This window comes from Triticum urartu, chromosome 7A (assembly GCF_056163025.1).
Source record: "Triticum urartu cultivar PI428250 chromosome 7A, HENAU_Tu73, whole genome shotgun sequence".
NCBI lineage: Eukaryota > Viridiplantae > Streptophyta > Magnoliopsida > Poales > Poaceae > Triticum > Triticum urartu.
In genome coordinates this window covers 520,202,774-520,274,862 of record NC_141879.1, presented here as the reverse complement: position 1 = coordinate 520,274,862, position 72,089 = coordinate 520,202,774, and the positions used below count along the sequence as shown (strand labels likewise).

The 72,089-nt window shown below is 48.0% G+C and overlaps 3 protein-coding genes across 4 annotated transcripts; 1 reads left to right on the top strand and 2 right to left on the bottom strand.

Moving 5' to 3' along the window:
• Positions 1-51,375: 51,375 nt before the first annotated feature.
• On the bottom strand, positions 51,376-52,374 carry LOC147960234 (uncharacterized). The gene is made up of 2 exons (XM_087533224.1): positions 51,886-52,374; positions 51,376-51,441 (listed from the first exon to the last, which is right to left on the bottom strand). Exons 1-2 carry the CDS (start codon positions 52,372-52,374, stop codon positions 51,376-51,378), a joined length of 555 nt encoding a protein of 184 aa, XP_087389350.1.
• A 1,073-nt stretch (positions 52,375-53,447) lies between these two features.
• On the bottom strand, positions 53,448-56,188 carry LOC125522331 (putative F-box/FBD/LRR-repeat protein At1g78760). Of its 2 annotated transcripts, none has more exons than XM_048687391.2 (4): positions 56,061-56,188; positions 54,996-55,907; positions 54,143-54,298; positions 53,448-54,053 (listed from the first exon to the last, which is right to left on the bottom strand). In XM_048687391.2, the coding sequence occupies exons 2-4, from the start codon at positions 55,857-55,859 to the stop codon at positions 53,859-53,861; spliced, it is 1,215 nt and encodes a 404-aa protein (XP_048543348.1). In that variant the 5' UTR covers positions 55,860-55,907; positions 56,061-56,188; the 3' UTR covers positions 53,448-53,858. The 2 variants fall into 2 exon arrangements, with proteins under 2 accessions (XP_048543348.1, XP_048543349.1); XM_048687392.2 differs by having other exon boundaries at positions 53,448-54,022.
• Positions 56,189-62,460: 6,272 nt separating this feature from the next.
• Positions 62,461-63,324, top strand: LOC147960233 (RING-H2 finger protein ATL39-like). The gene has a single exon (XM_087535610.1). It carries the CDS (start codon positions 62,613-62,615, stop codon positions 63,090-63,092), a length of 480 nt encoding a protein of 159 aa, XP_087391736.1. The 5' UTR covers positions 62,461-62,612; the 3' UTR covers positions 63,093-63,324.
• Positions 63,325-72,089: the final 8,765 nt, after the last annotated feature.

The following is a 72,089-nucleotide window of genomic DNA, read 5'->3' as shown; positions in this document are numbered from 1 at the left end:
CTCTTCATGTAAACCTTGTAAAATAAGAGAGAAAAGGCATAAGTATTGTGACATAATGTGTAATAACAGCCCATAATGCAATAAATATTGATATAAAAGCATGATGCAGAATGGACGTATCAATGGGGTCCGAGGCCTCCGGAGCTTAGGATGCCTCCGGAGGCCGGGAGACCTCAGGAGCTTGGCTGCCCACTGAGGCCACCGCGGTCTTGAGGGCACCATCTTGTGGAGCACGGTCATCTGCTGACTTCAATGTGGCTTCAGGTACGCCGTCATCGTGCTGCACCTTCCCAGCTGAAGGCCAGGCATTGTGCGGCTTGCCCTTGGCCTGGTGCTCCTCGCGGACGGCCACCAGCGCTACGCTGGCGGAATGAAGTGTGGCGGCTAGGTAAAGCACCAAGGGCTCAAGGGGACGAGGCGCTACCATCACCAGTGGGCTGGTCAGGTATCTCTTGAGGTCTTGAAATGCTAGGTCGGCCTCTGGGGTCCACTCGAACGGGCCTTTCTTCTTCATCAGCTTGAAGGGTAGGGAGCGCTCACCTAGCTTGGAGATAAAGCGCCCCAGTGGGGTCACACAGCTCGCGAGATTTTGCATTTCTTTGAGGGTCTGAGGCGGGCTCATGTCTTCTATTGCCTTGACCTTCTCTGGATTCGCCTCGATCCCCCTGTGCGATACAAGGAAACCCAGCAGCTTGCCGGATGGGACGCCGAACACGCACTTCTCCGGATTGAGCCGCAGGTCCACTTGACGTAGGTTGGAGAATGTCTCCTCTAGGTCCTGAATGAGGGTCTTCGCCTCCTGAGACTTCACCACAATGTCGTCGACGTAGGCCTCTGCGTTCCTCCCGAGCTGCTGGCTCAGGGCGATGTGCATCAGTCGCTGGAAGGTTGCCTCAGCATTGCGCAGCCCGAACGGCATGCAGGTGTAGCAGTACACCCTGCACGGGGTCAAGAAGGCCATCTTTTCTACGTCTTCCACTGCCATGTTGATATGGTGGTAACCCGAGAAAGCATCCAGGAAGCATAACAAGTCGCATTCGGCGGTGGAGTCGATGATCTGGTCGACATGCGGAAGCGGGAATGAGTCCTTGAAGGAAATATGCCCTAGAGGCAATAATAAAGTTGTTATTTATATTTCCTTATATCATGATAAATGCTTATTATTCATGCTAGAATTGTATTAACCGGAAACTTAGTACATGTGTGAATACATAGACAAACAGAATGTCACTAGTATGCCTCTACTTGACTAGCTCGTTGAATCAATGATGGTTATGTTTCCTAACCATAGACATGAGTTGCCATTTGATTAACGGGATCACATCATTAGAGAATGATGTGATTGACTTGACCCATCCGTTAGCTTAGCACAATGATCGTTTAGTTTGTTGTTATTGCTTTCTCCATAACTTATACATATTCCTATGACGATGAGATCATGCAACTTCCGAATACCGGAGGAACACTTTATGTGCTGCCAAACGTCACAACGTAACTGGGTGATTATAAAGGTGCTCTACAGGTGTCTCCGATGGTGTTTGTTCAGTTGGCATAGATCGAGATTAGGATTTGTCACTCCGATTGTCGGAGTGGTATCTCTGGGCCCTCTCGGTAATGCACATCAATATAATCCTTGCAAGCAATGTGACTAATGAGTTAGTTATGGGATAATGCATTACGGAACGGGTAAAGAGACTTGCCAGTAATGAGATTGAACTAGGTATTGAGATACCGATGATCGAATCTCAAGCAAGTAACATACCGGTGACAAAGGGAACAACGTATATCATTATGCGGTTTGACCGATAAAGATCTTTGTTGGTGTCAAAACCGGCGGATCTCAGGTAGGGGGTCCCGAACTGTGCGTCTAAGGAGGATGGTAACAGGAGGCAGGGGACACGATATTTTACCCAGGTTCGGGCCCTCTTGATGGAGGTAAAACCCTACATCCTGCTTGATTAATATTGATGATACGGGTAGTACAAGAGTAGATCTACCACGAGATCAGAGAGGCTAAACCCTAGAAGCTAGCCTATGGTATGATTGTATGTTGTCCTATGGACTAAAACCCTCCGGTTTATATAGACACCGGAGAGGGTTAGGGTTACACAAGGTCGGTTACAAAGGAGGAGATACACATATCCGTATTGCCTAGCTTGCCTTCCACGCCAAGTAGAGTCCCATCCGGACACGAGACGAAGTCTTCAATCTTGTATCTTCATAGTCCAACAGTCCGGCCAATGGATATAGTCCGGCTGTCTGGAGACCCCCTAATCTAGGACTCCCACAGTAGCCCCTGAACCAGGCTTTCAATGATGATGAGTCCGGCGCGCAGTATTGTCTTCGGCATTGCAAGGCGGGTTCCTCCTCCGAATACACCACGGAAGAATTTGAATATAAGGATAGTGTCCGGCCCTACAAAATAAGTTCCACATACCACCGTAGAGAGAATAATATTTCCACAAATCCAATTTGCTGACTTGTTTTGGCAACACGACATTATGTCATGGCCCGGTGATTATTCGAACCGTTTCCTTTAACTAGCCCCGCACATAACGCGAGGCAGTTTTTTGACATGTCTTGTTAAAGCAGAGATAGTGTCCCCTTATCACAGGATTCTCATCAATACGGGTGTGGGTAACCCAACCGCGCCATCGATTACGGCGCTTGGGGGATAAGCGAGTTTTACCAGGCTAGTGGGGACGCATAGTTTCGTCCGCCCATATAAAGGGATAAGGATTTACCTTTTCATCCACGCCTTCTTCCTCCTTTGCTCATCCATTTTCGCACACTCGAGATCCAGCGCCCAAGTTCGCATTTCCCACCTCGACCTTCTCCAACCATGTCTGGAGCGGGAGGCAGGTGGATGGTCTCCTCCATCACGGAGGGACACATCAAGAAGCTGAGGAGAGCCGGATACTTGCCCGACGACATCGCGCACCGGCTCCCAGAAGAGGGGCAGCTCATCCCCACCCCCAGGCCCCATGAGAGGGTAGTGTTCCTTACCCATTTCCTCCGCGGATTGGGATTCCCTCTCCACCCATTCATCCAGGGGATCATGTTCTACTACGGCTTGGATTTCCATGATCTATCCCCGAACTTCATCCTCAACATCTCGGCGTTTATCATCGTGTGCGAGGCCTTCCTCCGCATCAAGCCCCACTTCGGCTTATGGCTAAAGACTTTCAATATCAAGCCGAAGATAGTGAGCGGCCGCCAGGCGGAGTGCAGAGGCGCCATGGTGGGAAAGATGCCCAACGTCACATGGCTCGAGGGCTCCTTCGTGGAGACCATAAAGGGGTGGCAATCGGGGTGGTTCTACATCACCGAGCCGCGTGACCCTAAATGGGTAGCGGCCCCCGAGTTCCAATATGGCTTCCCCACACGGCTCACCTCCTGGCAAGAGAAGGGTCTGTCCTGGGGTAGTTTGAGAGAGCTGACCGGACTCCAAACATGTATTCAAAACATGGTGAACAAGAAGCTCAAACTCGTCAACGTAGTCCAGGTCATGCTCAACTGCCGGATCCTCCCGTGCCAACAATGGGCCTTCAACTTGTGGGAGTTCGACCCGGCACAGCATCGAACTCTGAACAGGCTCTTCGACACAACTCACGAAGATGCCTGGAGGGTGCTATTCAAGAGCGCCGAGGTTCCCCCTCCCACTACTGAGGATCGCGGATTCAGCGCAAAGCGCCAAGCCAGCGCGGTAAGCTGCTTTACCTCTTACAGGATACTTGTTTTTCATAGTTTGACTCCATGCGGGATCTAAACTCCCGTACCTTTGACAGGACTAGCAGGAGACGGCCGGACAGATCGACTGTCCGGCTCCTTTGCCCGAAGGCCCAGCAGACGCTCTCCTGGCGAAAATGCTGACCCCGGCTCCTTAAACGGTGCCGGAGAAGACCAAGAAGGCCAAGGGAACCCGAAAGAGTTCCCGACGCCAGGCGTCATCGGACTCACCGTTCGAGGACTCTACGGCGCAATCCTCCCCCGAAGACGAGGAGGCGGAAGAAGATGCTCCCCCTCCAGACGGGGGAGACAAGAAAAGGAAGGCCGCCCCAACTGGGGAGGCCGAGGGGTCCAAGAAGGGAAGGACTCTCCTTCCGGACAGCTCTACCACCGCCGCCGAGGGCGAAGATGAGTGGCTGCCCAGGGCCAAGCCCCTGGGGAAGTCGTAAGTATTCGGATACCAGAGTAACTCATAGCATTCCTTTGTCGCACTACTTCACCTAACACCGAATATGATTGTGCAGGCCGCCCCGAGCCCGTATCGATGTATCATCGGACGGCTCCCTGGCCTCGTCAGATATGGATAGCGATCCAGTTCCGACCGCCACCTCCCCTCATCCTGCGGACGACACCGAGGTGCTGTACCAAGAGGCACCGGGTCAAGGGGAGACAGTCCCGGAGGCGCCTCAAGGCGGCCTCCCGGACTCTGGGAGCAGAGGGGACAAGGCCCGTGAGGGCGCCGAGTTCGGCCCTCAGCCGAACACCGCGCCGGAACCTCCAGTGGTTCCGGACTCGGGCAGGCGGCCTCCTTCTAAGAGGCGCAAGACACCTGTACTGGTGACCTCTGTCCATCCAGAGGCGCCGGACAATCTGCTGGAAGCGCTTCGCAGTGCTTCCATCGACGAGGAGCACCGCACTATTATGAGTGCGGTGATCCAGAAGGTTCAGTCCGCCAAGAGCGGATTGACTGAAGCCTGTGCCAGCCTTCTAACAGGCTTTGAGGCAAGTGTTTAAAATATAGGAAAAATACTACCGCATAGACAGTTGCCCCTGATGCTCTGTTCCGTGTTCACAAAGAAAAGCCGAACAGAGGATCAAACAATATTGCAGGAGTCTAATATAAGTATGTCAATATGCATATGCAGGCTTCGCTGCTGGCATCCGCCGCACTGACTGCAGAGGTCGCCATACTGAAGCAGGACCTTCAAGGGTCCCAGGACGAGCTCGGCCTTGCCAAGAGGCAGCTCGAGGAGAACAAAGGTAAGTAGTACCTAGTCTATGGATATGTGTAAAAAGAATGCGATTGCAGAATGACAGGATCATCATGAATTTGCCAGGGGCCACGACCGAAGTGGCGAACCTAAAGCAAGCGTTGTCCGAGGCCGAAGATAAAGCGGCCAAGGAGCGCACCGAGCGAGAAAAGCAAGAGGCTCGGGTGGGCGAGGTGCAGCAAGAGCTCCAGGCTCTCGTGATGAAGCATGAGGCGTTGAATCTTGACTCGAAGACGCGGGAGTCTGAGCTTGCCGCGGCCCTTGAGAGCGCAAAGAGTGCCCAGGCCGAAGCCCAAAAGGCCCTCCAGGAGATCGACGCGATGAAGAAAATATCGGCGGGTAAGGCATTCTATATGCAAAGCAAGCATGTAAAAGTAAATTACCGATTACTTACCCGAATTTGGAGCTGTCCAGAAGCATTCGCAGATTTGCCCCGCAGCGTGTCGGATGCCGTGAAGTTTTACTGGGCCAAGGATGGAAGCTCGACGGAGAAGTTGTTCTGGGCCTAGTATACTGGGACCGAACACCCAGTGTCTGTGAGCGACCAGCTGAAGCAGCTGGTCGAGCTGCACAAGGCGGCCGAACAGATCATGAAGGGCTTTATAGTCCGGCTGTGGCCTGGCGACGCCCTTCCGAACAGCTACTTCGGCCTAGTGAGGCGGCTTGTGGATGCCTACCCACGGCTGGAGGTCGTCAAGCGATCCGTCTGCATTGAAGGTGCACGTCGGGCTTTTGCCCGTGGGAAGTTGCAATGGGTCAAGATAGACGCCGTGAAGCTGATCAAGGAAGGGCCGCCAGAGGGCAAGGAGCATCGCCACCCCGAGATGTACTACGAGGGTGTTCTAAAGGGTGCCCGTCTCATAGCGGACGAGTGCACGAAAGATGTAATATTTGAGTGAAACTTGCCCGTGTGATCCTGTATGATGAAAACTTGTTTCATATGCGCTATGCAACGCTTGTTTGAATTTAAAATATTACCTTCTGTTTGGCTGTTTATCCAATCTGAGAGATGGCTAGTCCTCGGCTTCTGCCCCCATGCCACGAGTGCTGGGGTGTTCGGGATAAACCTGAGCACTCTTGTTCCCATTTTTGGGTCCTTCGAGGGAGGCGCTCAGCGCAACGAACAAGGCAACCGGACTAATGATGCTTTATCACTCTCACTTAGCCATAGAATTCTATAATTTTAAATTTCGGTGAAGCCCCTGGTATTTGGAAGGCCGAATTCGGGGCGCGATACACGCCTTTAAGCCGGACAGGGCCGGCCCCTCGCTCTAAGAGGCATAAGTCTTTAGGGACTCGAAACCTCGCCGAACAGCGACCAGTCTCTCGCCTTATCATGACAGTCAGTTTTAGCTTTCTCTACTGAGGTGCTCAGCCCAGTAGAACCGGGGCACAATCGCAGTAGTTCTCCTAGCACTACCTTAGCTGATAGAGCGGAACGTAAGGTACCAAAACATAGGAGCCAGGCAAACCCAACATTTGACCAAAGACATGATTCGGAGCCGATGCATATAATGCTATAAGTTCGGGGTGCCGCACTTGTGAAAGTGTTCAGACTTTTCACACCATATTGTGGGGTACGTAAGCCCCTGGTGTATTGGTCGTACCAAAGTGTACGGTTGCAAGGCGTCATTAATGAACACACACACACACACATATATATATAACAAGAATGCAATAATAGTCATAATGTTATGCATTGTTTATTCGAAAAGGTGCGTTAAAGCAGAATGATACAGATAGTGCGATAAGAAAAAAGTAGGATTATGTCCCATCCAAGGGCAAGTTGAGGAATAGTATTAAAGCAAATATTTCGCTCATTATCGTAATCCACCTGGGAATTCCTTGGTGTGACGTAGCTTTCTGCCTCCTTGGTTGCTGCATCATGTGTTCGGCAATCATTCTGCCGGACAGGGTTTCCGGAGATTAGGGTCCTGAAAAAGAGAAAAATAACAAAGCGGGAAGCCCCTAGTGCGGTTTAAGCTGCGTCTTGGGACGTGCCGCAGTTGTGCCCCCCTCCCCGCCTGTGCCCATGGTATTTTTAATGCATAATTATGTACGCGCGGCACGAGTTTCGCCGCTTGGCTCGAACTGGTGTGGGGGCCGCATTGCTACACGAGCTCAGATCGTGCAAGGCGGTCTAGTTGCCGATTACTCCGATCGCACTTGAAGGTGTCCGGGTCTTGAAATGCCGAACTGGTGGATTGCCTTGAGAGGCTGCTTTGCGCTTCTGCTGCGAGGGCCGCAGTGTGTTCCTCCGTTTGGAGAGAGCGCTCTGTATTTCCATTGACTGTAATAACCCCACGAGGTCCTGGCATCTTGAGCTTTAGGTATGCATAATGCGGTACCGCATTGAATCTCGCAAATGCGGTTCGCCCGAGCAGTGCATGATAACCACTGCGGAACGGGACTATATCGAAGATTAACTCTTCGCTTCAGAAGTTATCCGGGGATCCGAAGACCACTTCCAGTGTAATTGAGCCTGTGCAATGGGCCTCTACGCCTGGAATAACGCCTTTAAAGGTCGTTTTTGTGGGTTTGATCCTTGAGGGGTCTATACCCATTTTGCGCATTGTGTCCTGATAAAGCAGGTTCAGGCTGCTGCTGCCATCCATAAGGACTCGAGTGAGGTGAAATCCGTCAATGATTGGGTCTAGAACCAGTATGGTGAATCCGCCATGACGGATACTAGTGGGGTGGTCCCTGCGATCGAAAATGATCGGATAGGAGGACCATGGGTTGAACTTTGGGGCGACTGGCTCCAACGCATATACGTCCCTGAGCACACGTTTCCGCTCCCTCTTGGGGATGTGGGTTGCGTATATCATGTTCACCGTCCGCACTTGTGGGGAAACCTCTTCTGTCCTCCGGTGTGTGGCTGCCGGGGCTCCTCCTCGCCATCGCTATGTGGCCCCTTATCCTTGTTTTCGGCAATTAACTTGCCGGCCTGCTTGAACACCCAACAATCCCTGTTGGTGTGATTGGCTGGCTTGTCTAGGTGCCGTGTATTTGACACAAGCGATCGAGTATACGGTCCAAACTGGACGGGCCCGACGTACTTTTTTTGAATGGCTTTTTCCGCTGACCGGGTTTAGAGCCTTTGAATCTGGCATTGACTACCGTATCCTCAGTATTATCGCTGTTAATGTGGCGCTTATGTTTGTTGCAACGTGACCTGCTATTGCCATCTTTGGTATCCGAAGTACCATGGTTCTTTGACATATTGTTACTGCGAGCCAGCCAGCTGTCTTCTCCCGCACAAAAGCGGGTCATGAGTGTCGTGAGGGCTGCCATAGACTTCGGCTTTTCCTGACCAAGGTGCCGGGCTAGCCACTCGTCGCGGACGTTGTGTTTGAAAGCTGTAGGGCCTCTGCATCCGGATAGTCGACGATTTGATTTTTCTTTGTTAGGAACCGAGTCCAGAATTGCCTGGCCGATTCTTCTGGCTGCTGAATTATGTGGCTCAAGTCATCGGCGTCTGGTGGTCGCACATAAGTGCCCTGAAAGTTGTCGAGGAATGCGGCTTCCAGATCTTCCCAACAGCTAATGGACTCTGCTGGCAAGCTGTTAAGCCAATGTCGCGCTGGTCCTTTGAGCTTTAGTGGTAGGTATTTGATGGTGTGTAAGTCATCACCGCGGGCCATGTGGATGTCGAGGAGGAAATCCTCGATCCATACCACAGGATCTGTTGTGTCATCGTATGATTCAATGTTTACAGGTTTGAAACCTTCTGGGATTTGATGATCCATTACTTCGTCTGTGAAGCATAAGGGGTGTGTTGCACCTCTGTATTGGGCTATATCGCGACGCAACTCGAATGGGTCTTGCCCGCTGTGTTCGGCCCGGCCGGATTTACTTTTACTGTATCCGGCGTGACGTTTATCGTCTCGCATAGTGGCGCGCCCTCGTGATCCGTAGATTGATCTTGCGTGCTTTGCTTTGTCCTCCAATACGTCTCGCAGGTCTGGCGTGTTTCCCCATGCTTTTTTATTTGAATGGCGTCAGGGTGCAGGCTGAGCTTTTGGATGGAATGCCTCTCTATCACGGCCACGAGGTGGCCGATCAGCTGCGTCATACGCTTCTTCCTCCAGTCGAGGTAGCAACCTGCATTTTGGATAACTCTTGGAGGGGCGCTCGAGTTTATATTCCTCGGCCACGAGGACTTCAGTCCATCTGTCAGCTAGCAGATCTTGATCAGCTTGAAGCTGCTGCTGCTTTTTCTTCAGGCTATTTGCCGTGGCCATAAGCCGGTGCTTGAAGCGCTCTTGTTCGACGGGATCCTCTAGCATGGCGAATTCGTCATCGCCGAGGCTTGCCTCGTCTTCGAAGGGGGCATGTAATTATCATCCTCCGCCTCTCCGTCTGCCGCTCTCTCAGGAGGGCTGGCTCCTCCATCCTCCTGCTCTAAATCTTGCTGGAGGGGGTTGTTGTTGTCTTCGGCACTATCCGGAGTGTTATTACCTCCTGTGCCGGTATCACCACTTTTGCTTTGGCGGGACTTAGAGCGGCGCCGCTGACGTCGGCGCTTGGGTTGCTTCTTGGAGGGGTCATCCTCCGCTGTCTCGTTGCCATTGCCTTCTTTGGGTGTATCCACCATGTATATATTGTATGATGAGGTGGCTGTCCAGTGCCCTGTGGGCAGTGGTTCCTCTTCGTCTCCCGCATCGTCGTCCATACCATCGATATCTTCGGATTCGAAGTCGAGCATGTCGGTTAAGTCATCGACAGTGGCTACTAAGTGGGTGGTGGGTGGGCCGCGAATTTCTTCGTCGTCCGCATCCCAGTCCTGCCGGACATAGTTCGACCAGGATCCTCCTGACAAGGAGAGAGACCTTAATGAGTTCAGTATATCGCCAAAGGGCGAGTGCTGAAAGATATCCGCGGAAGTAAACTCCATGATCAGCACCCAGCTGATAGGAACAGGCGCAGGCGGTTCGGAGTCCGTGGCCGGAGAGGGATCCGACAGTTTTACAACACGGCTCTCGTGCAAGGTAAGGTCGATGTTCGGCTCGATCGCCGCTGAGGGTAAGGCCTTCGTGGTGGGGTCCATCCACCCGTCCGCGGAAGGCGCAACTGGCTCCGAATTGAGGGTCGGAGCGGCTGCCGGTGCGATCTCCTTAATACTGTCTGATGGTAGAGCTAAATCGTACTCATCGTGACCGCGTGACGCGTAAGGCAGAGGCTCGAATCTGTTGAAGATCAAGTCTCCACGGATATCGGTCGTGTAGTTTAAGCTTCCAAACCTAACCTAGTGGCCAAGGGCATAACTTTCAATCTGCTCCAGATGGCCAAGCGAATTGGCCCGCAGTGCAAAGCCGTCGAACAAAAAGATCTGTCTGGGGAGAAAAGTCTCACCCTGGACAGCATCACCATCGATGATAGTAGGAGCCATCAAGCCTAACGGCGACGACATAGAGGAACTCTCAATGAAAGCACCAATGTCGGTGTCAAAATCGGCGGATCTTGGGTAGGGGGTCCCGAACTGTGCGTCTAAGGCGGATGGTAACAGGAGGCAGGGGACACGATGTTTTACCCAGGTTCGGGCCCTCTTGATGGAGGTAAAACCCTAAGTCCTGCTTGATTAATATTGATGATATGGGTAGTACAAGAGTAGATCTACCACGAGATCAGAGAGGCTAAACCCTAGAAGCTAGCCTATGGTATGATTGTATGTTGTCCTACGGACTAAAACCCTCCGGTTTATATAGACACCAGAGAGGGTTAGGGTTACACAAGGTCGGTTACAAAGGAGGAGATACACATATCCGTATTGCCTAGCTTGCCTTCCACGCCAAGTAGAGTCCCATCCGGACACGAGACAAAGTCTTCAATCTTGTATCTTCATAGTCCAACAGTCCGGCCAATGGATATAGTCCGGTTGTTCGGAGACCCCCTAATCCAGGACTCCCACAATCTTTGTAGAATATGTGGGAGCCAATATGAACATCCAAGTTCCGCTATTGGTTATTGACCGAAGCCGTGTCTCGTTCATGTCTACATAGTTCTCGAACCTGTAGGGTCCGGACGCTTAACGTTCAGTGACGATCGGTATTAAGAGTTTATGTATTTTGATGTACCGAAGGTAGTTCGGAGTCCCGGATGTGATCACGGACATGACGAGGAGTCTCAAAATGGTCGAGACATAAAGATTGATATATTGGATGACTATATTCGGACACTGGATGAGTTCCGAAGGTCACTGGATAATTATAGGAGTGCTGGGGGGGTTATCGGAACCCCCGGGGGAACTAATGGGCCAACATGGGCCTTGTGAGAGAGATAGGAGGGGCCATAGGGCTGGCCGCCCCCCCCCCCTTGGGAGTCCGAATTGGACAAGGAGGGGGAGGGGCGGCGCCCCCTCTTTCTTTCCGTCTCTCCCTCTCTTTCCTTTCCCCTCCTTCTTCCTAGTTGGACTAGGAAAGGGGGAGTCCTACTCCTACTAGAAGGAGGACTCCTCCCTCTCCTTGGCGCCCCCCAAGGCCGGCCGGCGTCCCCCCTTGCTCCTTTATATACGGGGGCAGGGGCACCCTAGGATACACAAGTTGATTGTTTCCAGTCGTGTGCAGTGCCCCCCTCCACCATAATCCACCTCGATCATATCGTAGCGGTGCTTAGGCGAAGCCCTGTTCCGGTAGCATCATCATCACCGTCATCACACCATCGTGCTGAGGAAGCTCTCCCTCGAAACTCTGCTGGATCGTGAGTTCGTGGGACGTCACCGAGATGAACTTGTGCAGATCGCGGAGGTGCCGTACTTTCGGTACTAGGATCGGTCGATCGTGAAGACGTACGACTACATCAACCGCGTTGTCATAACGCTTTCGCTTATGGTCTACGAGGGTACGTAGACAACACTCTCCCCTCTCGTTGTTATGCATCACCATGATCTTGCATGTGCGTAGGAATTTTTTTGAAATTACTACGTTCCCTGACAGTGGCATTCGAGCCTGGTTTATGCGTAGATGTTATATGCATGATTAGAACACAAAGGAGTTGTGGGCGTGGGTATATACATATTGCTTGCCGTCACTAGTTGATTCTTGATTCAGCGGTATTGTTGGATGAAGCGGCTCAGACCGACATTACACGTACACTTACGCGAGACTGATCCTACCGACATGCTTCGCACATAGGTGGCTGGTGGGTGTCAGTTTCTCCAACTTTAGTTGAATCGGATTCAAGGAACAGGGTTCTTTCTGAAGATCAAAAAGCAATCACTATACCGCATTGTGGTTTTTGATGCGTAGGTAAGAACGGTTCTTGCTCAGCCCGTAGCAGCCACGTAAAAGTTGTAACAACAAAGTAGAGGACGTCTAACTTGTTTTTGCAGGGCATGTTGTGATGTGATATGGTCAAGACATGATTCTAAATTTTATTGTATGAGATGATCAAGTTTTGTAACAGAGTTATCGGCAACTGGAAGGAGCCATATGGTTGTCGCTTTATTGTATGAAGTGCAATTGCCATGTAATTGCTTTACTTTATCACTAAGCGGTAGCGATAGTCGTAGAAGCAATAGTTGGCGAGATGACAATGATGGTTCGATGGAGATCAAGATGTCAAGCCGGTGACGATGGTGATTGTGACAGTGCTTTGGAGATGGAGATCAAAGGCACAAGATGATGATGGCCATATCATATCACTTATATTGATTGCATGTGATGTTTATCCTTTATGCATCTTATTTTGCTTAGTTTGGCGGTAGCATTATAAGATGATCTCTCATTAAATTTCAAGGTATAAGTGTTCTCCCTGAGTATGCACCGTAGCTATAGTTCGTCGTGCCGAGACACCACGTGATGATCGGGTGTGATAATCTCTACGTTCACATACAACGGGTGCAAGCCAGTTTTGCACACGCAGAATACTCAGGTTAAACTTGACGAGCCTAGCATATGCAGATATGGCCTCGAGACACTGAGACTGAAAGGTCGAGCATGAATATTATAGTAGATATGATCAACATAGTGATGTTCACTCAGTTAAAAAAACATAGTGATGTTCACTCAGTTAAAAAAAACATAGTGATGTTCACCATTCAAAACTACTCCATCTCACGTGATGATCGGACATGGTTTAGTTGATATGGATCACATGATCACTTAGAAGATTAGAGAGATGTCTATCTAAGTGGGAGTTCTTAAGTAATTTGATTAATTGAACTTTAATTTATCATGAACTTAGTACTAGATAGTATTTTGCATGTCTATGTTGTTGTAGATAGATGGCCCGTGCTATTGTTCCATTGAATTTTAATGCGTTCCTAGAGAAAGCTAAGTTGAAAGATGATGGTAGCAACTACATGGACTGGGTCTGTAACTTTAGAATTATCCTCATTTCTGCATAGAAGAATTACGTCCTGGAAGCACCGCTAGGTGACAAACCTGCTGCAGGAGCAACGCCAAATGTTATGAATACCTGGCAGAGCAAAGTTGATGACTACTCGATAGTTCAGTGTTCCATGCTTTACGGCTTAGAACCGAGAGTTCAACGACGTTTTGAACGTCATGGAGCATATGAGATGTTCCAGGAGTTGAAGTTAATATTTCAAGAAAATGTCCGGATTGAGAGATATGAAGTCTCCAATAAGTTCTACAGCTGCAAAATGGAGGAGGATAGTTCTGTCAGTGAACATATACTCAGAATGTCCGGGTACCACAACCACTTGACTTAGTTGGGAGTTAATCTTCCTGATGATAGTGTCATTGACAGAGTTCTTCAATCACTGCCACCAAGCTACAAGAGCTTCATGATGAACTATAATATGCAAGGGATAGATAAGACGATTCCTGAGCTCTTCGCAATGCTAAAAGCTGCGGAGGTAGAAATCAAGAAAGAGCATCAAGTGTTGATGGTCAACAAGACCACCAGTTTCAAGAAAAGGGGTAAAGGGAAGAAGGGGAACTTCAAGAAGAACAACAAGCCAGTTGCTGCTCAAGTGAAGAAACCCAAGTATGGACCTAAGCCTGAGACTGAGTGCTTCTACTGCAAAGGGACTGGTCACTGGAAGCGGAACTGCCCCAAGTATTTGGCAGAGAGAAGGATGGCAAAGTGAAAGGTATATTTGATATACATGTTATTGATGTGTACCTTACTAATGCTCGCAGTAGAGCCTGGGTATTTGATACTGGTTCAGTTGCTAACATTTGCAACTCGAAACAGGGGCTACGGATTAAGCGAAGATTAGCTAAGGACGAGGTGACGATGCGTGTGGGAAATGGTTCCAAAGTTGATGTGATCGCCGTCAGCATGCTACCTCTACATCTACCTTCAGGATTATTTTTAGACCTGAATAATTGTTATTTGGTGCCAGCATTGAGCATGAACATTATATCTGGATCTTGTTTGATGCGAGATGGTTATTCATTTAAATCAGAGAATAATGGTTGTTCTATTTATATGAGTAATATCTTTTATGGTCATGCACCCTTGATGAGTGGTCTATTTTTACTAAACCTTGATAGTAGTGATACACATGTTCATAGTATTGAAGCCAAAAGATGCAGAGTTGATAATGATAGTGCAACTTATTTGTGGCACTGCCATCTAGGTCATATTGGTGTAAAGCGCATGAAGAAACTCCATTCTGATGGACTTCTGGAATCACTTGATTATGAATCACTTGGTACTTGTGAACCATGCCTCATGGGCAAGATGACTAAAACTCCGTTCTCCGGAACAATGGAGCAAGCAACAGAGTTATTGGAAATCATACATACTGATGTATGTGGTCCAATGAACATTGAAGCTCGAGGCGGATATCATTATTTTCTCACCTTCATAGATGATTTGAGCAGATATGAGTATATCTACTTAATGAAACATAAGTCTAAAACATTTGAAAAGTTCAAAGAATTTCAGAGTGAAGTGGAAAATCATCGTAACTAGAAAATCAAGTTTCTACGATCTGATCGTGGAGGTGAATATTTGATTTTTGAGTTTAGACTTCATTTGAAACAATGTGGAATAGTTTCGCAACTCACGCCACCTGGAACACCACAACATAATGGTGTGTTCGAACATCGTAACCGCACTTTATTAGAAATGGTGCGATCTATGATGTCTCTCACTGATTTGCCGCTATCGTTTTGGGGTTATGCTTTAGAGACGGCTGCATTCACATTAAATAGGGCACCATCTAAATCCATTGAGACGACACCTTATGAACTGTGGTTTGGCAAGAAACCCAAGTTGTCGTTTCTTAAAGTTTGGGGTTGTGATGTTTATGTGAAAAAGCTTCAACCTGATAAGCCCGAACCCAAATCAGAGAAATGTGTCTTCATAGGATACCCAAAGGAGACTGCTGAGTATACCTTCTATCATAGATCCGAAGGCAAGATATTCATTGCTAAGAATGGATCCTTTCTAGAGAAGGAGTTACTCTCAAAAGAAGTGAGTGGGACGAAAGTAGAACTTGACAAGGTAATTGTACCTTCTCCCTTATTGGAAAGTAGTTCATCACTGAAATTAGTTCCAGTGATTCCTACACCAGTAAGTGAGGAAGCTAATCATGAAGATCATGAAACTTCTGATCAAGTTACTACCAAACCTCGTAGGTCAACCAGAGTACGATCCGCACCAAAGTGGTACAGTAATCCTGTTCTAGAAGTCACGTTACTTGACCATGACAAACCTACGAACTATGAGGAAGCGATGATGAGCCCAGATTACGCAAAATGGCTTGAGGCAATGAAATCTGAGATGGGATCCATGTATGAGAACAAAGTGTGGGCTTTGGTTGACTTTCCGGATGATCGGCAGGCCATAGAGAATAAATGGATCTTCAAGAAGAAGACTAACGCTGATGGTAATATTTCTGTCTACAAAGCTCGACTTGTTGCAAAAGGTTTTCGACAAGTTCAAGGAGTTGACTATGATGAGATCTTCTCACCCGTAGCGATGCTTAAGTCCGTCCGAATCAAGTTAGCAATTGCCGCATTTTATGATTATGAAATTTGGCAAATGGATGTCAAAACTGCATTCCTTAATGGATATCTTAAAGAAGAGTTGTATATGATGCAACCAAAAGGTTTTGTCGATCCAAAAGGTGCTAACAAAGTTTGCAAGCTCCAGTGATCCATTTATGGACTGGTGCAAGCCTCTCGGAGTTGGAATATACGCTTTGATAGTGCGATCAAAGCATATGGTTTTATACAGACTTTTGGAGAAGCATGTATTTACAAGAAAGTGGGAGCTCTGTGGCATTTCTGATATTATATGTAGATGACATATTGTTGATCCGAATAGCATAAAAGGATACTTGAATAAGAATTTTTCAATGAAATACCTCGGTGAAGCTGCTTATATATTGGGCATCAAGATCTATAGAGATAGATCAAGAAGCTTAACTGGACTTTCACAAAGCGTATACCTTGATAAAGTTTTAAAGAAGTTCAAAATGGATCAAGCAAAGAAAGAGTTCTTACCTGTGTTACAAGGTGTGAAGTTGAGTCAAACTCAATGCCCCACCACTGCAGAAGATAGAGAGAAAATGAAAGGTGTTCCCTATACTTCAGCCATAGGCTCTATCATGTATGCAATGATGTATACCAGACCTAATGTCTGCCTTGCTATTAGTTTAGCAGGGAGGTACCAAAGTAATCTAGGAGTGGATCACTGGACAGCGGTCAAGAACATCCTGAAATACCTGAAAAGGACTAAGGATATGTTTCTCGTATATGGAGGTGACAAAGAGTTCATCATAAACGGTTACATCAATGCAATCTTTGACACTGATCCGGATGACTCTAAGTCACAAACCAGATACGTGTTTTTATTAAATGGTGGAGCTGTCAGTTGGTGCAGTTCCAAGCAGAGCATCGTGGAGGGATCTACGTGTGAAGCGGAATACATAGCTGCTTCGGAAGCAGCAAATGAAGGAGTCTAGATGAAGGAGTTCATATCCGATCTAGGTGTCATACCTAGTGCATCGGGTCCAATGAAAATCTTTTGTGACAATACTGGTGCAATTGCCTTGGCAAAGGAATCCATATTTCATAAGAGAACTAAGGACATCAAGAGACGCTTCAATTCCATCCGCGATCAAGTCAAGGAGGGAGACATAGATATTTGCAAGATACATACGGATCTGAATGTTGCAGACCCGTTGACTAAGCCTCTCTCACGAGCAAAACATGATCAGCACCAAGACTCCACGGGTGTTAGAGTCATTACAATGTAATCTAGATTATTGACTCTAGTGCAAGTGGGAGACTGAAGGAAATATGCCATAGAGGCAATAATAAAGTTGTTATTTATATTTCCTTATATCATGATAAATGTTTATTATTCATGCTAGAATTGTATTAACCGGAAACTTAGTACATGTGTGAATACATAGACAAACAGAATGTCACTAGTATGCCTCTACTTGACTAGCTCGTTGAATCAATGATGGTTATGTTTCCTAACCATAGACATGAGTTGTCATTTGATTAACGGTATCACTTCATTAGAGAATGATGTGATTGACTTGACCCATCCGTTAGCTTAGCACGATGATCGTTTAGTTTGTTGCTATTGCTTTCTCCATAACTTATACATGTTCCTATGACTATGAGATCATGCAACTCCCGAATGCCGGAGGAACACTTTGTGTGCTACCAAACGTCACAACGTAACTGGGTGATTATAAAGGTGCTCTACAGGTGTCTCCGATGGTGTTTGTTGAGTTGGCATAGATCAAGATTAGGATTTGTCACTCTGATTGTCGAAGAGGTATCTCTGGGCCCTCTCGGTAATGCACATCAATATAAGCCTTGCAAGCAATGTGACTAATGAGTTAGTTACGAGATGATGCATTACGGAACGGGTAAAGAGACTTGCTGGTAACGAGATTGAACTAGGTATTGAGATACCGATGATCGAATCTCGGGCAAGTAACATACCGATGACAAAGGGAACAACGTATATCATTATGCGGTTTGACCGATAAAGATCTTCGTAGAATATGTTGGAGCCAATATGAACATCCAAGTTTCGCTATTGGTTATTGACCGAAGTCGTGTCTCGGTCATCTCTACATAGTTCTCGAACCCGTAGGGTCCGCACGCTTAACGTTCGGTCACGATCGGTATTATGAGTTTATGTATTTTGATGTACCGAAGGTAGTTCGAAGTCCCGGATGTGATCACGGACATGACAATGAGTCTCGAAATGGTCGATACATAAAGATTGATATATTGGATGACTATATTCAGACACCGAATGAGTTCCGGAGGTCACTAGATAATTATAGGAATGCCGGGGGGTTATCGGAACCCCCAGGGGAACTAATGGGCCAACATGGCCCTTGTGTGTGTGAGAGAGAGAGAGAGGAGGAGCCATAGGGTTGGCCGCCCCCCCCCTTGGGAGTCCAAATTGGACAAGGAGGGGGTGCGGCGCCCCCTCTTTCCCTCCCTCTATCCCTCTCTTTCCTTTCCCCTCCTTCCTAGTTGGACTAGGAAAGGGGGAGTCCTACTCCTACTAGCAGGAGGACTCCTTCCTCTCCTTGGCGCGCCCCATGGCTGGCCGGCCTCCCCCTTGCTCCTTTATATACGGGGGCAGGGGGCACCCTAGGATACACAAGTTGATTGTTTCCAGCCGTGTGCGGTGCCCCCCTCCACCATAATCCACCTCGGTCATATTGTAGCGGTGCTTAGGCGAAGCCCTGTTCCGGTAGCATCATCATCACCGTCATCATGTTGTCGTGCTGACAAAGCTCTCCCTCGAAACTCTGATGGATCGTGAGTTCGTGGGACGTCACCGAGCTGAATGAGTGCAGATCACGGAGGTGACGTACTTTCGGTACTAGGATCGGTCGATCGTGAAGACATACGACTACATCAAATGCGTTATCATAACGCTTCCGCTTACGGTCTACGAGGGTACGTAGGCAACACTCTCCCCTCTCGTTGCTATGCATCACCATGATATTGTGTGTGTGTAGGAAAGTTTTTGAAATTACTACATTCCCTAACAGTCCTGAGGGCAGGCCTTGTTGATGTTGGTGAAGTCGACACACATGTGTTCCTGTCCGCCTTTCTTGGGCACGACAACAGGGTTTGCCAACCATTCTGGGTACTGGACTTCACGGATGACACCCGCCGCCTGCAGCTTGTGGGTTTCCTGGACGATAAAGGACCGCTTCTCCGTGGACTACCGTCGCGCCTTCTGCTTCACCGGGCGCACATTGGGGCACACCCTTAAGTGGTGCTCGATTACTCCCCTTGGGACCCCCACCAGCTAGTTGGGCTCCCAGGCGAATACCTCTTTGTTTGCTCGCAAGAACTTCATCGGTGCCTCTTCTTTGTCAGGGTCAAGGTTGGTGCCTATTGTGAAGGTGGCTCCTGAGGCCCCGTCATGATCGACCGGTACTTGCTTCGTCCTGGCACGATCTTGCGAAAACAGCTGCTTCTTCTTCATTGGTGCAACCCCCTGGGTCCCGGACACTGCCTCGTGTGCGGGGCGAGCTACCACTGCGGCCCTGAAGGCGAGCCTTAGGGCTGCCAGGGCCTCCTTGGTGTCCCCGACCACTGTGAGAACACCATTGCTCCCTGGCATCTTCATGAGGTTATAGGCGGGATGGGTCGCCACCATGAACTGGGCCAAGGAAGGGTACCTGTCGTGGTTTTGTCATGGCAGATGTCCTAGAGAAAGGACTTAGTCATGGAGCCATCGCGACGGGTTAGCTTGAAGGGGTTAAAGCAGACACAGGGACGCCAGAGAGTTTATACTAGTTCGGCCCCTTTAATGAAGGTAAAAGCCTACGTCTAGTTGTGATGGAATTGATGGGGTTTCGATGACTAGGGAGCAAATAAGCTTCGCCTATGTCTCGAGTTGTTGTCTCTTGTCCTTGAACCGCCGCCGGGTTGTCCCCTTATATACACGGGTGACACCCGTCGGTTCACAGAGTCCCAACACCGGTCGATATTCGTATCTGGGTTGGTTTCTCCTTATTCCTAACTTACAATACAAGTTTATATACAAATTCCGGTTTGCAGCTACAAGTCTTGAACCGGCTACGGGCCTTAGGCCCTCGTCTGCCTTCTTGGGCTTTATCACTTCTGGAACTACTGATGAAGTTGACCCGGCCCAGATAGGCCGGTTTACGCCCAGCAATAATATCCCCAACATTAGGCCCCAGATTGATTTGAACGGGTTCATGTCAATCCCTTAACAAAAACTTCATCTTCGACGTATTCTCATAAATTGGTAAACCGCCATGATGTCATCTTCTCTGATTACTGTAAACCGGAGTGACGTCACATGTCATAACGAAGATATCCATTATGCTTCTTTATTTAATATATCTGCAGAAATCGAGGCGATAGCTCCGTTTCGTGGCCCCTTGATTGTCGCGCCTGACACATGTCTTTTTGCCTTATAAATAGGACCGAAGGGTCATTTCCTTTCTCTTTCCCTTCTTCCCCTTCTGCTTCGTCTTCCTCACATCGCCCGGCTTCAGAGCTCCGCCGCCACCGTCGACCTCTGCCTCAACCTTGGCCGCTGCATCAACCTGGGCGCACCAGAGCATCGCGGCAACCTTCCGCGTCTTCCTCAGCTCCGGTAAACCTTCTATCCTTTCCCCTGCAGATCTGTTTTAGGGTTTCATAGTTCTTCAGTATTCATCGTCTGTCTCTTGCTCATACGATAGATCTTTAGATGAATCCGCAAATCTTTACTCTGTGCAATGATAGTTGTTTGACCTTCGCCTTCACTTATGCATCTCAAAACCATAGATCTATATGAACGTTTTGCTCATTGGTTCGGTACTGCTCCTTTGAACCTCTAAGTATTTATCTCTTTTCTAAACTTGCTTCAGATCCAATGCTATAAGGAAATCTTGTGAAACCTGTTTCTGCGTACTTGTCCATCCGCAATGCTTAGATCAGGCGGTTTAACCTTATAGAAATTTTTTCCAAACATGCCATTAGTCCCCTTATTGAACCGCCAGATGCTTGTTGCTTCATAAAACTCCGGTTCAGATAGTTCTGTCTCCGGTTTAACAGTGCCCATACCAATGTATCTTGATCAAATGCATTTTTGAACCGGGATCTTCTACCTTGTAGATTCCATCATGGCCAAGCAAGTGTATGAGTGCAATTGGGTTCCTTCTCGCGTCACAGAGGCTCAACTGCACGATTTAGTCCTGATTGGCGCTTTAGGCAGCAAAGATACCATCCATTGGAGGGCTCCTGGCAAAGAATGCCCTCCCACACCTCGAGAAGGAGAGGTTGTTGTTTTCGTAGATCACTTAGCCCGGGGCTTTAAGCCGCCCGGTTCTAAATTTTACCAGGATGTTTTAGCCGATTTCCAGCTCCATCAACAAGATACTGGCCCCAACTCTGTTACAAATATGTGTCACTTCCAAGTGCTCTGTGAAGCGTTCTTTCAAGAGGAGCCCACAGTGGAATTGTTCAGAGACCTTTTCCATCTAAACCGCCGTACTGATTTTACTGACGGCTCCAATACGGAGTTGGGTGGCGTGGCGATTCAGAAAAGGAAAGAGGTCACATACCCTCACGCCAAACTGCATAGCCACCCCCAAAGAATGGAATCAGACATGGTTCTACTACAAAGACACCTCCCCTGCTGGTGAGAATCCCTTGCCTGGCTTTCGTCCGGAGCGGCTCAGCAATACACACCCTTTTCCACAAAGATTGACTGCACAAGAGAGAAGCAAATATGCTCCTCAACTGTCAAAGCTCAGAGCCTTTATGGCCAACGGTTTAACAGGGGTTGATCTCGCTCGCTGTTGGATATCATGGAGCATACTGCCCCTTAGTCAGCGCTCCGGTTTGATGTGCGAGTATACTGGCAGTGTTGATGACCCACTGCGACGTTCCAAAATCCAGCTCACCAATGAAGAAATCATAGAGGCTGTGAATAAGATGCTGAATGAACCGGAACATGTCTGTGCTAGAAATGGACTGCTTCCCTTCTGTGCCACCAACAAACCGCCAGCTATAAGACTTTGATTTTTCTTTTTGCTGAATCTGTTAATGATATATCTGGTCTTTGTTTAATATCAGTGTCTGTGTAATCAGGGCAATGATCCGTTCTGGAGCAAGAAACTGCCGCAGGAGAAACCAGAAAAACCAGACAAACCGGAAAGAGCAACTCGGCAAAAGACTAAAGCTGTGAAGAAGACTGCCCACAGGAAAAGAACCACTACATCTTCTAATCCAGCCCCTGATGATGATGTGGATAATCCGGACTTTGAGGTAGAGCTTGACTCACTTGGTTTATTTTTCATGCGTCTTATTGATGATGATATTTGTCAGGATGATGCCGAAGCCAGCCACGCGGATGTTGCAGAGGTAATTATTCTCTCTTTCGATTCAGAAACTTTGCCTTCACAAAAAATCCGACAGGCAAACCGGAAAGTTAAATTTTCTCATCCTCTTGCTTATTTGGATCTTAAATTTCTTATGAAGACCCAACAACACGAAGCTCGTCGCACAACCCGGCACAGCGGCCAGGTAGTTACCTCCGCCGGTTTACCGAACAGTCCGGTTCAGAAACGCCATTCAGAGGTCTCTAATTTGCTTATCAGTGCTTTTCCTAAAGCGGGCTGCTTTCGTCAACCTCTTAATCCGTCTGACTCCGATTACCAGGTTACTTCCCACTCATCTTCTGGCGAGTCATCGGCTACTCAGCTCCCACCGCTCAAAACGGTGCTTGGGTAAGCTATACTTATTGTGATGTTTGCAGTACATCGCCTTAGAACATATGCTGTATTTGATTTTGTTATTCTTCTCAGGGCCAAACCTAGGCCAAGCAAGAAGGCCCGCCTGGACAAAGCGGCCGAAGAAGATGTCGTTCTTGAACCAGGCAAGACACCCAATCTTGAAGCGGCTATTCCTGAGGATATACCCAACGATCCACCACAGCAAGATGACGATCTTATTGCTGAAGAGAGACCTGCTGATGCCTCAGGTCCTGTCAATCAGCCCACAGGTTCCATCCGGATTGAAAGCTCCATCGGCACAGCAAAACCTACTAACAAGCCAACAGCCCCAGTGCAAACCAGCGGTACCCAGGATGATGAGGTTGTCATTACTGGCACTGGCCATACTGAGCCAAGCAATCCTGTCGCTTTGTCCAAACATTTTGCCAAGGAAGAATTTGCTGCCTTTGGCAAAGGCAAGTGGAACGCTGATCTGACGACTTATGCTACTCTGAACGCCCAAGATATCCATTCCGGCTATCTAAACCGGTTGTATACCAGTCGCGACTATGAAGCCGGTCTGGTTAATATGATGAAAGATAAATATGAGGTAACTTCCATATGCTCCTTCCTGCTTGTATGCTTCCATTCTTGCTGACTCTCCTGGCCCCCAAGGGCCGGTTTGTAATATTCTTTCAAACCGAGACTTACTAATATAAATCTTGATGCTTTGAAATTCGCTGATGTAGCCACCAAGGGTCGGTTCAACTTAGCGTAGTTAAACCGGTACTTTAAGTAATTGAAATTGCCGCATCAGAATATATACGAGCAAATAGCCATTAGCCCCCAAGTGCCAAGTTGAATACTTGTATTGATCTTGGGACTTTGTAAGCAATTGAAAGATGAAGATCGAATATGCATTAGCCCCCAAGTGCCAAGTGCATAACTTGTTATGTGGTTGGTACTTCAATCCTTATAGTTTTGTTGAAGCATATAACTGTCTGCATGCAGGCTGAGCTGAAGACGAAAGAAAACCAAATCGCCGACCTCCAAGAAAACCTGAAAACCCAACAAGTTGAAACCTCCAAAGCAAAAGAGGAATTAGCTAGCGCTTTAAGCGCCATGGAGCAGCTTAAGGAGAGCTTCAAGAAGAAACAGGCGGATTGGGCTACTGAAAAGTCCACTTTAATCAAACGAGCAGTGGATGCCGAGGCTGCACTAAAACCGGTGGCGGATGAATTGACCAGTATACAGCGGCACGTGCATACTATGACCACTGCTATCTTTGGTAAGCCAGTTTGACTTCTGAATTGACTCGACCTTCTTACAGAGCTGCCGGTTTAACCCTTATGATATTTCAGGGACACGCACTAGTCATTTGGGTTCAGATGTGCGGAAAAAATTGAAGGTCGTCTACACGTTGGTCGAACAGCTGTATACTAGCGCACAGCGGATCATCTGTACCGCATCTCACAACAAACCGGCGCCCACTTTGATTCAAGATACCCTGATGAAACTGTCGGTGCTTCCCGCCCAGGTTGAAGAGCTAAAGAAATCTGCTGCTCGAACCGGTGCGATCAATGCCTTAATGCGAGCAAAAGCCTGGGTGCCGGATTTTGATCCTATTGAAGCGGCTCAGGGCTATCCCAGCTTGAAAGAAGATGGGTCAGAATTTAGTGAAGTGGATCAGCGAGCCATAAACCGGGAGGTGCGTCCGCTAGCTTGTCAACTGGCTATAGAAGCAGACTTGTCTCGTTATCAAGCTCAATATGATAATCAGAACAAGCGAATAGCTGCCCCAATTCATGAGTCGGAAAATCTTATCCCTCCAATCCGTAAGCACACTTACGCTCCCGAAATTGACCCGTCATTGCTGATCCACGATGAAGCTGTTTTTCAAGCATTAATGGGAATAGACTGGACAACTGTTGATTTCCAGCCACTGGGTAGAGAAACGGAGGCTGAAGCGGCGCAGGGTGACCCACAACCATCAGGCCAGGCTGGTGACCAAGCTTGAACCGGAAGCCGGTTTTGAAAACTGCCTCTCCTTTGTGAAAAACAATGATATTATTATGGGCACCGTGTTGCCTTGTAATAGGCTAGCTGATACTTTTGATGTTGATATGCCTTCGTGCATAATTTGTTCTTCCTGTGGTGATGAACTTTCCAAAGCACCTTCTGCAATAAAAAAAAACTCTTCAAGTGCCACCGCGGTTGTACCGTCCGACGGAATATGATGTCTGCATATATGAAGTCAAAACATCCAAAAAAATTCTTAAGTATATGACCAAATTTTTGTGATACATAATACCTGCCCTCGTTGAGCATGAAGTTGGCTTGGCCAATCTTGAAGCGGAGTTTTGCAAACCCACACTGTTGGAGGAGATAACAGCTCCTGTATATATATGACGCTGGTTTACCATGTAAACCGTGCCGGGTTATAATAAACACCGTGTTACTCCATAAGAGGATGTTAACAACAAGGATCAAACCGGGCAAATAGTCTCCGGATTGACGTGAACTGTGTTCCGTCAATTGATTGGTTAAAAAACTTTGTCGGTTTAAAAAACGCAATAAAAAGCAAAAAAAAAACCCTTCAAAGAAAAGTGTAAATCAAGTGCAATGACAAAACGTTGCAAAAAAAGGTTTATTTGAGCTGATCAAATGGTGTTACCATGGCCGAACACGACCAAGCTCCCGTTAGGTGTAACTATGGTTCTAGTCAGCCAGGTCCCCAAATGAAACCGTGGCATTTATGTCGATCAAGTGGCATGGTCATGGTTCGGGTTCGACCAAGCCCCCAAGTGATTCTGTGGCCTTAAACCGATCAAGAGGCATGACTGGTTCAGACATGACCAAGTCCCCAAGTGATCTGGTGGCTCTCGCCTATCAAGAGGCATGGTATTGGTTCGGACACGACCAAACCCCCAAGTGATATAACATGATTCTTTTAAAAAGCGAACTCAAGGGGTAAACCGGAGGCCGCTTTAGAGCAACTCCGTGTAACCTCACATGATGTAAAAGAACAGATACCCCGCTTTAGCTGAGGTTCCGGTTTATTATATTTAATCATAATATATACATTGTCGTAATATGTACATAAGTATAGCCAATGGCTCAGGTATAGTAAGGCCGAAGATGAGCTATGTTCCACGGCCTGTTAGTCTCCTCCTCTGATGTACGTGAGTCTTTATGCTCTCAAATATTGATCAGATAGTACGACCCGTTGTGCAGATTCTTGCTGACCACGAAAGGCCCCTCCTAAGGTGGGGATAACTTATGCATATTAGTCTGATCTTGGATGAGCCGAAGCACCAAATCTCCTTCCTGAAAGGTTCTGGTTCTGACTCGGCGACTGTGATAACGACGAAGATCCTGCTGGTAAATCGCCGATCGGGCGGCTGCGATGTCACGCTCTTCATCCAACCGGTCCGAAGCATCTTGCCGTGCTGTCTTGTTGTCCGCTTCAATATAAGTCGTTACACGAGGTGAATCATGACGGATATCACTGGGGAGAACCGCCTCCGCTCCATAAACCATGAAGAACTGTGTGTATCCTGTTGATCTGTTGGGTGTTGTATTGATGCTCCATAACACAGATGGTAATTCTTCTACCCAACAACCCAGCGTTCTCTGCAAAGGAACCATGAGCCGGGGCTTGATGCCTCTCAAGATCTCTTGATTAGCTCTTTCTGCTTGACCATTGGACTGTGGATGTGCCACTGATGAAACGTCGAGCCGGATGTGCTCCCGTTCGCAGAACTCCTTCATAGCACCTTTGGACAAATTGGTACCATTATCTGTGATAATACTGTGCGGAAAGCCAAACCGGAAAATCACCTTTTTGATGAACTGAACCGCCGTGGCTGCATCACACTTGCTAACAGGTTCTGCCTCCACCCACTTTGTAAACTTGTCAACCGCCACCAGGAGGTGGGTCTTCTTATCTTTGGACCTTTTGAAAGGCCCAACCATATCCAGCCCCCAAGTCGCAAACGTCCAAGTAATTGGAATCATTCTCAATTCTTGAGCCGGTACATGAGCACGTCTTGAAAACCTTTGGCAACCATCACATCGTCTGAACAGATCCTCCGCATCAGCATGAGCAGTTAACCAATAGAAGCCATGGCGAAACGCTTTAGCCACCAGAGACTTTGAACCGGCGTGGTGACCACAATCTCCTTCGTGGATCTCACGCAAAATTTCACGGCCTTCTTCAGGAGACACGCAGCGTTGAAAAGCTCCTGATACACTGCAATGATGCAACTCGCCGTTGATGATAGCCATGGACTTGGATCGCCGAATTATCTGCCGGGCCAGAATCTCATCCTCTGGCAACTCGCCCCGGTTCTTATACGCCAGGTAAGGAAGCGTCCAATCTGGAATAACATGAAGAGCCGCCACCAATTGAGCCTCCGGATCAGGAATAGCCAAATCCTCTTCACCAAGGCTCTTAACCTTGTGGTCGTGGGTTCGTGCCCCACGGTGGGCGCCAACTGTCATGGTTTTGTCACGGCAGATGTCCTAGAGAAAGGACTTAGTCATGGAGCCATCGCGACGGGTTATCTTGAAGGGGTTAAAGCAGACACAGGGACGCCAGAGAGTTTATACTAGTTCGGCCCCTTCAATGAAGGTAAAAGCCTACGTCTAGTTGTGATGGAATTGATGGGGTTTCGATGACTAGGGAGCAAACAAGCTTCGCCTATGTCTCGAGTTGTTGTCTCTTGTCCTTGAACCGCCGCCGGGTCGTCCCCTTATATACACGGGTGACACTCGTCGGTTCACAGAGTCCCAACACCGGTCGATATTCGTATCCAGGTTGGTCTCTCCTTATTCCTAACTTACAATACAAGTTTATATACAAATTCCGGTTTACAGCTACAAGTCTTGAACCGGCTACGGGCCTTAGGCCCTCGTCTGCCTTCTTGGGCTTTATCACTTCTGGAACTACTGATGAAGTTGACCCGGCCCACATAGGCCGGTTTACGCCCAACAATAATATCCCCAACAGTACCCGAGGATGGCGTTGTACGGGAGGCCGATGCGAGCGATGTCGAAGTCGACGAGCTCAGTGCAGTAGTTGTCTCGGGTGCCGAAGGTGACGGGGAGGTGGATCTGTCCTAGGGGACTAGTGGAACCACTGCCGACCCCGGAGAAGGCCTTGGTGTGGCGGAGCCGGTCGAGCAGTACGTGGAGCAAGCTGAAGGCTTCTATGGAGAGCACGTTGAGGCCTGCCCTTCTATCGATGAGGGTCTTGGTGACTGCTACATTGCAGATGGTGGGCGTGCAGAGCATCAGGAGCGCGCCTGAGCCCGCGGTGATTGTTGGGTGGTCCTCTGAGCTGAAGGTGAGGTTGGCCTGGGGCGCCGGCCATCCCGGGGGAGCCCCCTGCTGCACGCGGGCAGCACCCATCTGGCGGATGAATTGCTTGATGTGGCGATCCAAGGGCGGCGTCTGTGAACCACCGAGGAGGGCTGCTACGGCAGGGGGCGCCTGCGCCGTGAACCGTGCGATGAAGAGGATGTGCAGTTCTTCCCAGGAGGCCACCGAGCACCCCGGCAGGTTGAGCAGCCAGGCGCGCGGTACGCCAGCAAGGACCATGGGGAACCAGTTGGCCATGACTTGGTCATCGCCTCCGGCTTCGAGAACGGCCTCCTCGTACACCAGCAGGAAGGCCACCAGATCTGCTGTGTCGTCATATCGAGGCGGCATATCTGGCTTGAACTTGTGTGTGACGCTCCCGATTCAATCGTACACTAATCATACACGCAAACGTGTACGATCAAGACCAGGGACTCACGGGAAGATATACAACACAACTCTACAAATAGAATAAGTCATACAAGCATCATATTACAAGCCATGAGCCTCGAGGGCTCGAATACAAGAGCTCCATCATAGACAAGTCAGCGGAAGCAACAATATCTGATTACAGACATAAGTTAAACAAGAATGCCTTAAGAAGGCTAGCACAAACTGGGATACAGATCGAAAGAGGCGCAGGCCTCCTACCTGGGATCCTCCTAAACTACTCCTGGTCGTCGTCAGTGGGCTGTATGTAGAAGTAGGCACCTCCAGTGTAGTAGGAGTCATCGTCGACGGTGGCGTCTGCCTCCTGGGCTCCATTGTCTGGTCGCAACAATCGGGTATAGAAAGGGGGAAAAGAGGGAGCAAAGCAACCATGAGTACTCATCCAAAGTACTCGCAAGCAAGGAGCTACACTACATATGTATGCTTTGGTATCAAATGGCAAAAGGGGTAACATATGTGGGCTGAACTGCAGAATGCCGGAACAAGAGGGGGATAGCTAGTCCTATCGAAGACTACGCTTCTGGCCACCTCCATCTTGCAGCATGTAGAAGAGAGTAGATGGTAAGTTCACCAAGTAGCATCGCATAGCAAAATCCTAACCGATGATCCTCCCTTCGTCGCCCTGTGAGAGAGCGATCACCGGTTGTATCTGGCACTTGGAAGGGTGTGTTTTATTAAGTATCCGGTTCTAGTTGTCATAAGGTCAAGGTACCACTCCGGGTCGTCCTTTTACCGAGGGACACGGCTATTCGAATAGATCAACTTCCCTGCAGGGGTGCACCACATTTCCCAACACGCTCGATCCCATTTGGCCGGACACACTTTCCTGGGTCATGCCCGGCATCGGAAGATCAACACATCGCGGCCCTACCTAGGCACAACAGAGAGGTCAGCACGCCGGTCTAAATCCTATGGCACAGGGGTCTGGGCCCATCACCCATTGCACACCTGCACGTTGCGTACGCAGCCGGTGAGCAGACCTAGCAACCTCCATTACAAAGGAAGTTGCGTTACGCGGTCCAACCCGGCGCGCGCCGCTCGGTCGCTGACGTCACGAAGGCTTCGGCTGATACCACGACGTCGAGTGCCCATAACTGTCCCCGCGTAGATGGTTAGTGCATATAGGCCAGTGGCCAGACTCAGATTAAATACCAAGATCTCGTTGAACGTGTTATCTTGAAATAACCGCGAACGCCAACCAGGGCCAATCCCACCTCTCTCCTAGGTGGTCTCAACCTGCCCTGTCGCTCCGCCACAAAGTAACATTCGGGGGAAGGAACCCAGGCCCACCTCTACCGGGATGGAGTCACCTGTCCTTCCAGCCCCCTCATCAGAATCACTTGCGGGTACTCAACGAGCTGACCCGACTTTAGTCACCACATGTATCATATATTATGTATAAGTATATACCCGTGACCACCTCCCAAGTGATCACGGCCCGATAATATAGCATGGCAGACAGACAGGAATGTAGGGCCACTGATGATGATCTAGCATCCTATACTAAGCATTTAGGATTGCAGGTAAGGTATCATCATTTGTAGCATCAATGACAGGCTATGCATCAGAATAGGATTAATGGAAAGCAGTAACATGCTACACTACTCTAATGCAAGCAGTATAGAGGAGAGTAGGCGATATCTGGTGATCAAGGGGGGGTGTAACACCCTCGATGCGACTATATCTCCCACGTGTCGAGGCACGACTTAGAGGCATAATCGCATTGAAGGCATATGTCGCAAGTCAGGCACTCATCACAAACATCTCATGTAATATAGATAATAAAAAGGGATAACATAGTTGGCTTACACTCGCCACGTCAATCAAGTACATAAATAACATACATCATCCAAACACTCATGGCCCGACTACGGTGCCAAAATGAAAGATAACCCAACATGCGACATGGTCCCGATCACCCCCAACTGCGCTCCACTACTGATCATCAGGAAAGGAAACATAGTAGCGTTGAGAGTCCTCGTCGAACTCCCACTTGAGCTCGAGCGTGTCACCTGGAACGGAATCACCTGGACCTGCATCTGGTGTAATAGTAATCTGTGAGCCACAGGGACTCAGCAATCTCGCACCCTCGCGATCAAGACTATTTAAGCTTATAGGAATGGCAAGGTAAAAATATGTGGAGCTGCAGCAAGCGACTAGCATATATGGTGACTAACTTATTCGCAAAAGAGAGCGAGAAGAGGAGGCAAGGCGCGAGCGAGAAACTAGAGAGCAACCTGCGCAAACATTACTCCAACACCGTGTCCACTTCTCAGACTCCGCCGAGAAGAGGCCATCACGGTGACACACTCGGTTGATTCATTTTAATTAATTTAAGGTTCAAGTTATCTACAACCGGACATTAACAAATTCCCATCTGCCCATAACCACGGGCACGGCTTTCGAAATTTCAAATCCCTGCAGGGGAGTCCCAACTTAGCCCATGACAAGCTCTCACGGTCAACGAAGGAATAGACCTCCTCCCAAGACGTTCCGATCAGACTCGGTATCTCGGTTCTTCAAGACACTTCGATAGGTTAAAACAAGACCAGCAACACTGCCCGAATGTGCCGACAAATCCCGATAGGAGCTGCACATATCTCGTTCTCAAGGCACACTCAGATGAGACTAGCTACGAGTAAAACCAACCCTCAAGTTTCCCCGAGGTGGCCCCGCAGGCAGCTCAGTTCGGACCAACACTCAGAGGAGCACTGGCCTGGGGGGGTTAAAATAAGATGACCCTTGAGTCCGCGAAACCCAAGGGAAAAGGCTAGGTGGCAAATGGTAAAACCAAGGTTGGGCATTGCTGGAAAAGCTTTAATCAAGGCGAACTATCAAGGGGTTCCCATTATAACCCAACCGCGTAAGGAACGCAAAATCCGGGAACATAACACCGATATGACGGAAACTAGGGCGGCAAGAGTGGAACAAAACACCAGGCATAAGGCCGAGCCTTCCACCCTTTACCAAGTATATAGATGCATTAATTAAATAAGATATATAGTGATATCCCAACAAGTAAACATGTTCCAATAAGGAACGGTATCTCCATGTTCCAACAAGGAACAAACTTCAATCTTCACCTGCAACTAACAACGCTATAAGAGGGGCTGAGCAAAGCGGTAACATAGCCAAACAACGGTTTGCTAGGACAAGGTGGGTTAGAGGCTTGGTTCAACAATATGGGAGGCATGATAAGCAAATGGAAGGTATCGCAGCATGGGCATAGCAAAAGAGCGAGCAACTAGCAAGCAAAGATAGAAGTGATTTCGAGGGTATGGTCATCTTGCCTGAAATCCCGCAAGGAAGAAGAACGAGTCCATGAAGAAGACAAAAGGACGTAGACGAACGGGTCCTCACAAACGCGACATTAACGGAACCAACCCGAAGAAGCAAACACAGGAAAAGAAGCACACAACATAGTAAACAACCAACACATGAACATGATATGATATGCGGGATGCGGTATGCGATGCATATGCATGATTGGACAAGAAATGCATGAACCTGGCCTCAACTTGGAAATCCAAGTGTGCCACTGGAAAGATGAGATGAAATCGTTTGAAAACGATATAAAGAACGCCGGAATCGGAGTTACGGTTTGGAAATGGCAAGCGATTCAAATATGACACCGGTCTGCGATTTACAGCAAGTAGCCATCTAAATGCAATGAGATGAACATGCTACAGCACCCAAACATGACAACAAAATACATGGCAGGGATGCATTCATGATGCTTAATAAAAGTCTAGCACTGAGCTACGGCCAATTCATCCATTAACAGGTTCAAACAAGCATGGCAAAAATGCATATGGCAAACAGATCTCAGACTTAGTGAAATTAACACTTGTCTGGAATTTCAGACCAAGTAGCACTCTTCGGAGCAACAAAACTACATGCTACAGGACCTGAACATGGTAAAGTAAGACATGGCATGGAGCTACTCAAATAGCTTAACAAAAGTCCCTTAGTGACCTTGAGCCAAAAGGGATCAGAAAATATACTAACAAGCATGGCAACATAGCAAAAGCATAATCAGTTTTTCAGACTTAGTGAAAACTGGCACATGCTGAAACATAACTCAAGTAGGCATGTTTACGAGCTCGATGCACTCACCACGGTGCAAGTCATGAAAAGCTAAGCATACATCTATCAAGAACACACAAAATGCAAGCTAGACATGGCAAGAACAATAGCATAGCATGCACGGATCAACTACAACATCATCGGTAAAATTGCAAACAAGTTGACAATCTGCCCAGATTCACAAAGTAGCAAAAGTAGAGCTCGATTGACTCAAGCTAGGGTGCTCCATAATTGCAAACAAAGACATGGATGGATAGAGAACCACAATATCAATAAAACATCCTTACTGGTCATCCTCAAAAGAGGCACGGATCACTCGAAAACAACATGAACATATGACAACATGAGATAAACAGCTCAAGGACTTGGTGGAATTGCTAAGTCCCTGAAATCAGAATTACCAAGTGCACCACTTTGCAAGCTTGCACTAGACACCACACACATCACAAAAATACATGGGTTGCACCTCTGGAAAGATGACAAAACCCTTAACAAAACATATGTAGAGCATCAGGGCATAACATGCACACAATAATCATGGCAAAAATGACAAATGTCTAAATAGAGTAGCAGATCTGACAATTAACTCAAGTAGGCCTCTTCTAACAGCATTTCGGGCATCAAGATGAACTCAAATGAAAATGATGCAATGGAATGAAATGATGTATTCTCTGAGATGAACATTTTGATATGCTATATGCATGAATCGGAGCTACGGATGCGGAGATATAGCAAGACGAATATGGGCACATGGATCTGCAATTTAAGGACTTAGAAGAAAAACAACCTAGGGTTACTGTTCACCGGATCTGGATCTCGGCGAAAAACACTATAGCACGGCGGCGCGGAAGCCGAGGATCGACGTCGGGGCTCGCCGGAGATGGGGACGTGGTGGCCGGACCTCGTAGTGGCCGGAGGAGCTCGCCGGGGACCGGATCCGGGCAAGGGCTAGCCGGCGGCCGGTCGGAGTTGGTGGAGCCACCGGAGTTGGCGCGCGGCGGCCGGCGAGTCGGCGGTGGTCGGCGCGGGGTTCGGCGCCGGAGTTGGAGGAGATGGGCGGCGCGGGCGTGAGGAGGCGGCGGCCCGGTCGCGCGGTGGAGAGGGCCCGCCCTGGGCCGGGACGGGCCGCGGCGGTGGGAGGCCGGCGCGGGACAGGTGGCGCCTCAGGATTGGTGACGGCGATGTGTCCGCTAGGAGGCGGACATGTCCGGCGGCGGCGAGGCGATTTTAGGGTTTCGGGGGAAGGAGATCCGAAAACGGAGGGGTTCTTTAAATAGGCATAGAAGGAGCTAGGAGAGTCCAAATGAGGTGCGGTTTTTGGCCACGCGATCGTGATCGAAAGATCTAGATGATGGAGAAGGCTTAGGTGGGTTTTGGACCAAATTGGAGGGGTGTTGGGCTGCAACACACACGAGGCCTTTTCGGTCCCTCGGTTAACCGTTGGAGTATCAAACGAAGTCCAAATGATACAAAACTTGACAGGCGGTCTACCGGTAGTAAACCAAGGCCGCTTGGCAAGTCTCGGTCCAATCCGGAAATGTTTAATCCCCACACACGAAAGAAAGCTAGAAATGACCACAGGAGGAGAACGAAGCGCCGGAATGCAAAACGGACAATGGGGAAAATGCTCGAATGCATGAGACGAACATGTATGCAAATGCAATGCGCATGATGACATGATATGCAATACATGACACGCAAGCAATGACAAGGCAACAACAGCGAATAACTGAACGACACCTGGCACATCGATCTCGAGGCGTTACAGGGGGCTTGCCTGGTTGCTCTGGCAAGAGAGAGGGGTCGTCAACACCGTAGTCGTACTGGGTAGCAGCGGCGTCGGTCTCGTAGTCTATCGCAGAGAAGAGGGGGAAGAAACAATGAATATAATGCAAATAGATGCATAACGGTGCATGACAAGACAAGTGGCGCTGCTAGGGGTGCCCTAGCGCGGTATGAGGTGGTACCGGTGAAAGGGGAAAACATCCAGGAAAATATCCTCAATGTTTTGTGTTTTCGGACAGATGAATCGGAGGGGGAAAGTTGTGTGTTCGCTATGCTAGGGATGTGTGGCGGACGAACGGGCTGCGTATCCGAATTCGTCTCGTCGTTCTGAGCAACTTTCATGTACAAAGTTTTTCGATCCGAGCTACGGTTTATTTTATTTAATTTTAAAAGAATTAAATCATTTTTAGGATTTATTTAATTATTTTAACTCAACATTATCCAGAGTAGTGTTTGCTGACGTCATCATGACATCAGCAGTTGACCTGGTCAACCTGACGGGTGGGTCCCGTTCGTCATACTATGTTTAATTAACCAACAGTTAATTAGGTTAACTAGTGTTTAGGTTAATCTAATTATGATTAATTAACTTAATTAACTAATTATTTTAATTACTATTTATTTATTAATATTTATTTATTTAAAAAAAATTTGTTTGTTTTTTTTGTAAAAACGTTCTGGGGCCGTGGGCCCCAGGTGTCATGGCACCATGGGGGCCATAGCGGGCACGGGCGTAAAGGGGGTCGGGCGCCCAAGCCACCAGGGGGGCGCTGACCATCGCAGGGCCCGGCAAGGCCGGCCGCCAGAGGCGGCAATGGCGAGGCTACGACGGGGCGGCACCGGGGCACGGGAGCAGAGATGGGGGGCCATGGCGGGGTGCAGCGAGGAGCAGCGGCAACCTGCGGCGGCGCGCGGGGTAGCAGCAGCAACAGCAAGGGGGCGGCGCACGACGAGCAGCGGGGAAAACCCGAGTGCGGGGGGGCAGCGGTGCAGGAGGGCACGGCCGGGCGGACTTCGACGGCAGCAGCAGCACAGCAGGGAACGTTCGGGGCCGGCGCGGCTATGGGCGCGCGGTCCACGGCAACCACGGGGGCGGCGTTGGGGAGAGCGGGTCCGGGCGTGCGAGAGAGGAGGAGATCGGGGCTCACTGCGGGTGTAGGGGACAAGGCAGCGTGCTCGGGAGGCTCGGGGTGGCCTGAGTTGGTGGCGGCGTGCGGCGGCCAGAGGAGGAAGTCCAGTACGGGGCGGCGTCGTTCGGGGAAGGTGGCGGCATCGGGGTCGAGCGGCTCCGGGCTCGCGGCGTTTCCGGCGGGGAGGAGGTCGTGGAGGCGCGAGAGGAAGAAAGCTGCGAGGAGGAGGCCAGAGGGCGGCGTTCGGCGCCGGCGGGCAGCGAATGTCCTCGGGCGCGGGCGCTCCGAGAGGAGGGGAGCGAACAGGGGCACCTCTGCCCCGTGCGTATGCGTGTGTGTGTGTGTGTGTGTGTGCTTCGTGGGTGACGGCGCGGGGAGGAACGAGGGAGAGTGGGGGTGGTGGTGGATCGGGCTAGGGTTAGTGGTGCGTGGGGGGTTATGCAGGGGTACCGGGTGGGCCGCTGGACTGGTTTCAGCCAGCTGGGCCAAGGCCCAGTGAGGAAAAGGGGGCTCTCTTCCTCTTTCTAATTTTTCTTTTGCATTTTCTTCTATGGTTTTCTATTTATTTTAGCTACCAAACGAACTTTGTCAAATGTGCCACTTAGCACAAAATTACTAGGCAACATTCTAAAGCAGTACACAAAGTTACAACTTATTTTGAAAAGGTTGGATATTTATCTAAATTGAAACTATAAATTTGATCATTGTTAAATCTGTTTTAAAAGGTTAGGGTCATTTTATTAATTCATAAAGTGTTGGGTAATTTATGAGAAATAGTTAGGGAATATTCTCAACCCAGCCTACATTTTTATTTTATTATTTGAAAATTTAATAATTTGACTTGCATTTGAAGTTGAATTCGAGTTCGGTTTGGATCCAGATGAGGTTTTCAAAATTAATCATGATGACAAGGCACCATTCGTGTGTGGTTACTGTAGCTTAACTACCCGAGCGTTACAATTCTCCTCCACTACAAGAAATCTCATACCGAGATTTAAGAGGTGTAGTAAGGGGGAATGATCCGGTTACGAAATTCTAACGAATCTTATCGGTCTTGGTTGCTATTCTCAACGAGGTCGATCCATTACATTGACGTCTTCATTTGTCTGCTTCAGGTCACCATGATGAAGTCATCATATTTTCTTCGGAATTTCACCGTACTTACAAAAGAATAAAGGGTGGGCATTCCGGGAGAACAGACCTCTGCAAGGTCGACTATCTGGTCGATAACATCGGGGAAGGTGTCTGAAAGTAACTCTCGAATTGAACTTAAGAAGATATCGAGAGAAAGTAAAAAGGTACCATGAAAGGTTTCAAGCGGGCAGGCAATCGTTCGATGCCTGATATAGGGCGTGAAAGGGTCAAAGCAACGGGAATAAGTATTGTGTCCAATATCAGACCTGAAGGTGGCTCGTGAATTACATACGAGGCCACGTGCGAGGAACCTTGGAAACAGGGGGTGTACATGAGAGTCAGGTTTCGATCCTGGGACCTGTGGGTTATGGGCCCATCATGTGGGTTAAAAGTAGGAAGGGCAACAACGTCTTGCATGATACTGTAAGCAAGGCATGTCAGAGGGTAGCCTATTGATTATGTCGGCAACATCGTCGGTACCAAGGGAGAGGGACAAAGAGAACCATTTTCCTGCTCGTTGAACGAGGCGGACCAATAGGCAAAGTTCTCGTCCATCAGCGGTTACCGGAAAGTCATCAACAGTAGAAACAGGGTCTCACTGACAGAGTTGTACACCGAGGTGTTAACATAAGCAGGAGAATTTTACTACTTAGATCATATAGATCACCAGAAAGGTTAAACAAAACAATGGAAAGGAAAATGTGTTTAAACACATACTTCAGGGGTATACCTTCCCACGGACAAATAGGGCATGATATCCATGACAGGATATAAAGTAGAAAACCCTTTAGGTAAGGGGAGAGAAACTTCATGACATTACCCATACAACGATGTTTGGATAATTGCTAAAGAAAATTTAGCATCGTGCTTCAAATGTTCTTATTGAAAATCGAAGTACCAGTGACATGCTTCGAGATAGTATTGACATGGTCTTCAAGCAAAGGTCAGACTTTGGATACACAAAGGATCCATCAGGAACAACTTATGGATTAAGTCTTACAACTTCCTCATGGAAGAATGGCTAACCTTGATAAAAAGGAAACTTATAACAATAGGTCCTCCGGCCAGGTGTGTTAGGCATGACATCACCTTACGGGGTCATATATAGACCCATGTTATAACTCTTAGAAATATGTTCCAACCATCATATCTGACCGAGATTCAGATCTGATTGGTGTCAGGACAACTCAGACTCAGGATGCCTGAGAAGAAAGGTGCAACACAAATTGTCGATATGACATCGAAGATTCTTGTGAGATGAACTATGGAAGCGAGTTCCGAACAAGGGTTCATCATTAAATCAAGGAGAGGTGAGGAGGTGACTGATTGACTCAACGACAATCCATTGAGATTTCCAAAAGATGGATTTCCACAACTATGTGAACAAGGAGATAACAATAGCTAGATCAAATGACTTAATGATGTATGCTCGAGGAAAACATACACAGTTAAACATTGGTTGAAGTGTGCACATGAAATATGGGCTAGGTAGCATGATCAATGTTCGAATGATGATTCAATAAGCCATAGACGTAGAATGAAACTATAGACCAATAACTTCAAAGCAAATAGGGTTGCTAGAAGTTTAGAATTTACACATCATAGACCATTTGTCGGTATTTCGGTTAGAAACAACACGGGGACCAAGAAAGAATGGTGATGGTGAGAAGTATCACTGTACCAAGAATTCTTAAGAGGTGGAGTAATCATCACGACATTCTTGACATAAAAGATGGTAATACTCCAAGGTAATTAAGAACAAATGCTGGATAGCAAGGAACTCAAGGTATAACACAGACCACGAATAAGTTTGTGTTGGAGGGAAGGCAATAAAGTGGTCGATGATAGCACCAATCATCGAGGGCAAGGATGTTATTTCTCATCATGAATTCAATTGATATCTTGGAAGACCTCAGAATGTTAATGAGGACAACGACACATTTGTCGAGAGGTTTCAAGAAGATGTAATCGATCGGCAATGACATCAAGTCAACGGAATGATGAAGCGAAAAGTTATTGAAACCATGGGTACGACACAAACTCAAAATCAAGCTTGTTGTTCAAGGACAAATGATATGACGAGGAAGATCGACGTAAGATTAGCTCATCGTCGAAAGTTGTGCTTCGGGATTAAGGACCAGGTAGCACAGTTAAAATCGGCACGACAAGGATATAGCCAAACAGGCTAGGAATGACGTGATTGAGTTCAAACTCGTAAGAAATGGAGGTTACCAAGAGTTGCTTAATCGCGATGCGGACTCGAGTCAGTTATCGGTGTCTTTGAGTGTTTAATAACTCAGAGCCTGTGAAAAATTGGAATCAATGAGAATGTAGTACTTGATGAAGAACTCATAAGAAGTTATGCAGTTCCGTGATAATCTTGAGATACCAGGGGGTAATACTCGACGACAAATCAAAGTAGAGGTTGGACTGGGGTATTACTCCGCAGAAGACAGGTGCTTAAACTTGCACAAGAAATGGTATTTAAAGGAGAACATGGTCGGAACCATGATTGCTAAAGGCCAGATCCTAGATATAAGATGAACTTATACCAAAGGAATAATTAATTTAAGAGAAGCTTTAATGATAAGATCTACATGGTGTCCATGGGCATGAACGCAAGGTTCAAGGTCGACTCCCACTTCTCCAATGCATGCCCTTTCATTCACCTCTCGCTGTTCGAAAATGACATTAGTTGTTGAAAGTTTTACCTAGTGCAATACCAGATAATTATGACCCGTGAAATCTTTTGGGTTCACATGGATTAAGGAAGGCATAGGTTCAACCCATCGGGGCATCGTGGAAACATATACAACAAACTTCAGGAGTAAATAATACAAGCTTGAAAGTGGAGCATGGTTGACAAGCAAAGGATATAATTTACCAAAGGCATTATTTACCCTAGGAAAGGCTCACATGCTTATTGAATATGAAGGACGTTGTCGGATAAAATCCAACAAAGGATCTGGTGGTCCACAAGGGATCTGATGTGAGCATCGGTACTCAACCAGAAGAAGGAAAAAGGTAAGAAGATCAGACCATAGAAACAACTGACTAATTTAAGCTCAAATGCAACAGAATTATGATTTTCAAATCAAGGGATCGGAAGCAACACTCTGATTAGGGTTGGATAAGTTGAATAGCCTTAGGGGTACAATCGACAACTATTTGAATGGTCAAGAACCAGCTCATGTTCGGGAAGACATCCGAGCCGGAAATATAATTTATAAGGATCAATTGATGATTGCATGCATTCGCACACATGCGGAATCAATATGGTCAGAATGTTCATCACAAGGATTTTAATGAATATTACTTGCCATATGGAATTAACCATTATGCAAGCATGTAAAGAAGATCAAGAGCAATAGGCTGCTAAGGATTTCGGAAGATCGAATGGCATTTCGAAGAATTTTGTGAAACACCTGAACAACTCGGGATGAACGAATCCCCGGTAAATGCGAGGAATTATTCATACATGTATTCATGAGGAAAAGGAGCCGCAAGACAGTAGACACAAAGGATCCTTGGAATATCCGAAGTATTTCAGGGTATCTTGTAATAACAACAATAATTGGAAATGAAGTTATGGACGACAAGTGTATGTAGCTTTCCATAGGGATTTATCGGTGGTATGGAACTGCAACGGCGAAGGGCACAAGGGTCTCGGGGAAACATCGGAGAGTATCTTCAAAATATTCTGGTGCAGCCAGCGATCATCTGGACTGAAGGGGCTCTCCGGAAGAAAGCCTTTACGAGAACCTAATGTTAGAGTTTTAGTAAATTCATTTAACCCGAATAGAAGAGATGTCAGAGTCCCAGAGTAAGGATCGAGAAGTAAAAGATCCTAATACCACCCAGATGGCGACGTGGGCCCGTAAGGCACACAGCCATGTTAGTAAAAGTTTTTGTAATGTCTAGACTCGACTTTGGCCAAGGAGTATGGAAGGGGGATTCCTACAGGAAGTCGGCTCTGATACCAACTTGTGATGCCCCCGATTCAATCGTACACTAATCATACACGCAAACGTGTACGATCAAGATCAGGGACTCACGGGAAGATATCACAACACAACTCTACATATAAAACAAGTCATACAAGCAGCATATTACAAGCCATGAGCCTCGAGGGCTCGAATACAAGAGCTCGATCATAGACAAGTCAGTGGAAGCAACAATATCTGAGTATAGAAATAAGTTAAACAAGAATGCCTTAAGAAGGCTAGCACAAACTGGGATACAGATCGAAAGAGGCGCAGGCCTCCTGCCTGGGATCCTCCTAAACTACTCTTGGTCGTCGTCAACGGGCTGCACGTAGAAGTAGGCACCTCCAGTGTAGTAGGAGTCATCGTCGACGGTGGCGTCTGGCTCCTGGGCTCCATCGTCTGGTCGCAGCAATCGGTTATAGAAAGGGGGAAAGAGGGAGCAAAGCAACCGTGAGTACTCATCCAAAGTACTCGCAAGCAAGGAGCTACACTACATATGTATGCTTTGGTATCAAATGGCAAAAGGGGTAACATATGTGGGCTGAACTGCAGAATGCCGGAATAAGAGGAGGATAGCTAGTCCTATCGAAGACTACGCTTGTGGCCACCTCCATCTTGCAGCATGTAGAAGAGAGTAGATGGTAAGTTTACCAAGTAGCATCACATAGCAAAATCCTAACCGATGATCCTCCCTTCGTCGCCCTGTGAGAGAGCAATCACCGGTTGTATCTGGCACTTGGAAGGGTGTGTTTTATTAAGTATCCGGTTCTAGTTGTCATAAGGTCAAGGTACAACTCCGGGTCGTCCTTTTACCGAGGGACACGGCTATTCGAATAGATCAACTTCCCTGCAGGGGTGCATCACATTTCCCAACACGCTCGATCCCATTTGGCCGGACACACTTTCCTTGGTCATGCCCGGCCTCGGAAGATCCACATTTCGCGGCCCTACCTAGGCACAACAGAGAGGTCAGCACGCCGGTCTAAATCCTATGGCGCAGGGGTCTGGTCCCATCGCCCATTGCACACCTGCACGTTGCGTACGCGGCCGGTGAGCAGACCTAGCAACCTCCATTACAAAGGAAGTTGCGTTACGCGGTCCAACCCGGCGCGCGCCGCTCGGTCGCTGACGTCACGAAGGCTTCAGCTGATACCACGACGTCGAGTGCCCATAACTGTCCCCGCGTAGATGGTTAGTGCGTATAGGCCAGTGGCCAGACTCAGATCAAATACCAAGATCTCGTTAAACGTGGTATCTTGAAATAACCGCGAACGCCGACCAGGGCCAGGCCCACCTCTCTCCTAGGTGGTCTCAACCTGCCCTGTCGCTCCGCCACAAAGTAACAGTCGGGGGCCGTCAGGAACCCAGGCCCACCTCTACCGGGATGGAGCCACCTGTCCTTCCAGCCCCCTCATCAGAATCACTTGCGGATACTCAACAAGCTGACCCGAGTTTAGTCACCACTTGTATCATGTATTATGTATAAGTATATACCCGTGACCACCTCCCAAGTGATCACGGCCCGATAATATAGCATGGCAGACAGACAAGAATGTAGGGCCACTGATGATGATCTAGCATCCTATACTAAGCATTTAGGATTGCAGGTAAGGTATCATCAGTTGTAGCATCAATGATAGGCTATGCATTAGAATAGGATTAACGGAAAGTATTAACATGCTACACTACTCTAATGCAAGCAGTATAGAGGAGAGTAGGCGATTTTTGGTGATCAAGGAGGGGCTTGCCTGGTTGCTCTGGCAAGAGAGAGGAGTCGTCAACACCGTAGTCGTACTGGGTAGCAGCAGCGTCGGTCTCGTAGTCTATCGGAGAGAAGATGGGGAAGAAACAATGAATATAATGCAAATAGATGCATAACGATGCATGACAAGACAAGTGGCGGTGCTGGGGGTGCCCTAACGCGGTATGAGGTGGTACCGGTGAAGGGGGAAAACATCCGGGGAAATATCCCCGGTGTTTCGCGTTTTCGGACAGATGAATCGGAGGGGGAAAGTTGCGTGTTCGCTATGCTAGGGATGCGTGGCGGAGGAACGGGCTGCGTATCCGAATTCGTCTCATCGTTCTGAGCAACTTTCATGTACAAAGTTTTTTGATCCGAGCTACGGTTTATTTTATATTGATTTTAAAAGAATTAACTTATTTTTAGGATTTATTTAATTATTTTAATTCACATTATCCATAATAGTGTTTGCTGACGTCATCATGACATCAGCAGTTGACCTGGTCAACCTGACAGGTGGGTCCCGTTCATCATACTCTGTTCAATTAACCAACAGTTAATTAGGTTAATTAGTGTTTAGGTTAATCTAATTATGATTAATTAACTTAATTAATTAATTATTTTAATTACTATTTATTTATCATTATTATTTATTTATTTAAAATTTTGTTTGTTTGTTTTTTTTGTAAAAACGTTCTGGGGCCGTGGGCCCCAAGTGTCATAGGGCCATGGGGGCCATAGCGGGCACGGGCGTAAAGGGGGTCGGGCGCCCGAGCCACCAGGGGGGCGCCGGCCACCGCAGGGCCCGGCAAGGCCGGCCGTCGGAGGCGGCAATGGCGAGGCCACGGCGGGGCGACGCCGGGGCACGGGAGCAGAGATGAGGGGCCATGGCGGGGTGCAGTGAGGAGCAGCGGCAAACTGCGGCGGCACGCGGGGTAGCAGCAGCAACAGCACGGGGGCGGCGCGCGGCGAGCAGCGGGGAATACCCGAGTGGGGGGGCAGCGGTGTAGGAGGCACGGCCGGGCGGAGTTCGACGGCAGCAACAGCGTAGCAGGGAACGTCCGGGGCCGGCGCGGCTGTGGGCGTGCGGTCCACGGCAACCACGGGCGCGACGTTGGGGAGAGCGGGTCCGGGCGTGCGACAGAGGAGGAGATCGGGGCTTACTGCGGGTGTAGGGGACAAGGCAGCGTGCTCGGGAGGCTCGGGGTGGCCTGAGTTGGTGGCGGCGTGCGGCGGCCGGAGGAGGAAGTCCAGCACGGGGCGGCGTCGTTCGGGGAAGGTGGCGGCATCGGGGTCGAGCGGCTCCGGGCTCGCGGCGATTTCGGCGGGGAGGAGGTCATGGAGGCACGAGAGGAAGAAAGCTGCAAGGAGGAGTCCAGAGGGCGGCGCTCGGCGCCGGCGGGCAGCGACTGTCCTCGGGCATGGGCGCTCCGAGAGGAGGGGAGCGAACAGGGGCGCCCCTCCCCCGTGCGTATGCGTGTGTGTGTGTGTGCTTCGTGGGTGACGGCGCGGGGAGGAACGAGGGAGAGTGGGGGTGGTGGTGGATCGGGCTAGGGTTAGTGGTGCGTGGGGGTTATGCAGGGGTACCGGGTGGGCCGCTGGACTGGTTTCGGCCAGCTGGGCCAAGGCCCAGTGAGGAAAAGGGGGCTCTCTTCCTCTTTCTAATTTTTCTTTTGCATTTTCTTCTATGGTTTTCTATTTATTTTAGCTACCAAACGAACTTTGTCAAATGTGCCACTTAGCACAAAATTACTAGGCAACATTCTAAAGCAGTACACAAAGTTACAACTTATTTTGAAAAGGTTGGATATTTATCTAAATTGAAACTATAAATTTAATCGTTGTTAAATCTGCTTTAAAAGGTTAGGGTCATTTTATTAATTCATAAAGTGTTGGGTGATTTATGAGAAATAGTTAGGGAATATTCTCAACCCAGCCTACATTTTTAGTTTATTATTTGAAAATTTAATAATTTGACTTGCATTTGAATTTTAATTCAAGTTTGGTTTGGATCAAGATGAGGTTTACAAAATTAATCATGATGACAAGGCACCATTCGTGTGTGGTTATTGTAGCTTAACTAGCCGGGCGTTACATTGTGCGACCACCGCACCCGCCGCAAGGCGGGGGTGAAGGCCCGGATGCCCACGGCGCCTCCGTGCACTCCCGTCGACCCAGTCGGAGGAGTGGCACCTGCCAAGGGAGCCGGTCGGAGGAACAAAGGAAGCAGGGAGGCAAAGCTTCGGCGCACCCTCTACCTGGCAGGCCAAATGTCAGATTCTGGATTCCGGTAAACCCTTGAGGTTCGAACTCTGGGGTGCTCACGAAGAACTCTCTCTCCCTAGCTTGCTCGCACAACGATCTCAAGGCCTAACTTAGAACCCAAAGAACAAGTGACACGAGGGTTTATACTGGTTCGGGCCACCGTTGTGGTGTAATACCCTACTCCAGTGTGGTGTGGTGGATTGTCTCGTAGGCTGAGGATGAACAAAGGGGTGGAAACGGATCGGATGCGGATCGGATAGTGCTCTTACCACTTCCATTTTCATATTTTCAAAACGAATACGAATCCGAATACGGATGTTCTCGGATACGGATGCGGCTCGGATATTATTCGAATACGGATACGTATCGGATATTTTCTTGATTCGGAACGGATACGAATAATATCAACATGTTGCTTAAGTAAATTAGTCGATAGCTATGTGACCTAAAATAATCAACTTGCGACATACAATAAGTCAATGATAAATAGGTTTATGAATAAATACTATTGTAATGCATAATAATTTATAAGTTTAATCATATAAAGAGTAAAATTTAACCACTTATTTGGCTTTTATGTTGGATAATTTGAATATTGGGCCTAGAATTTTAAAAAATACCTCCCATAATCTTCTTCGGATACGGATATATCCACTTCCATATCCATATTTGTGTCAAAATCTCCTACCATATTTTATTTTGTATTTGTTTAATAAATTCGGATACGGACAATTTCCATTTCCGTTTTGGTTCAGATGCGGATGTTTCGGATACGAATAGGCATTTTCTCGAATACGAATATCGGATATTTCGGATTATCCGCTACCACTTTCCACCCCTATAAACAAGTACAAGGTAAGAACAGCCTCCTGAGGAGGGGTTTTCTTGAGCTCGGTGAGCTGGTGCGTATGAGGGTGGTCTGAATGATCTGTCCCCTCCTATGGTGGTGACTGGTCCTATTTATAGAAGCCCTGGTCCTCTTCCCAAATGTTAGACGGAAAGGGATCCCACAACGGCCAATTTTGAAGGGAGACAACTAGTATAAGCTATCCTGACAAAAGGTGGTCTTCGCCTGCCAAAGGCTCTGGTGGTGATGCAGCTGTGGGCTCCGCGATGATCTCCGTCCTACCGTCCTACTGGTCTTGGTCTCGTTGCACCAATATGGAAACCTTTGCGTGATGGCTCGGGACTCCACGCCTGCGCCTGCCTCTTTAGCACCAAAGAGGAAAGTGGTACACTTCGCGCACTAGCGCCCGCCTCGCCTTGGTCGTCATGGCTCACGTCACGTGAACCTCGCGAGGTGCCCCTTGCATAGATATCTCCGCTCCTCGGGAGCCGGCCGGTGAGGCTGCCCCTGAGGAGGTCTTGGTGTCGTCCGCCTCGCGAGGCTTGGCCCCTCGCGAGTGTCTTGAGTAGTTGCGGCTGAAGATGGGCCGTACCAAGCCGTTGGTGGAGCCACGCCATGGGCCGTAGGCAGGCAGGTCTGGGTGCCCCCGTTCTGAGGACGCCGACAACCCCATAAGCTATCAACTAATCAAATGCATATGCCTTGCATAGTGGGGTCCAATTTGAGCATTCAAAATAGGAGTATTTCTCCAATTTAAGCATTCAATAAGCAAAACCAAATTGTAAAATATATAAGTATTCAAATTAGCATGCATTCAATAAGCAAAACTAAATCATCTCTTGCGTCCGTACATCGTTGAATATTATCGCTAATACATCTCGAATAGTATGATACATATAACATCACTAATACAACTAAAACCCTAGCGAACGACGGGTATCGGCGCGGGCGGTGGACACCCAAAGAGAAGGAACCATCACAGGATCATAGCTCTAGTGAGATCCCTGAAGAATCTGCCAGGTGTTGGAGAACCTGCCCTCCAATGCAACCATGTAGCGACGGACGTGCTCGTCATCCTCGCTGACACGGTGACGTACCACCTCCGTGGAGTCCTCAAGCCTCTGCACCGTCACTGGCCCACGCGACCGCCACCAAAGAAGGTTCGGGTCAACGACGGGTTGGCTCCTCACCAAGCTGCGCCCCCCGGTAGTTAGCACCTTCTAGTATCAGCCCCGCGGTGCCCAGTCCCGGACATGGCCCCTCTGATCAAGCAGGTGTCCTCCGCCGAGTCGACGACAAGGATGCGGGATAAGCATCGTCGACGTCGATGCGGGAATAATTGCTTTAACTAAAAAAATAACAACAAATGTGACATGTTCAACTAGTTCTATTAATTCAACTAGTTCTTACTAAAAATAAACTTACTATAAATAAAAATAAACTAGTTCTTACTAAAAATAAACTAGTTCAACTAGTTATATTAATTTTCTTACTAAAAATACACTAGTTGTATTAATTCAACTAGTTCTTACTAAAAATAAACTAGTCAACTAGTTCCATTGATTTTCTTACTAATTCTATTAAATACTTACTAAAAACAGTAAAAAAACCTACCTTATACAATAGTAAAAAATACAGTAAAAACAGAAAAAAAATAGAGATGGAGGGAGGAGGGGGAGGGAGGAGGAAGGAGGAGGAGGGAGGAGAGATGAGGAGGGGGAGGAGGCCGATGGGATCGAAGGAGGGAGGGAGGAGGAGAGAGGAGGGGGAGGGGGCGGCCGGAGGAGGAGGAGGGAGGGGCGGTGGGAGGAGGGCTGCCGGCGAAGGAGGGAGGAGGGGGCGGCCGGAGGAGGAGGGAGGAGGGGGCGGCCGGAGGAGGAGGGAGGAGGAGGACGGAGGGAGGGAGGGAGTACCTCGGTGGAGGAGCAGCGCGGTGGCGGCGGCGGACGACGGGTATCGGTGCGGGCGAGAGTGACTGAGAGGGAGAGTGAGTGAGAGGGTCGGGCGCGTGGGGAGGATAAGGTAAGGTTAGTAGTAGCGCGGTTTCGCGAAAAGCGCTACTGCTACGGAGCGTAGCAGTAGCGCTGGGTACAGATACACGCTATTGCTAAGTGTGGGGCTAGCCATCTGCGTCCAGTACAAACATAGCAGCAGCGCGTTTTGCTAGTAAGTGCTACTGCTAAAACCGTAGCAGTATCGCGATTTATTTACAAACGCTACTACTAAGTAGCAGTATTGCATGCTTTTGTCCAGCGCTACTGCTAAGATGTTGTGTATAAGGTTTTCCCTAATAGTGCAATATTCATTCATCGTACAATTTTCTACATGGTTTTAGAGCGGTTTGTTCAACGACGCCGATCCTTAACACATTTCACCACTTTCATAACGTGCCGCCCCCGGAGAGATTAATCTCCTCTTCCCGGGGACGCGGCAGCTGATCGATCCAAAGATTAGATTGGCTTCTATAGCTTAGATATTAGATCAATTCTGTAGGTTTTCAGTTTTGAGATTTCAGGATCATCCAGTAGATCGTTTCTTTTTAGCCACAAAAAAAAATCAGAACCCGCTTTTCCGATCGACCTCTCCCCGCATCCACCAGCAGACGCTACATGCGCACACGCGCAGGCCAGGAGGGCCGGCCACCAGCGACGGCCCCCTTGACTTCGAGCGACACACGACTTCGGCGGACGAGCACATCAGCCCGAGACCTCCCCGACGCGATCTACGTCAACACCACTGGCGGCGGTCGGCAACCAGCCAGGCGTACGAGCGCATCAACACCGGGCGGGTCACACGGAATCGATCCGATCTGCCTCGACAATCTGCCGTCCCGGATGCCGGCCTCTACTTCGTCAACCCACGTCGGCTGCCCATCTACATGAGCTCCGCCGGCATCCATAATGTGCCGCCGTCCACACGGTGACCGTGACGCGCACACGATCGAGCACCGAGGTTATCGCCGCTGCTGGCGAACTGCGTGTGACTGAGCGCGTACGCGGCGCGGCGTCCTCCAGCAATTGCAGACCCATGGTGATGTACGCCAGGCCGCACTCAGCAACCACGCTGGTTCGACGTCTCTGCTACAGAGAGCAGATTGGTTCAGGTCGGCCTGCCAGCACAGGCATCTAGGAGACCAGGAGCATGCATCCATGCATCACGTGCCCATCCAGGGGCCATCTGCATCCGCTCCAGCATGCATCGATAACAGGGAGGCCGGTTCACAAACTCGGTCGAAGGCCTCCCACGGACTAGCACGACACCACAGGCACAGATCGACATCGTGCCACATCGAGCTAGCCCGCACCAATCTTCGAGCCACTGCATCGAGCGATCTACACCGACCCGCGCCGCATCATCAAATTGTAAGACGACGTCAGGCTACAAGCCATCATACTTCGTCGAGCACATTACGAGAAGAAACCACAACATGCATCGTCCACACACCAGACCGGTGTGGAAAACGATGTAATTCTTCATCGACTTCTTCGACGCGACATGTCATTGACACTTGGTCACCGTGAGAGACGCCTTCAAGCGATACATTATCGTCGACACGCCACTGCGACGCCATCATCAACACTTCATCACTATGGTCTTCATCAACATGGTCTTCATCACCATCATCGTTAACATATCGCCGCCACCCTGTTCATAAGATGGACATCTAGCGTCCTCTGACAGACTTTTCTGCAAGACGCGACCTCGACGACGGCAATGAACGCGCCAGGACGACGGCATCGACCGCGTCATCCATAACGACACGACTGCATCAACACGGCGTTACTACAGTGATGTCCCTACATGGCCACACGGTTCTGGCAAAATCGATGTGTGCTTGATGGGCTTCCTCCGGTCTTGGCAAAACCGGTGGACTCGTCGCCGACGGCACCCTCTGACATCCGCAAGGTGCATCGTCCACATCTGCAGCTCCGTCATAGCGTATTTTTTTACGCCTTCGGCTTTGTGCGGCTTCATCATCCACGACGACAACACCATCGACCACGACTACCTCGACCACGGCTACATCATCATGATTGGCTACCTCCACATTAATGGTTGCATCTACAGCAACTCATCAGGGACAACTCCAGTCAACTGCGTCCGCGTCGTCACTAGCATCCACGCCACTCCCGCTGTGACTGCGGGAGGGAAGAGAGGAGAGACAAGGAAGGCACCAGAAGGAGACGCAGTCACCGCCCTAGGTGTCGACCCATCAGAGACGCAATTGACGATGACGTAGTGAAGAAGACGACGAAAGCGCAAGACTACAAATTCAGTCGCAAACGTCCGCTTCACTCCCGCTACGACTGAGGCGGAATGTTAGAATATAATTGTGTTTAAGATAGAGGTGGGAGTTAGAGATAGAATAGGTTTAACATGTAGGACTTGCCCACTACTCCAAGTCTCTCTCCCTCACAATGTATTCTATATATACCCCACATGAGGGTCGGATCAATACAACAGAAACAACACAATATTCATCCATCGTACAATTTTCTACAACCCCGTCTCTGGTGGCCTTAGGCCTTGTACAAGGTGCTTAGGAAAATAAACCAGGCTTTCCTTAAGCACCAGTGCTTATTTGTACAAGGTTGATGCTTAATTAGACGTCTCTTCTGTAGAAATAGGCACCGGTGCTTCAGAAAAACCCGGTTTATTTTTCTAAGCACCTCCCTAAAAACCTAGCATTGTACAAGGCCTTAGGGCCATGGCGGCGCGGTGGATCCCGGCCCTTGCCGGCAAGAGGGCTCTGTTTTTAGATATCCCTTTGTTTTTTGATAGGGTTTGTGTCCTGTTTAGGAAGACGAGACATCGGTGGCTCCCTGAAGATGGAATAAGGTTCTACCCGTCTAGCCTCTGTTCGGTGGTGTGTCTAGCATCGTCGGTGGGCGTTTGGAGATATGTCTCTGGTAGATATGTCCTTGGCCTATTTGCTCGGATCTAATCGTAGTTCATCTACGTTGGTGTGTCTTCTGGTTGGAATCTTTCGATCTACACTACGGTTGTTCTTCTGCTACGCTGGTCCTACGAGGCCTTAGCACGACGACTTCCCGACTGTCTGCTACAACAAATTTTGCCCGGCTCGGGCAAAGGAAGGGCGATGATGGTGATGCGCATTCGGCTCGCTTCAGTGTTTATAGTCGTCGCTAGGTGGTCTACGGAATAGAACGGAAGTTTTCGCAAAAAACTTGATGAAGAGAAAGCAACTAATATATTGTGAATATTTCCTAAGGACGAATCGAAATTGATGGTTTATCATTTTTTATTTTCATGATTTATCAATCTAAATTAAATACTTGGTTTAATTTTAAAATATGTATGGATTTCTTTTGCTTCTAACATTTTTTTATTTGTATTAGTCAAGATGTAACTTGGAATGTCTTCACGATTTTTAACATGCTATTAGTCAGGAAAAGAATTATATAGAGACCAGGTCTCACGGGCTAGCATGTGAGACCCATCCTGATAGATGACACGTGGCATTTACAAATCATAAAGCATCTACCTCACCCTTCACTTGAAATCAAGGGGGGGCAGATTAGATGCTTTACGATTTGTGAATGTCACATGTTATCCATCAGGGTGGGTCTCACCTGCTAGCCCGTGAGACCTGATCTCATATAATTTTTTTTCTATTAGTCAAACGTGCATTGCATGCTTACTAATTAAGTAAAATGAACACATATCCTTACAAACTCACCCAGGCAGGACAATAAAATTACATTCCAATTCTTGAGGGAGCTTAAGTTTTCTTCCTCCTACATCCATCGGTGACGCGCCGTGTGCATAGCTAGATGCTACCTCTCGAACTCCGCCTCGGGTGAGCAAACTTTTTTTACTCGGGAACTTGTAGACTAGGAGAAGAAAATGCCGAGAAGAGCTTATAGAAACTCCAAAGACCACGAGTTTCGACTGAATCTAGACGGATTCATCAAAAACCTAAACCGACCGGATCACAAAAGACCTGCCGCAGACACAGTTCCATACGCCCTTCACGCGTTTCACCTGTGGGTAGTTAGAGCAACTCCAATGGGGCGACCCATTTCGTCCGCGGCTGTCCGTTTGGGTCGGCGCGGACAAAAAAGCCGGCCCAACGCACCGACCCAAACGGACGCGCGTCTGCTTTCGTCCGCCTGCCGACTCATTCCTGGCCCATTTTTTAGGTTGATTTGCGTCGGCGTGGACACAAGATGGACGCGCGCGCGCTCGCCCTCTTTTCTCACCGGGCCCGCTGGTCGTGGCACATTGGATTCACACACTCGCCCGCCTGCTACGTCGCCGATGCCGCCGGCCATTTTTTCAGATTAAAATGGATACATAGATAGTTCTAGCGTACACAGATAAAAGAAAAAGACCACTACTCGTCGCTTTCTGACTCCGACTCGGTAATGTCCTCCTCTGACGTTTGAAGGTAGGCGTCAGCAAGCTGCTCGTCTTCAAAGTCCCAACCCGAGTTTCTTGTAGCTTCAGTTTCAATTGAGCTGTCTGCTTCCGCGAATGCTTGTCCTCTCGATAGGCGGCTCGCTCCCTCCTCCTCGCGTCCCTCTCCGATCTCAATTGCTTATAGAACTGGCGCTCGTAGACGATGTCCTGTGGGTAGTCTCCTCGCCACAGCACCAAGGCTTCCACGTCCTTCTCTGCGATGACGAGGCGACGCTGCCGCCTCCGATGGACACGATGATCCTCGTCAGTGAAAAGCCGCGGGAGAGGCGCCAGATCCTGCGTCCGCTGGCTCGACACGTTGGGAAAATTCATATCCCGACGAGGCCTCAGGAGGCGCCACGCCTCCGCGTCGTGTGCGCGGGCCGTCTCCTCTGCGGTGTTGAAGGTGCCGAGGACGAGACGTTTCTCGCGAAACCAGATCTCGGTGGAGAAGGCGCTGGAGCGGCGCTCGCGGACTCCGCGAAAATCCGAAGCGCATAGGCGGCGGATCGACATGGTGGCGCAGAGGCGGCGAGAGTGGGCGGCCGACAGAGTGTGGAGGGAGCGCCTTCTTTTATAGCGAGCGCCGGTCGCGGCGCGCGCGCGAACCTTTCCCGCGCGCTGTAACGCCAAAACCAGCGCGCGCGAACCTTTCCCGTGTGCTGGAGCGTCAAAATCAGGGCGACGGCACGATGTTAAACGCGCGCGGTCATGAAAATGGGTCGGCCCGTTGGGCGCACTGCCGACCCAAAAATAAAAGAGGGCGGACGGCGGACGGGCGGCCGACCCAAACAGACAAAAAGCGAATAAAAACACCGTCCGTTTGGGTCGGCCCGTTGGAGTTGCTCTTACGGTCGAATGCGAAGTCCCGCCTTAACCTAAGGAGAGCCGAGGCTCGGCTTGGGAGGCATGGAGGTGGGGGGGTGGTTTGGTTGCTGTATGCTGCGGCAGAGGTGAGAGACGATCGGAGAACTTGTGCGTGCAGGAGGACTTCATATACTCCGGTAACCTGTTGGTGCTGCTCCCATATATAGGCCGGACGACCTGCTGTAGTTGTAGACCGACGAGCCTGCGCATCCTTTTCTCCTGGCGTATACCGTTTTCCCAAGGGCACGCACGGCCGTGTTGGCAAGGCAAGACTCAATCAGATTCCAGTTGTGTGGATATAAAACGGGGTCAAGAGGGTACAAGGACAACGTCTTATTCAAGAGTCTGACCAGACACGTACAAGGACAGATTAGAAGAGCCTTTTGCTGGCTCCGCCAACACCACTTGCACAACACAACACAAAATGACTCAAGACTCGGTATGCTGTACATTTACTCGAACTGCAGAAAAACATATGAAGCCAGCAACATTTTGGACTTGTTCTTTATCTCTTCCAGACTTGCACGGTTGATGGTTTTTGCTTCTTATAGAAAAGGTTGACTTACTATACGTCTGCACAATAGACTGTACACGGATGTAACCGAACAAAAGGAATACTGCGTTTTACAAATGAAGCGAATATCACATAAAGTTGAGCTGCACACAAGGCACCACTACTAAGATTGACATGACAAGAAGCATTTTCTTTCAGAAACAGCAGAAAAGGCAACATCAAGTTTTCTGCAGTCATCAGCCATGCAACTCAGATCAATAACATCACACATCCATGAAAAAAAAAGTGTCAATGGCGATTTTGAGCCATGTGCATGTATGTCAAATGCAGTGTAATCTTCCCCCACACGAATTATGGCATCGCATGGGAAGATAGCGGTGTGTTTCTTTTGGTTCACCGGCAGCAGAACATAGTTCAAAACCAACACTATAGGATTCTACTGTGTGAAAAAGACAAGGGCAGCAAACACACATGCTATGTTCATTCCAACTAAACCAGAGTGAGCGAACATAGATCCAAGGGGAAGCAATGTTTGCCTGCCATGTGATATGCCAATGAGTGATTCCATGTAATTTCACCTGTAGTGGGACTTGAAACAATCGGATGACTCGCATCGGCCTTAGTTCTGGTGACTGACACGCATCTGATCAGGCCTTATGCCACTCTCTTCTAGCAAAAACTGTTTCAACCCAAGTAGCAGCAGCTCATTTCCCTTCGAACATATGATTTCGACAATCTCAAGCTGTTCACATGTAAACGATCTATCCTCCAGCTCGCCGATGACTGCAGATACAACCTCGTTGTGATATCGTGGCTGGCAATTAAAAGAGAACAGTTTTATCTTTACTGTGCATGCTCAAACTTTCATGGAAGGATAAATGCAATGGAGAAGACGGTATATACCTCGTTTAGTTTAAGAGTTAGCTTCTTCAGATTAGGTGAGTTCTGAAGGAAGACTATCATGGCATATAAGTCCGCATGCATGCACCACCTATCAAGAGTCAGGTTTGTAAGATTGTTGAATGTTGGGCACCATCCGTGATTATTTTTCACCTCCAGCTGCAAATGATTCAAATGTTAAGACACAACATAAACCCATGCCGTATTCTTCAATTTCTTTTTTCTGCTTCAACCAAACTTGCCAAAAATATAAGGAGGGAGTTAACATAATGTGATTACGTTTCTGATTGGTTGCCGTTGAAAATCTTAGAACTATAGCTTTGGAGCAAATTGGATATGAAAGAAAAAAAAATCACAGCACAAACAGAGATCATCTTAACAAAATAACCATATTAGACAATGATATACTTATTTTTGTTCATCGATAGAGCCATGGAGCACATGTGATTAAAACATCATGGTTGCTTCACATGATAATCTGTTGCATTGGTCCAATCTGTTTGTAGGAGTTAGCAATAATGGTTTCAGCAATTGCTGAGGCCCTTCACATAAGCATATGCTGAAGCTACATTATAACTCAGTTATTGTACTAGTTTTATATTATGAGAAAACTAAGATACTCTGGTCAACAATTTGATGAATCAACAAATGAGCATACGAAATGGAATGAGTGGAGACCAGACAGCACTGGTCATCCTATCAAGAGGTTTGATTTGCACTTATGCTATGTAATGAATCATCTAGTATAACTTGGAAGGGCTAAGGCAGAAGAAGAAGAAAACATGCTTAGGTTGCAGATTTTGGTATGGATAAATATCTCAAGATCAATGTAATCTATAAAAAACCAGAAGCATACCTGTCTATCCCCATAATAGAAATCCAAACTTCTAACACCAGAGAGGCCCCCGAGAAACTGCCTGATACCATCAGCATCACAAGTTGTGATATCTCCTTCTGAAAGCAATACTGATGCAGTCTCTAGTGATGACATGTTCTTTAGTATAGGTAGCCTGGCCCCGGAAGGACACTCTTGGACGGACAGAGAAATGAGGCTTGGAGCAGAAATAGAGACTTGGGCATCGTGCTCAAATGAGAATGAGAACCCGATAGTATCAGAGAGGATCAAAACCTTGAGTGTGTCAGAGAAAATGTCAAGGTCCTCAATGTCGCAGATTGATAGGAAGAGATATTCCAATGCTGGGCAGCCTTTTCGGAGGCGGTCAAAGAAACCTAGGATCAGTTGAGCATTGGTAATGTGCAGTCTTTTCAAGTACGTTGAAGTGAATACCCAGGGAAGAAGCTGCAGAGGTTCGCTGTGATTGCCTATCTTGACAGTCTGAGCCTTGTACTGTAACGCATGGCGGATCCATAGGTTGGCTTCATCAGAGTTAGCACTGAGGCGGCCGACCCCGACCACCAAGCTGTACTGCAGCCGGAACTCCTTCAGGTCTACGCGTTCACGGAGAATCAGCAAATGGTTCACAAACATCTTGAACATCTCCTCGCGCTCCAAGTCGTCTGCAGCAGCCCTGTCCTCAAATTCCTCGAAAGACACGTCGATGCAGGTCACCGACCGCCAGAGGTATCGCCAGCGCCGTGCCAGCACGCATGTCTGCACAGCTTTGCGTGAGCGCAGGTGGGAGAGAACATGGATGAGGAGCTCGTCCGGGAGGGCGCTGATCCTGTCTTCCATGCTCCCGTCGCCCGACGCCTCCGCCATGGGGTCAGAGCTCAGAGGCGTTTCGTCGAACAGGTGGTGTGCAGGGGGCTGCAGCAACGAAAATGAAGAAATACAAGCCGTGAATCCGCAGCTCGGGACAAGATTTGGGACGGCAGGAAGAAGACGAACGCAGAGAAACAAATTCAGAGAGGAAATGTCGAGAGAATCAACGAGGAGAGGCGAGAGGGATCCAGAGCATACCTCCGGTGGTGCGCGAGGGCGCTCAACTCCGTCCACCCCACAGCCGGGTGGAGGCAAATGCACCGCCACAGCCTTGATGAGTAAGCATCCAGTCTTTATTTCGAAAGAGAGTAACCACCGGTCTAAAATGTGACCACCACCGAGTAAAGTGAAAAGAATACCGTAGAGTTTCGGTAATCCATTTCTGAGCTCAGACTCAGCTGCACCTGCTCTAACGAAAAAAATCAAAATAAATATTAGAAAAATTTGAAAAATTCCAATTTTTTTGTGTGTGATAGATAATTTAATGCGTGAGGTCCGCTCTAATTTCCAAATTATTTAGACATCTGAGCAGCTCTCGGAAAAAAAGACAAATTTGAGGTCTGTAAAAATATATACTATTCATGCGCTATTCTGACCCGATTTGTCTTTTTTGCTAAGAGCTTCTCAGAAATCCAAATGACCTAAAATTTGGAGCGGACCTCACGTGATAAATTGTCTACCATGCAAAAAAAAGGAATTTTTTGAATTTGTTTGTGATTTTTTTTCTGAGCAGGTGTAGATGGAGCTGGGCACCGAAACACTGCACTCGTAGAGTTTCCGTTTTTCTAGAGAAGTTATTTTCTTTTAAAAGGGCCCAAGGCGGTATGATAAAAAACATAACTCCTTACAAACTCATCCATACAAAAGTGTAAAGTAGCATTTCAATTCTTGGGGAGCCTAAGTCTTTTTTTTTCTCATGCATCCATCGACTTCACGTCGTGAGCATAGCTTGATGCCATCTCTGGCCTCTGCCTCGGCGAAGCAAACTCTTTTGAAGCCACGAGCTTGTAAAAGCAGTTTTCAGAAAGTCGTTGATGTAGACCGACGATCACTATCCATGAATCAAATTGCCGCCCTGAAGAAGAAAACGCCGAGAAAGGCATGTAGAAACTCCAAAATTCATTAAATTCGGATGAATCTAGACATATCCACCGAAAACCAAAATCGGTCGGACCCCGAAAGACCCACCGAAGACACAACTCCACACGCCCTTTGTTGGCGAATCATCCCACAAGTAAACTATAAATCAACTATACTAATTCACATAGGTTTCGGATTACCAGATTTTCTAAGTGATTTGGTGATTTCTGAGCAATCGACGCATGTATTTCCTCTAAAATCTGGTGTACAACTTAACTCCAATCGTGCAACGCTCCACCATCTATGATGCAGCGTGCCATGGCTTCACTGCCTATGGTGCAATGTGCAATGGCTCCACTGATGTATTCATCAATAAAAAGCTCTCTTTCTTTCCCCGTCAAGGTTTCCCACCTCGCCTCTAGGCCTCACCATTGTTTCACGCGTGTGTCTCCCAAATCCCAACGGCACCCACACACATCCTCCTTGACCTCGCAGTCGGCCCGCACCTCACCAGAGCCTTCATCATCAGGCCCCTCCTGGTGGCTCAACAGGCATGCAGTAATTGACGGTTGCATGAGGTAATTCATGCCTAGAATTTGAGTGTAATTTATCCTGAAATTTGGAATCCCGACACTGAGCATGCATTTTCACCAAGAGTGAACAAAGAAATTGTAGTTTATATTCCAAGACGTAGCCCATTTTATATACTACTGAATGTATAAAAAGGAAGAAAAGAGAAAAAAGAAAGAAATCCTAGCTATGTGCTCCTTAGCTCCTATGTAAAGAATAAAGCGGGGGGAGAGGCGGTCTGACTATGTCGAGGCCGCGTTCCCCAGATGTGGTGGTGCGACAACCGTGGTCTGTGGGGGTGGTTGCTCTGAGCAGCTTGGGCTGCGGGGTGGCTAGGTCGTGTGACATTTCTGCACGAGGGAGAGATGTGGCGTGTCGCGGGGGGGGGGGGGGGGGGGGAGGGGGGAGGGGGGGCGGCTCGGAAGGTGGTGTTGGTGGACTAAAAAGTGTGACAGGGCAGATGAAAGTCTCGAGTGTGATGATCTTGTGTTGCGTGGGTGTCGAGCTTCAAATTTGGCGTAGACTCTTATGTAGTGCATGCATCTTCAATGTTGCAGAAGCATGCCATGTATACTTTTTCCATGGTAGTCATGACTTCTTTACTTCAGCAGTGGTGGGACTCGACTAGTTTGGAGCGGGTCACCCTTGATTTGTATGCGCTTGGTTGGCGTGCCATCAACAAGAGTGGGCATGGTCCTGCCGTGTCGGGTTTTGCGTGTGCTTTGACCTTGTGCTGAGAGTGTGTGTGACCCTGTGGAGTTTTTGATGGAGTGGCATTGTCCTTGGCTGGGTCGGTTTTCAGCCGTTTTTCGTACTTAACTGAGCAACAATCTTGTTCTTAACTTATATACTTAAAAAATTCATCCCCACTATCTTATTTACTTTGACATGCAACCTATCCACATCATAAGATAGGTTCACCATGTAAAAATGATTTCCCGCCACTGACTCTTCATGCGCATGATCGCACTAACTCTTCATGCACATGCAGTCTACCACAAATAACCATCAACTATTTTTTTCATGCACTGTCAAGCAACCACGTCATCCTAGGTTTCTTTTGCTATCTATATATGTCTTAACGACATCTGTTCCACTCCAGACATTCAACACGAGTGCTCATCCAACCATTTGATTAGACTTCATGCGTTGTTAATGCGATTATCTCATTCTGAAACCCCAAACAAATGTATTTTCTCATTAGCATTCTCTTGTGCTTCCTATACACGTCTCTTTTGCTCCCCACAGCCCACAGAATTGCGCTAAACAGAATTCCAAGCCCAATTTGATTCCATTGCGTACATAGAGGTAGCTCATCAAGTTTTTTCTTTTTAAGAATCCACTGTTCCCATGCAACCATTTAATCTCATTTTGGTTCAATTGCATACACTCAAGTAGCTAATCTGGCTTTTTTATGATATAACTAAGCTTCACCTAACCTCATATCGCCTCGCTGATGCATTGTTAAAAATTAATAGAACAAAAATCACACTCATTTTCGGCTTTTTCATCAAATTTTCTTTTGATGCTTACTCTGAACAATATTTCTTTCAAACAATTTTTTTCAACAACTTATATTATTTCATATACTTTCTCATGTTTTTAAACATCAAATTATTTGTTGATGGTTTCCATAACAACGCACAAGGTATCATCTAATAGTTAATAAAAACACTTCTTCTTCGGTACAACCCCTTAGACATATGAACGGATCAGATCTGCCCATACCCCTTCGTAAGAAAGGATAGGATGGTCCTTTTACGAAATACGTCGTCCGGACCGTACAACAGTGAGCAGGAAACTGGGCCGGCCCAGCAGCAAACGATATGTGTAGTGGACTTATAGTAAAACTGCTGTGTAGTGAAAGAGTGGAAAATCCTAAAAAAATTGCTTCCAGCAGGAATCGAGCACAAGACCTCCACAATAACACAAACGAGCACAACCACCAGAATAAGCCAGATATCTTAACAAAAAGCAGCGAGGCCTTTTAAGAACTACGACCAGTGACATAGTTGACCATTTTTTTGGAAATTAGAACGTGACTTTTTTTAAACCCCGACATTTTTCCAAATTGTAAACAAAAGTTTTAAAATTCAAAAAAATTCCAAAAAGTGGAACCCATTTATAAACTCCGAACCGATTTAAATGAGACTTTTTTTAAAAAATTCTGACAGTTTTTAGAACACAAACTATTTTGAAACTTTAAACTTCTTTGAAATGCGACCATTTTTTTGATATTTTCAAAATTTTAAATAAATAAATATGTTGAACATTTTTTGAACTTTGTGGTTCTGAAAAACAAAATGGTTCATGAACGTTTTTAAACATTCGGGAAACAGATAAAAACTGGCCTGAAACCATCTAAAAGGTTCTGAAAACCGGCATATACAGAGGCAACGAACAGATTGAAATGGGATGGCTCATGTTCACTCGTATCGATTGGGTGTGTGTGAAACAACGACTGTTTGACATAATAAGCGTCCAATAGAGTTTCCCCCAACAGGCGCCGGATGGGATCGATGCCGTCCCCTAGTTAAGCCAGCGGCTAAGCATTTTTTCCTAACTTTTTTAATTCTTTTCGAAACTTGTTCAAAATTTTGGAAAATTATTTGGAAAACCCTAAAATTTTCTTGTTTTCAATTTTTTAGAATTTTAAAAATATTCTGGAATCTTAAAAAATGCCCGTGTTTTCGAATATTTTGTTCGCAAATAGAAGAAATGCCTGTGTTTCAAAAAATGATAATTTTATAGAAAATTACGTTGTTTCCTATTCTCGTTCAAATAATTTCATCAATTGTTGGGAATTTATTATCAATTTTGGAGAAGGTGTTCAAACTTGTAAAATTTTCATACACAATTTGAAATTTCAAAATTGTTCACAAATTTCAAGACATGGTTAGTTCACAACAAAATGTTCATGTTGGTTGATAATGGCAGCAGTTACAAATAACAGAAGCTTTCGAATTGGGAAAAACTACATGCTCACGGGACTCATCTGGCCTAGTCTATCATACTCCTCTCAACTAGTGGGTTCTTGGACTATGGATAAATGACCCCAAATTTTTTCAGCAGCCTGGTACAGACACATGAGGCATCCATCCCAGGTTTGAACGACTTCCGACATCGTTTGCATGTTGCGACACGTCCGACCATTTATCGGTCCTTTTTCACCAAGAAAACTCCAGAAAATGATTTTTTTTTCGAAAACTCAAACAACTTGGGATGGTGCCTTAAATTGGCCATATAAGCTCATGGAATAAATTTGGGTCATGTGATGGATGCCGAAAAAATGGTCTCAAACGGACTCTTCTCGCCTACCCGAACACTCTCCATTGAATATGGTCTATTTATTGACATGCATGAAGTGATCTAACTTTTGTCAGCAGGTGGGCATGCCCATGGTAGGCATCCATGCCATGTTTGAATGAATTCCGACACCGTATGCAAGTTTTATAACGTCCGACCATCTATGCCAGGTTTGAAGGAAAATATATTTAAAATCATAATTTAGGTAGGTACTTAAAACTGTTATTTTAAGTTTTTAACATAACTAATAAGGGACAAAATTGAAAATTGTAAAGACTTTCGAAAAAACATTTAATAAATATTTGAAGGAAAAAATATTTTAAAATCATAATTTAATCACCTGGTCCGATCTCGTCAACAACTTCACCGTGTCAGCTAACAACGCACCCTCGGCCGGCAATGGCTACGAGCTTGTATAATAAAGAACATAAGGAAGCAAGCACATGGATACCAGACTTGAAGCTAATATTATGGTGAATACATAATACATGTGATATGAGAATACGAAGCCTATGGTTTTGGAGATGGGAATGAAGCAAATATTTAGGTCATTGGAAATATGTTATACGGACCAATGAAGCATGTTAATTTTGAGTTGATGTGGAGGCAAAATTTTAACATAGTTTTGGTGCTGCAAATGAATAGAGACGAATTTTTTTGGCTGTTTTTTAGCTGCACTGGAAGTAAATTTTGGTAATATTGGATACAAATTTCGCTAGACTGATTATTTTCCTTTAAAATCTTGAATTAGTTTTCTAAGATTTATTTTGCTTCCTTAAATCAGTGATTTGTTTTCCAATTCACGTGATCTATGTGTAGTTATTACTTATTAGTTTCCATCAATCATGTAAGGGAAAAGCTTTGCTGGCGCACGTTCTATGCCTTCCAATGGGATGGTCTGTCAGTTTCTACAAATCAAATTTCCGCAACAACAAAAAAAGTTTCTACAAATCGAATGATGATGAAGTGGTCTGATTTGATCCCTAGCGGTTCTGTTTTTTTTGTGTCACATCTGCCGCGTGAACAAGAAGAATCAAATGTTGTATGTAGCATAGCAGCTTGAGGTGTCCCAGTTGGATACTGCCAGTGGATTCATACAGAGAAGTAAAGAGTTCGAATATCACTACCAGCATCTATTTTTGAATGTTAAAGAAAATATTAGTAAGGAAATATTAGTGGGCCGAGCCCAGGGCGTCTGTTAGCACAGAGTTGGGCTCTCCAAATGAACAAACGTACGGCGTATACGTCTCGCGGACAACCCATCGTACACACAAAAAATAGATACAATATGTGAAATGTCGATACTACCCTTTATACGTTTTAGAGAGGGGGTTGCATCGAAGCGGGATTCAAAACAAAAAATGTCAAAGCTTTTACCTCATGTTTAAAAAAATGCATTATGTCATCTTCGGTGCAAAATCGTCATTGATTAGGTGCACCACTTGTATTGTTTGGATTATTATCTTTGTTCTTTATAACAACTACCGTGCAGAGAGTTGACAAAGTGTCTATTACTAAACTCGTAGTGCCGGTAAACTCTCCTCCTCATGCATGCCACTCTGAAGCTAATCTAGTACGGAGTACAAGTCAATGCAAAATTGCTGACAGCTGTGAGTAAAATTCTCCCACCCGCAACACTAGAAAATGCACCAGGTCGCCACCGTACCCTCTACCCATATCTCGGGCCGCATGATAAGGCAGGCCCTCGCTGTGATCGGCGTCGGCTCTCATTCCTCTACCTTCGAAGTACGAGCCGGCGAAACTCTTCCAAGCAGAAGCAGCTAGCCTAGCTCCATGGCTTCGTTCGGGCCGACGGGGTTGCCAAACTCAGAGCACCTACGGCACACCAACAAAGGGACGATGATCTTCAGCTACACCTGCGTCGGCCTCACGGGCGCCGCGCTCTTCTCCGTCATCTTCTTCTTCTGCTACCAGCTCCGCAACCGGGCGCCGGTGGCGGCTGCGGGGGCGGAGACCGGCCGCCGCCGCACCGTGGACCTTGCCAAGCTGCCGGAGTTCGCGTACACCCACTCCGCCAGGCACAGCGGTAAGGAGGGCGGCGGGGAAGGCGCGCAGTGCTCGGTGTGCCTCGGCACGGTGCAGGCCGGCGAGATGGTGCGGCTGCTGCCCTTGTGCAAGCACCTGTACCACGTGGAGTGCATCGACATGTGGCTGGCGTCCCATGACACTTGCCCGCTTTGCCGCGCGGAGGTTGAGCCCCAGCCCCCGGAGGACGACGGCCAGCCCGAGGTGACGACCGAGCTGCCGGTCTAGGGCGTCGGCCGGTCACCGAAGCTGTCTTCCGCAAGGTGCATGCTAGTTTAGTTTGTAGCTTGTCGCCTGTGTTAGTTCTCATACAGCATGTAGTTGTAACTTGTAAATGCCTCCGTATACAGAGAAAAAAATATTCTGTGTACAACGGATACTGCAACATCACCGCTCCTCCTGTACTACAATTAACGTTCTCCCTTTAAGAGCTTAGAAGTAAACAGATGAAGTTAGAATATGACTAAACAAATTCTTTTTTTACTGGCAACAATCAAATAAAATTATGGGCCCATGTACACTTTTGGGACCAACATGTATATATGGAATAGCCAAAATGTACAAAGTTGCTCCTCTATGCACCAAGTCATCTCCAAAAGTTAAATATAATTTTGAGGAATTTTATAGTGTGAATGTGAGATAAAAATTGAAAGACCAATGTTTTGTGAAGTACTCTACCTCTCTAGAACTATTTGGGGGCCTACTTACACAAATTGTGTAGCGAATAATATCAAAGTTGCTCCTCGACATGTAGACCGTGCAATACAATTTCATAAGAATTGTGGAAATTTTATTTTGTGAACAATTAAAAAAAAATTCTGAAGTTTTAGGAAAGTCCACATAGGTTGTACTTGTACAGGTCATCCTTTTGATAAGCGCAAAGTAGCTTCTCCATATATGAAAATATTGCTCAAATTTTAGTTGTTTTCGAGTAACTTGTTATGTGTGAACATGAAAATTAATTTCTGAACATCAAACAACAAACTTCCATAGAATGGATAACCTCCAGTTCATGTGAAATCCAAACATTAAATCATATTAGAATTGGATCCCCCCCCCCCCCCCCCCCCGCCCCCGTGGCAAAATAGTAGTTGGATCTGGATCTGGAATCCAACTGAATGAATCGAGTTCAATTCTTGGGAGGCAAATGATTTTTAGGATTGGTTATATTGAAATAATATAGTTTGGTTCTCATAAAAATGTCTCATAATCATATAATTTTGCACTTGTGTATTTAAAACCATGGGTTTGCCTGCACAATAGAGGGAAATTAGGAAAATATGCTGCTGGGGGTACAACCCGCCAGGAAATTGAATAGCGATGCACATTCTTTTCCTCTGTCTGGCCCTCCCTCTCTATCTATCCAAGAGATGGAAGGGCAGAGTTTTTTTTTGGTTTTCATCTTTTCATCAAAGAGTTGAACAATGAAGATACATGGCTCACCTTTTTTCTCTTTGTGTGTGCATAGCTAGCTGCAATGCATCTCTACTACTTGTCAACCGGTTCACCCCTTCCCACCACGTCCGTGCACCAATTTTTTTCATCCTGTTGGGGACTTTCCCCCATCAAGCCATATTGGCCGCACCTTTCAAGTACGCCGTTCAATAAAATTAATTTACTTACCTTTTGTACCACTACATCAACTCCACCTTAATTAACTTACCTTTTGCAATAACAGGGGATTACATTGCTCAATTCCATGTCATATTTCACCTTCCTATACGCTGCTCAATCACATTAATGTACTTACCATACATGATTCATGCTACCAAATTTATTGAGACAAAAACTATTTGACCCCGTGGCTACGCACGGACACATACCTAGTGTAAGAAAAAATTGCAAGAGAATCTATGATTTGCGAGAAAATTTTGCAATAGAGGCGCAATAAGATTCTTCTTTTTTGCAAGAAAGAGGCCTAGGATTCACAAGTTTGTAACATGAGTAGCTGTCATGCTTCTGTCCTGTCTAGTTCAGCAGAGGACGTACATGGCTATCCTCTGTAACTAAATATAAGATGTTGTTGTAATTTGAACCGCAAAAACATCTTATATTTAGTTATAGAGGAAGTAACATCTAAGCAATAGTCGTTGGATGGCGGCACTGTGATGGGCGATGGATAAAGGGGTGGTGCAATGCCCCGGTGATTATACCGGACAAAGAAGCAAAAATAAGCGACAGCTCCCAGCCATTTCTTTCACTCATATATAACCCTTTCCAATTTAGATAACGAAAAATTCCAAAATATTGGGATATGCTGGGGTATATAAAAGTCGCTAAAAGTTAAATTGACAGACAGAAAAGAGACGTTGAATGCTTCCACTCTTGTGTTAAAAAAAAAGCATGTCATACGGCCTCTTCAACATGTAAATATAACACAAGGTTACTTTAAACAAAGGAACATACGTTATGTTTTGCATGTCCCCGTCTCCAAGCAAACTTCCGTTGACAAACAAAGGAACGTATCACCTGACCTATACGACCTTCGGCCAGTTGCTAAAGTCAACTAGCACCGTAGGTAGCAGCCGTGAAGGATGTTAAATCACACATAAACAAACCTCTGTCCATTATATAAACTTGGTTGAAAATTCAAAACTTTCTTCCATGCCCACAGATTCATCGTTATCCATAGTGCCGGTCCGTTGAATTCCACACTACCCTCTTGTATAGTCCTGTACTAGTAGTATAAACCTGAAGCAATAATGAGTCGTATAATACTTCCTTCGTAAATTAATATAAAAGCATTTAGATCACTAAAGAGTGATCTAAATGCTCTTATATTAATTTACAGAGGGAGTACTAGGCAAGCTAAGTCTGACTTGTGAAAGATTCGTAGCACGTACCATGCCGCGTCCGCGTGCACGCATACCATGGCTGGCAGCGCCGCTGGATCGATGCGATTACGGGCAAGACTACGGGAGAAGTCCCGTTGCAGGTGAACTGTTAGATCTTGAATGAATGCTCTAGATTGGCCATGTTGGAGCTGGTAGAGGGATTTGTTTTGTATACAGGTGTCAGTCAGGGTCGTTTTTGCGAAACAAACATCGAGCTCTCCACCAACTCCCCACGGTCAATCTAGCGCATCCATAAGAGATCCGGCGGTTCATGTTAATTTATTTATCTTTTACCCGAAGACGTGCTTCTATTGCAATCTTCTCCTGCGGGCTTTTGTCAACCTTTCTTGTCTGCCCATTAGGGCATCTTCAACAATAATCCACAAATTTTCTTCCGCATACAAAAGCCGACCATCCAACGCTACCTGCATACATTCCAACAACTTTTTAAATCAACTGGATGAAATTCATGCAAACAAGGCGGATTTCATATAACCTGGATGACATTTATTACATTTTGGATAGTTTTTAACTAAAAACTATACCGGACTAAGGTAAAACTAGTCTACGGCCGGTGTGGCGGATATCCATGCGCACGACACGGATACCCTTGACTAGTCTACGGTCGGCCACGGTGGATCTCCATTCTATTCCCCATGTCCGGCAGCCCTCTCGCTGTACCGCCGTGAGCTCCGGAGGTATGTGCTTCAGCGCAAAGGGCAACTCGCTTCCCCATGTTCGGCAGTGTTGCTCATCGGAATGGAACCCCCACGATGTGCTTCAGTCGGAGGGGAATGGAGCAGCGATGGCCTGCGACCGGGCAAGACACTGGCTGTGTACGCTGACGTCGCCTCGGTGGCAGCCTTCATGAGACCTAAGTGGCGGCAGCCTCCCGTGTTCTTATTCTCCTCGATGATGGCAGTGGCCGCAGACGTGCTTACCACCGTTTCGTCCATCTCCGTGAATCTGGCTTCTTTCTCCGCCGGCAGGGCGCGGTTACGCTACGTTGACGGATGACACAGTCCCGGGCATATGAGGAGCGGTACGACATGACGTCATCCATGGTAGCCACGATGCCCGTGCCACCGTGCTCCCCGCGTGCCGGCCTGAAGCAACTAGCCGCTTCTTGGCGAGCTGGCTTGGAGCGACGAGTTGATGAACGGCGCACCGACTTGGAGCTTCTGCATCTACGAGCTGGACTGCAGCATCCTACATCGTCAAGGGTGTTGGAGCAAAGCGTTGCCTACCTCATATCCGGCGGGCTCGACGAGCAACCCAGCTGGCTTTTATGCCTGAGAACTCCCCTTCCTGCTTGCTGGATGCCATGGAGATTGTGGAGAAAATGGTGCGATTTTTGCCCAGCGTCTGGCACGGTTTAAATAGCAGGCTGACGGACGGGGATAACCGACATTGTGTTTAAGGATGAGCGGCTCGCAAATGGATGTGTGGCCCGAGTAGGTTTCCCGGCGCAAGCGCGGGCTTAATGGAGGAAGGCGGGTAGTCTGTGGTCGTTTGAATGCGGCGAAGAGGCGTGTTCAGTCGGGCGTGCAACGGGTGGCGTCTCTCGGTCGGCGTGCTGCTTCAATGTTGGCAATGAGAGGCCTCGTCTGTCTGTGCAGCCCTCCTGTCTGGTGAAATCACGACATCAGTGTCGGCCACTGCATGCTCTGGGCCGGCATGAATGGATCGCGGCAAGCAGCACAGACGTTTGATGGAAAGCACGGGAGAGCTGGGTGGAGTTTTTTGGTGGGCCAGAGCGATTTGAGGGTCTCCAGTTTCTGGGAGGAAGTACGTTCGGACCGCCCTACGGACCGATACATTGGATGGCTCGCGGTTCGGACTGTGCGGTCCAAAATATGCAGGCGGTTTGAGGGTCAACATTGGAGATGCGCTTATTCATATAAAGGATGCTAGACTACCAGCCCTTCGGGAGCCTTCGCGGGCAAGAGTGCCCTCTTCGTTATCAGTTTCGTGCGCGTACGGTGCGACTAGCTCCCTGGGGCTCTCCACGCTATCCAATTTTCTTGGATGGTGCGCACCCGGGCAGCGTGCCTCATGGGTCCATGATGGGTGGACGGTGGGCGCGGTCGGGGCCACAGTCCTATGGTGTTTTCGGTCGCGCCCGAGTTGCCCCACGCGGGACTTCGATGCCTGGTCCGGTTGTCTGCGTCTTTGGCCCAGCCAGGCTGGTTCGGTCGCAACAGACAGGGAGTGTGTCGCACTCGCATGCGCTGCCACACTCATGGGGCCTCCATCGGGCTGGTTCACTCACGCCAGCCATGTCTTGTGCCACGCCCACATGGAGTGTGTCGCACTCGCATGCGCTGCCTCACTCATGGGCCTCCATCGGGCTGGTTCGCTCACGCCAGCCATGTCTTGCGCCACGCCCGCATGGCCGGCTCGCATGTGGCGCCAGCTTGTCATGACCGTTTGCGCCGTGCCAGGCTAGTTCGCTCATGCCAGTCAGGTCCCGTGTCATGTCCGCAGTACCAACTCGCATGCGGGTCTAGCCCGCCATGCTGTTTCGTTGGCCCTACATGGGTATGCGCGGGCGGCTTGGCAAACAGACGCATAGTCGGACAGGCCCCACGCATGGACGCACCCGTGGAATTTTTGGTATTTTCCTGAGGTTGTTATGTTTGGTGGATGTATAAAAGAAGGCCCTCCCAATGCCCATCAACCATGACTTATTTTCCCATGTACGTCCTTCACCATCCTGTCACATTCTGTTCTTCGCACGATGCAGCGGGCGCAACGCTGGTGCAGGTGGAACATAAGGAGAAGGGGAGCTAGATGGCCGGGGGGAATAACGCACGGTGGTAGGGTGGATTTGATGGCGGTGTGTGTATGTAGTGGAGGATGGCTTGCGGGTGAGCTTGAGGTGTAGGAGGTGAGATCCCTCTTTCCATATCTCATATTGCCATCGATGCCCTCTTCCTCTCACCTTATGCTCGTTGTGGTAGCTTGTAGCTCCTTTGAACATGCTAGGATGGAAATACATCAGCGTCCGGGTGTGTGTTCTTCAAGCATTGTCCTCTCATGGCAATACATGCTAGGGTGTTCGTTGCCCTCTGGGGTTTTTTCACATTGTCGTTCCTCAAGCACCGACTCGTATTTTTCTTCCAAGTTGTTATTACTCAAGCATAGGTATGGCATAATCGTTGGAGCTTGTGCTTAATTTATTTTACGTATATGCTTTCAAGAGAGTACTTGATTTCTGTACTATATATTGGATATAAATAATTGATGTGGCAGCATTTTTGGCTCCATGGTGGCACCTTTCATTGCCAAGGTAGTGGTTTCAATACGCGGTGCCTGTCGGTATCAAAACCGACGGATCTCAGGTAGGGGGTCCCGAACTGTGCGTCTAAGGTCGATGGTAACATGAGACAGGGGACACAATGCTTACCCAGGTTCGGGCCCTCTCTATGGAGGTAATACCCTACTTCTTGCTTGATTGATCTTGATGAATATGAGTATTACAAGAGTTGATCTATCACGAGATCGTAATGGCTAAACCCTAGAAGTCTAGCCTGTATGACTATGATCATGAATCTCCCTCCTCCGGACTAAGTCCTCCGGTTTATATAGACACCGGGAGGATCTAGGGTTACACCAGATCGGTTACAAAGAAAGGAATCTACTTATTTGATCGCCAAGCTTGCCTTCCACGCCAAGGAGGGTCCCATCCGGACACGGGTGCAATCTTCGGTCTTCGTATCTTCACAACCCATCAGTCCGGCCCATGACTAACAGACTGGACGCCCGAGGACCCCTTAGTCCATGACTCCCTCAGTAGCCCCTGAACCTGGCTTCAATGACAAGGTATCTGACACGTAGATATGTCTTCGGCATTGCAAGGCGGGTTCCCCTTTCCGAATACCCTAAGATAGTCTTCGGATGAAATGAACGTGTCCGGATCTGCAATAAAAGCACCACACACACAACCGTGGAGAGTATAATATTTCACGAATCCCATCTGCTAACAACTTTTGTAAGATGACATCACGTCTGTCCGGTCATTATATCGAACTGTTTTTGTCTGTCATTCCGCGTTTCAAGATGCGGTTTCCATTGGCACGTCTTGTCAAAGCAGAGATCGTGTCCCCCTTATTGCGGGATTCTCATCAATACGGGCACGGGTAATCCAACCGTGCCGTCTATACAGACCTTGGGAATAGGCGAGTTTTAAGGTGAGTGGGGAGGCTTTCGATATTTTACTGTCTTTATAAGGGGATAAGGACTCCCTTTCTTCTCCCACGCCTTCTTCCTCTTCCCTTCCATCCTTGAGCTCCAGCGCCCAAGTTCTCATCTTTCCCAACTCGAGCAAGCACTCAACCATGTCCGGATCCGAAGGTCAAGGCAAGTGGATGGCCTCCTCCGTCAAGGAGAAGGATATTACTAAGCTTCGGGCGGCCGGGTATCTGCCGAAGGAAGTCGCCCACCGTCTTCCAGCCAAGGGGCAAGTCGTCCCTACACCGAAGCCCAACGAGAGGGTGGTATTCATCCCTCATTTCATCCGCGGGCTAGGGTTTCCACTCCACCCTTTCGTCCGCGGGCTGATGTTATATTACGGGCTAGACTTCCATGATCTAGCCCCGAACTCTTTCCTCAACATCTCGGCATTCATTGTCGTGTGCGAGGCTTTCCTCCGCATCCAACCCCACTTCGGACTATGGCTCAAGGTCTTTAACGTGAAGCCGAAGGTGGTGGATGGCCAGCACGCAGAGTGCGGAGGCGCCATGGTGAGCAAGATGCCCAATGCCATCTGGCCAAAAGGTACTTTCGTGGAGACTGTCAAGGAGCGGCAGAAACTGTGGTTCTACATCACAGAGCCCCGCGGCACCACCTGGGCCGCGACTGCCGAATTCAACTCCGGAGCTCCGATACGGCTCACTTCCTGGATTGAGAAGGGCCAAAATTGGTCTTCGTCAGACGAGCTGATAGTGCTGCAAACGCGCGTTCAAAGCATGGTGGAAAAAGATATCAAGCTCGTCGACATAATCCAGGTGATGCTAGTTCGCCAGATTCTCCGGTGCCAAAGCCGAAGCCGCCCTTTATGTGAATTAAATCGGAAGAAGCACCAAACTCTAGAAAGGCTCTTCAGAACCACTCACGAAGACACCTAGAAGTTGCTCTTCAAAGGCAACGAGACGCCGCCAGCCATAGATTCGGACCGTGGGCACGACGTTACCCACCCCGCCAACGAGGTAAGCCTTTAACACACCCTCTACTTGCTTGTTTCAAGGATGATATCTGAACTTTTATTATCACTGCTTCTTCAGGAATGGATGGAGAGGGCGAAGCGGATTCGGTGTCCGGCTCCGCTACCCGAGGAACCGATCATCCCGCACCTGGCGAAGATGCTGGTGCCGGCGCCCTATACGGCACCGGAGAAGAAGGCCAAGAGGAAGGCCAAGGGGGTCCGAAGTGGCCCCTGCCGCAAGGGCTCTCCGGACGTGATGTCCGAAGACAAGACCCGCTCCTCCACCACCGAAGACGACGATGATGATGATGATGATGATGAGGAGGAGAGCGACTCTCCCCCTGATGGGGGGAGGAAGAAGAGGGCGGCCTCCACAAATCTAGAGGCGAAGGTGCCCAAGAGGGGGAAAGGCCCCCTTGCGGATAACTTCGCGTGGGACGTCGACAACAGCCCGGAGCGAAGCCCCCGGACCAAGCCCCTGGCCGCATCGTGAGTACTAAGAACCCGCACACATCCATTTATCCAGCCTCTCCTTCTTATGGTATTTTATATGGCTAATCATGTTATTGCAGTCCGGCCCACGACAGCTCCAGCGATCCTCATCAAGAGGCTCGTTGGATTCGAAGGCAATGGCCAGCGAGACACCGTCGACCGCTTACTCTCCCAAGGCCAAGCGAGACGATAAGGTGTTGTCCCAAAGGACCTTCCCAGACCAGGGAGAGGTTTAGGAGGCTGTCATGGTGGCGCCGGAGGGTGAAACCTCGGCCGCCGGACACATGGGGGAATAGACCCCCATGGAGACTAACGATGGGGGCCGTGCTTAGTTCGGCCCCCATCCGAGCACGGATCCAGGGACCCATACGGCCCCGGAGTCCGACAGGCAGCCTCGTTGATACGTCTCCAACGTATCTATAATTTTTGATTGCTCCATGCTATATTATCTACTGTTTTGGACTATATTGGGCTTTATTTTCCACTTTTATATTATTTTTGGGACTAACCTATTAACCGGAGGCCCAACCCAGAATTGCTGTTTTTTGCCTATTTCAGTGTTTCGGAGAAACAGAATATCAAACGGAGTCTAAAAGGAATGAAACCTTCGGAAACGTGATTTTCCCATCAGATAAGATCCAGGAGACTTGGACCCTATGTCAAGAAAGCCACGAGGCGGTCACGGGGGTGGAG

Excerpts from the sequence above, each read along its gene's own strand:
- LOC147960234 (XM_087533224.1), bottom strand. The coding sequence starts at position 52,374 with ATGTCGATCCGCCGCCTATGCGCTTCGGATTTTCGCGGAGTCCGCGAG. Across the intron at positions 51,442-51,885 it reads TGAAGCTACAAGAAACTCGG|GTGAAACGCGTGAAGGGCGT; the intron begins GTTGGGACTTTG and ends AACTACCCACAG.
- LOC125522331 (XM_048687391.2), bottom strand. The coding sequence starts at position 55,859 with ATGGCGGAGGCGTCGGGCGACGGGAGCATGGAAGACAGGATCAGCGCC. Across the intron at positions 54,299-54,995 it reads TCTATTATGGGGATAGACAG|CTGGAGGTGAAAAATAATCA; the intron begins GTATGCTTCTGG and ends AATCATTTGCAG. Across the intron at positions 54,054-54,142 it reads TAACTCTTAAACTAAACGAG|CCACGATATCACAACGAGGT; the intron begins GTATATACCGTC and ends TTTAATTGCCAG.
- LOC147960233 (XM_087535610.1), top strand. The coding sequence starts at position 62,613 with ATGGCTTCGTTCGGGCCGACGGGGTTGCCAAACTCAGAGCACCTACGG.